Source organism: Gossypium hirsutum, chromosome A07, assembly GCF_007990345.1.
Source record: "Gossypium hirsutum isolate 1008001.06 chromosome A07, Gossypium_hirsutum_v2.1, whole genome shotgun sequence".
In the NCBI taxonomy this organism is placed as follows: Eukaryota; Viridiplantae; Streptophyta; class Magnoliopsida; order Malvales; family Malvaceae; genus Gossypium; species Gossypium hirsutum.
Window position 1 is genome coordinate 94882263 of NC_053430.1, and position 72089 is coordinate 94954351.

General features: G+C 31.8%; 3 protein-coding genes and 1 long non-coding RNA gene across 5 annotated transcripts in view; 2 read left to right on the top strand and 2 right to left on the bottom strand.

Annotated features, from left to right (window-relative positions):
• Positions 1-617: 617 nt before the first annotated feature.
• On the top strand, positions 618-3228 carry LOC107955489 (uncharacterized). Its single transcript, XM_016891282.2, has 7 exons — positions 618-1212; positions 1317-1403; positions 1506-1766; positions 1892-2056; positions 2139-2192; positions 2281-2427; positions 2515-3228. The coding sequence occupies exons 1-7, from the start codon at positions 1036-1038 to the stop codon at positions 2890-2892; spliced, it is 1269 nt and encodes a 422-aa protein (XP_016746771.2). The 5' UTR covers positions 618-1035; the 3' UTR covers positions 2893-3228.
• A 6104-nt stretch (positions 3229-9332) lies between these two features.
• Positions 9333-20443, bottom strand: LOC107956363 (probable LRR receptor-like serine/threonine-protein kinase At5g63710). Its single transcript, XM_041116764.1, has 11 exons — positions 20197-20443; positions 13577-13744; positions 12359-12491; positions 12122-12193; positions 11806-11949; positions 11324-11389; positions 11148-11218; positions 10922-11065; positions 10411-10752; positions 9928-10322; positions 9333-9834 (listed from the first exon to the last, which is right to left on the bottom strand). The coding sequence occupies exons 1-11, from the start codon at positions 20246-20248 to the stop codon at positions 9523-9525; spliced, it is 1899 nt and encodes a 632-aa protein (XP_040972698.1). The 5' UTR covers positions 20249-20443; the 3' UTR covers positions 9333-9522.
• Positions 20444-36459: 16016 nt separating this feature from the next.
• LOC107955488 (protein PSK SIMULATOR 3) lies at positions 36460-43151 on the top strand. The gene is made up of 13 exons (XM_016891280.2): positions 36460-36607; positions 36686-36956; positions 37106-37431; positions 37589-37681; positions 37771-37861; positions 38446-38539; positions 39544-39641; positions 40085-40154; positions 40642-40745; positions 41426-41542; positions 41744-41820; positions 41997-42041; positions 42165-43151. The coding sequence occupies exons 2-13, from the start codon at positions 36699-36701 to the stop codon at positions 42664-42666; spliced, it is 1875 nt and encodes a 624-aa protein (XP_016746769.1). The 5' UTR covers positions 36460-36607; positions 36686-36698; the 3' UTR covers positions 42667-43151.
• Positions 43152-48106: 4955 nt separating this feature from the next.
• Positions 48107-72089, bottom strand: part of LOC107955487 (uncharacterized) — a 28825-nt gene continuing 4842 nt past the window's right edge. The window contains exons 2-3 of one of the 2 annotated variants that reach the window (XR_005929938.1): positions 66443-66658; positions 48107-48368 (exon numbers count right to left, since the gene is read on the bottom strand). This is a non-coding gene — a long non-coding RNA (uncharacterized lncRNA). The remainder of the gene's footprint in view (positions 48369-66442; positions 66659-72089) is intronic. The other variant, XR_001699981.2, reaches the window with a different exon arrangement.

The window sequence follows — 72089 nt, forward strand, 5'->3', positions numbered from 1 at the left end:
CCAATGAGCAATAATAATGTAATAAAGTGGGAAATGATTGTATGAATAGTCACGCCACGTCATTTCTATCTCCTTTTCAATAGTTTAAAGTCATATCAATATTTTTCTCTTGAATTTTAACATTTTCATATTGAACAAAATTAAATTTAAACGAAAATTTTAAAATTCAAGATAAAATTACTTATGTGATATTAAATTATTGAAAGGAGATAATATTTATGTTTCGTATTATCCTTCTTCTGTAATAAAAGAGAGCTTAAAATTTGATAAAGAGTAAATTGTATGAAACTGTAATTACACATCATCTTTATCACTTTTCAATAACAGAATAACAAATCAATTTCTTTTTCTTATTTCACATTTTCATACTATACTTGCTAAAGTGTGATATCTTTTGTCATGAATGTGAATCCAAATTACATAGTTATTTGAGAATTTAGTAAGATATTCATTTTAGAAAGAGAGAGGAATATATATGTAGATTCACGTGAATAAGTGGACAAAAAAAGGGTGTCCCCTTTGCTTGAAAAGTTTGTCTGGGTTTTCGAATCAGTACAAATCACCCATCCTCACTTCAAACTATTACTAGTGGAAGACCCACAATGAGACAATAGTTCAAAATAAAGATAAATTTAAATGGATCATGTGTGTCTCTCTTCCTTTTCTTTCTAACAATCAAAAAATAAAATAAATAATAATAGCATCTTCCTGTTAATTTTATCTATCTTCTTCGTCTTCATTTCACCACATTTGTTTTAGCAAAGACAAGTGGTTGATGGAAAAGTTAGAGAAGCGTCGGCAGTAGGCTTGGATTCTTGTGGGAAAAAAATATAGCTAAAGGGGACCTTTATGTTTTTGTCTTTACAATATTGTTGTGTGTTATAATAACAGCGGAAGGTTGGTGGAGGTTTTTTGCAGGATTGAAAATCAATGTCAAGTTCATCTCCTTTTCTTCTTTTTCATTGCCTTAACCTCTAGGGCACTAGCTTGAAACCTTTTTTTTTCTTTTTCCATTTAGTTTTGGGGGTGTGTTTAATGGCTATGGAGATGCAGAGCGGGGGGAAGATGATGGGGTTCTTGGTTATCTTGTTGGTTTTGTTTATAGAGATGGCAGCACCCACTACTGCTAGCAGAAACAGCTTTTCTACCCAAATTCTTGAGGTTCAAAACCAGTTGAAGCTCTTGAACAAGCCCGCTGTTAAATCTATTAAGGTCAGTCAGAATTTACTCATTTGCTCCCTCTTCAAATTGTCAAAAAGCTGTAACTTTAGACTTATTTTTTGTTATCCACTGCATATGCGTTTTGCCATGAACAGAGTCCAGATGGAGATATAATTGACTGCATCAAACTTTCACATCAACCGGCTTTTGACCATCCAATGCTCAAAAACCATAAAATCCAGGTCCATTCCTCTTCTTTTAAGCACCATGAATGTGTTTTTGGTTTGGACTTCTTGCATCCATGGTGTTCTAAGGGTTGTGTGTTTCCTTTTATGATAAACTAGATGACCTCAAACTTTCACCCGGAAGGTGTTTTTGGTGAAAACAAAGTTGCTTCAAAGATGAAACCAGGTTCATCAAGGAATGTTACCCAGATGTGGCACTTGAATGGAAGGTGTCCAGAAGGAACTATTCCCATTAGGAGAACTAGAAAAGATGATTTGTTAAGAGCAAGCTCTATCAAAGCCTTTGGTAAAAAAAGGCACAAAACCATCCCTCAACCAAAGTCTGCAGATCCTGACCTCATCACTCAAAGTGGCCATCAGGTAGTACATACTGCTACTGCCTCATTTCTTTTTACATGAAACTGGTTTTGGTGTATATTGAACTGATATATGTGGTTACATATGTTCCATTTCTTGGGTGTTTGGACTTTGGAGCTTTGATGTAGCATGCAATAGCTTATGTGGATGGAGACAAGTACTATGGAGCTAAGGCAACCATTAACGTTTGGGAACCCAAAATACAACAGCCTAATGAATTCAGCTTGTCCCAAATCTGGATCTTGGGTGGTTCTTTTGGTGAAGATCTCAATAGCATTGAAGCAGGCTGGCAGGTACCTTCTTATCCAACAACAATTTTACATTATTATTTTAGATTCCATCCATATTTAACTCATTGGCCTCTGTCTTCTATAGGTTAGCCCAGATTTATATGGAGACAACCACACTAGACTCTTCACTTATTGGACTGTAAGACTAGACTCCCCATGTCACTATCCTTTTGTCCTTTGATGCATTTCTATTTTTTAACTCTTGTTTTCTTTATTACTAAAACCAGAGTGATGCATATCAAGCCACTGGTTGCTATAATCTACTTTGCTCAGGCTTCATTCAAATCAACAATGAAATAGCAATGGGTGCAAGCATCTACCCTGTTTCTAGCTATCATGATTCCCAATATGATATAAGCTTACTTGTGTGGAAGGTAATGAGTAAGAAACTATTCATAATAAGCAAGCTACCATTTCATAAACATCAAATTTATATATATCCATAAATTTGAGTGTGGCAGGATCCCAAGGAGGGGAACTGGTGGCTACAATTTGGTAATAGCTATGTGTTGGGTTACTGGCCAGCTTTCCTATTTTCCTACCTATCAGACAGTGCCTCCATGATTGAGTGGGGAGGTGAGGTTGTAAACTCAGAATCAGATGGACAGCATACATCCACACAAATGGGGAGTGGCCATTTCCCCAAAGAAGGGTTTGGCAAATCTAGTTACTTCAAGAATATTCAAATTGTTGATGGCTCCAACAATCTCAGGGTTCCTAAAGACATTGCAACTTTCACTGAGCAATCAAACTGCTATGATGTACAAACTGGAAAAGGTGGCAACTGGGGCAGCTACTTTTACTACGGTGGTCCGGGTCGAAACGCTAACTGCCCTTGACTCATTTAAATCCTTAAGAAAAATGAAAGCTAAGTAACCATCAACTGTTGCCAAAATGAATATTCATCAAGCCAAGTGCATGCCCTTCTTCAAGTTAAGTTTAAACTAGTAAATTTGTGAATCATGTTTTCACCATTAGATAGTAGCAATACAGGTTAAATCTCCTTATTAACTCTGCCAAAGATTTGTTGTGAGAAAGTGAGGTATTTCTAGCTGATATTCTTTGTTTGGACATATGAGTGTATATTTTGATTTTCCTTTTTTTTTTTTAATGTGTGTATGTGTCATTAAATTCTGCTTAAGCAATATAAGCACTTGGCTTTGTTATTCTTAAAAGATTATTCTCTATGATTTTCCATCAATGAAGGAACCTTACTTTGTAATGGCAAAAGGAAATGATTTACCTTTTGCTTTACCAATAATTGCCCTTTTTAAGTACTTGGACCAGGATAAATATGAGAGTTAATTGCAATTGTCTTTACTAATAGTATAAAAATAAGACACCCACACCTAAGTTCCAATCCGAAAACTTATTAAGGGTGGGTTGAGGTAGGCGGTGCGTTTACCTGCGGTTATTGTAAAAACAAGGGTGGCGGTGAGATTAGATATTGTAGTGATACTATAGTGTGAGACAAAAAGTAAATTAAACGTACTGCATCGCATCTCATTGCCCATCTAAATCCACTCTAAGCCTGTAAGGTCTTATCTAATGTTTGCATAAGACGTGATTTAAGTTCAATTTGCTTACTAAACTGTAACCTAATTCTAGTACATAAATTAAATCACTCCCCTTAGTAAGACTTTTCCTTTAAAAGCTTAATATAATTTGCACTAAAATAATTTCCTTATAATGAACAAGATAAGTGCGTGTAATCTTATATATGAAACCATAGCAAGCTTTCTCTTAAATAATCATATAATGGCTTGCAAATTTACAATCAATGTGAATCTTCATCTTTTTGAGTTCAACTCGATAAAGTCTTCAATATGGAATAGATTTTAACAATTATAAGAGCGGCACCTATAGTGAGAATATAAATAATCTCAGCCATTGAATCAAAATAAATGATTTCAAGCCTTAGATTTTGTATTTATTTTACCTTATTAAAATATAACCAACGGGCACCAACTTTTTTTCTTCTTTCATATCAAAAAAATTGGTTAGTCTTTATTTTTAGATTTAAATTTTTTTTTAAAAAAAATTAGAATGGAAAGCAAGATACTAAAAAAAGGGATTTTTCACTTCATTCTAAAAAAAAATGGGATTTTTTCATTGGATGAGTAAAAAGTGAGTACTCGAAATCAGCCAAGAAAAAATTTTTAATTTTTTTAGAATGAAATGGTCGATCAATTTTTTCAATCAAGAAAAACAAATACCTAATACCAAAATTGATTTATCTTATAATAACCCTAATCTCTTACTTTTCATTTCAATTTTTTCCTCAAACAGAAAAAAAAAATTGAAAGTAAAGATTATCCCAAAATTTTTCACCCTATGACTTTCATTACAGAGTGAAAAGAAAAAGAAAGAAGAAAAGATCAGGTGTTGTTGATTTTATTTTAATAAGGTAAGATAAATTGAAAATTTAAAGCTTAGAATCATTTATTTTGATCGAATAGCAAAGATCATTTTAATTTTCATCATTATAGGTGAAGTCTTCATGGAGATGCTTCATATGTTTGGCCTTATTAATACTAGATAGCTTTTTAGATGTTAAAGTAGTTGCAACTGAAGCAACAACTGATTTAGGATTCTCTATCATCTTCTAAATTCACTCCAACATGAATATTTGCAGCAGCATGCTTGCTCTCTTCCACTTCCAAGAATACTTCACCTCATCCTTGGATACAATGCCATTTTGCTTTAAGTGGAATTTGATAGATGAGTGAAGGGTAAAGCAATGCATGCCTAGTATTCTTGGTTTCTACATGCTTAACAATTTCATTGAAGGAATGAATGATCTCAAATTTTGATAGGTTGATCAAAAGTACATTCTAAGTAATTGAAAACTTCTAATGTACCACCTCGAAGAGAATTCTAATCGGATTAGGAATCTCGGTTGTACAGGCCCAAATCTGCCCGGGCTCGTACAAAAACAAATAAACAGAAATAAAAAACCAATAAATTGACAGTCCAATGTTAATTTACAAGGCCCAACAAGGCCCAAAACTCCAAATTAAGACCCGAAACCCAAGCCCAACAACAAAAGCAAAAAACCTAGGTTTCTTCCAGCACTACTGCCCTCATGTACGGCCTCTAGCTGCCCCTGCCACGTCGCCTCCGTACCTCCGTACCTACAAACTAAAGAGAATAGAACACGACAGCAACAAAGAAACAAAAAATTTTGTAATCTGCATATAAAAGAATCACTAGGCATTTTGTATTTTTTTTTACAGACGAACACACGAAATACAGAGAAAAATACACAGAGCAATAAAAAAAACAAAAATTTCTAAAAGGTGGCGCCTTTATCTTTCGTTTATTTAATGTTATTTTCCTTATTTATTGATTAGAAGGAAGAAAATAAAAAAGAGGGAAAAGGGAGTGAAAATCTCACCTGTCGGTTCGTCTTATGCCGCCGTGGGCGGTCGAGGCTGTCACCTTTGAAGAAAGGTGACGTTTTCGGACTAGGAGGGTTGAAAAGCAAAAGAAAATGGGGTCTTTTGCTCTTTCGAGCACCGTGGATGGCGGCGTTGTCGTCAATGACCGGCAGCCGCCACGGTGGCTATTCGCCGGAGTCTAGGTTCGGACAATGGGGGATTTGAGAGCTTTTGAGAGTGTTTTAATTTTTTTTATTAAAAAAGGGTAACATAATTATTTTTATAAAAAAATTTGCTTTTTATAGGACAATTAAATGACGTCGTTTAGGGTCTATCTCAGTGGCCTCAAAGCCGCGCCGTTTAAAACCACCAACCCAAAACCCGACCCGCTACAGCAGGGATCTGCGTGTTTCCATTAAGCCCTGATCCCTCGGCTCTTGTGGCACTTTTCAATAAGGTCCTTTTGGAGATTTTCGTCTTTTTATAGATCTTACCTTTTAATTTTGTTTAGTTTTCAATCGGGTCCTTGACCCACTGATGTTTTGAAAAAGGACACGTGTCCTGGAAAAGGGGTTAATTTTTATTTAGTCCCCATATGTTTTTGCGCATTTGATTTTAATCATTTGCTTTATTTTATTATTTAATTTGTTTGCTTTATTATGGTTTTTACTTTTAATTTCATTTCTATTCTAATTCAATTCCTAATCTGTTAAATTTCAACCTTTTTTAAATTTGTTATTTATTTATTCATTTTAATAGTTTTATATATTATTCATTTTAAACTATTTTATTTATTTTAAATTCTTTATACACTATTTATATTAAACTGCTTTATATTATTCATTTTAAATTGTTTTAGATATTATTTATTTTAAATTGTTTCATATATATTATTTATTTTGAACTGCTTTATATATTATTTTATTTTAAAACTGTTATATAGTATTTATTTTAGATTTTTTTATTACATATTATTTCTTTTAAAAATGCTGTATATATTATTTATTTTAAATTGCTTTAGATTATTTATTTCAAACGGTTTTGTATTTTATTTATGTTAATTTTTTATATTGTTTATTTTAACCATTTTTTATATTTTTTATTTTTTTCATGTATTATTTATTTCAACCTTTTTATCTATTATTTACTTTGAATTGTTTTATATATTGTTTTGTTTTGTTTTATTTGATTGTCAATATTAATATTAAAATAATGTATGTTGTGATTATTGCCATTATGTGTATAATAATTCGTTTATTTGTATTCTCGTGTCATTATGATTCATTATTGTAACATTTTATTCGTAATTATTACTCCATGTTGTATATTATCATTCCATCGTATTTCATTAAAACCACTTCAAAGGTCGCGTTTAATTCTTTTTCTTTTATCCATGACATCCATTTTATTATATTTCAACTAAATAGCACGTATCGTTTCGGTTTTGTAATCGCGATTATTCAAAAATTTAAAAATGAGGCAATGTTCCCTTTTTTTGGAAATTCGAGAAGTCATACCCTAACTTATGGGGTTTCGATTTTCTCGATTAATCTAAACGACTTAACATCCTTCTAAATTTAAAATACCTAAGTCTTAAATAAAAATGAAAGACAAACTCATTCTCGAGAGCTCAAATGTCGCATCCTAACTTACGGGATGTGATATATTGTTATCTCGGGACGAGTTGGCCTTTAATGCTTGTTTCAATTTATTCAAGCATTTAAAAAAAAGATCGTATTTTAAATTCTTTTTGACTTTTCAACTTTTGACGTTAAGACCTTAATTAATCAATTAGATACCAATTTTGGGTGTTACAAGGGTGCGAATCTTTTCTCGTGCGCAACCGGCTCCCGAACCCATTTTCTTGAATTTCGTAGACTAAAATTGTTATTTTAGTAAATCAAAACGTTTTATTGAAACGATCAATCACAAGGTGACCTAATCACACCTCATAAAAAAAAGATCGGTGTCGACTCCCATTTTTTCCCATTTTCATTTTAAAATAAAGTCGATCTTTTCTTTTAAAAAAATAGTTTCGACATTGGTCATGGGTATAGGAAAGCTAGCAACTATTCTTAATAATCTCTCTCCAATCAATATAAGAAAACTAAATATGATTCCAAATCGTATTCCATACTTGAGAACAAGACATTATCCTAATAAAGATCATATCTCTATTCAAGATAATTTTCATCCACCTTATTCAAGTCTAGATATATTCAAATCAAATTCAAAGTTTGAATCATTTAATCTAGCCTTGAATTATACCTTTCATTCAATCAAGTAAGCTTAATTGAATTTCAAGTTTAATCCTCATCTCATTGTGTGTGTGACACATTAGGTACTCAATAAAATGGTAATAGGCTCAAGGTTACTCCATTAAGACCAAACGCATCTAAGATTCAAAAGCGGAATCTAGAAGCCCATCATAACATCCAAATTATTTTAGAGTGAAGTGTGACCTAGTAATTGGTATCTAAGTTTCTATAAAATAAAATAAAATAAACCTTCAACTCACTTAATTTTAAATTAAATCTTTTTAATTGCTCCACTAAATCACTAACGGAAGTTTTTTATTGGCATAATAATAAAGTTAGTCCTCCAATATTTATAGATTTTATCAATTTGGTCCTAATTTTAAAAATTCAACAAACTTAATCCTCAACTTTACACATTCTGTTATTTATAATTTTGTATGTTTTTTTATAACATATTGTGTTTTTTTTTTATCAAAAAAATGAACTTTTAAATATATATTACTTTTAAAGTTTTTAATTTTTAATTTTTTAACTTTTTTTATTTTATTTTTAAGAATCAAGACTCAATTGGCAGAATTTGTAAAGTTAGTGATTAAATTTGTTGAACATTTTAGAATTATGACCAAATTAATAAAATCTATAAATATTGGAGGGCTAATTGTTATTCTGCCAATAAGAAAAGGCTTCTGTTAGTGATTAACATATGTATGACCAAAATATTAAATTTAATAACGTTAGTGACTAAAATAGAAAATTTTAAACTTAAGTGACCAAAATAAAAATACACTAATAGTTGGGTAACTATTTTTATAGTTTACCCTATATAAATTTGGGTTCCTTAATTATATCTATTCTATTATTTAAGGTGACATTTGAAAAATGATTAAAAGCCCCCTATTTTTACCAAACAACAAATAATAATATAAGAGTAATTTTATCTTTTATATTCTTTTAATAAAATATTACTATAACGAGATCTAAACTTAAGACGCATAAAACTTTAATTTAACTATTGCAATCTAAGTCTCATTTAATTTTTAATATAATTTTTTATAAATATATATATTTGCATAAGTTTTATGGGGGTTAAGATTTGAGTTAAGGAGAGCATTATTCGGTTATAACTGATTTAATTGACTTACCCAATACTTCAATTAAATCAAGTTTGTTTGTCAAGTCGATTTTGAATTTAGTTAAATTAGTTTAGATAAACAGTTATTGATTATTAAAATCCATAACAAAATCGACCGACTTAATCAACTTATATTTATTATTTTTTGATTTTTTTAAATATATTTATAATAATTATTTAAAGTACCTAAATTTAAAATGCAAAAAAAAATCTATAAAAAACATCAATTAAATTGATTAACTAATTCAATTGACCGATATTAAATCAATTAATACTTTAGTTGATCAGTTTAATTATTTTATATTGAAGTCGATTAAATTAATTAAATTAAAATATCAAATCAAGCCAAACTGAGTATTGCCAGTCTGATTTTAATAACTACTAAATGAATATAAATTCAATTATCAAATTGATTGATGACCTAATTCCCAAAATATAATTTCTGTTTTTTTTTTAAGGAAAAAAACTAAAGTAAATTACAGTTGAAGAAGCCTATTTGTACTCTGAAGTAGAGAAGTTAGTTACTTGCATTTTACATACCATACCATACCATACCATACCACTTTACAGGCAGTAAATGTAGCAATGTAATTAGACAAGCATAGAGTTTTAGAAGGTGCTAAGGTTTGTGACATCAAATGTACAAAATCTGTGATTGCCCCTTCAAAGTTAAGCTGAAAACTTGATTTATGTATGGGATTACCTGGCTCTGGACAATTGTATAGCTTCTTGGTCCACAGTTGAATCCTCACCCCAAGTGAACTGGTGTGAGAACAGCATGAATTCTTGGTTCCTCACTTGTTCAAGCTCCTCCCATTCTGCCCATCTCACTGCCAAACCCACTCCATCAAGCATTTTCACCACTTCTGCCATCGTCGGTCGGTCTTCGGGTGAGCTCTGAGTGCAAAGCAGTGCGACTCGTACGATCGTCTCAACTTCTTTTGCATCGTAAATCTTTAAGTTCTCGTCAACGATGTCATCAACCCTGTTTTCTCTCAGCAGCTTTTTAATCTGTTCATAAACAATCCTCACAAATGCTACAGGTTCAATACTCTATATATTCATAAAGATTTAGGAGAGGGTGCATCAATATAAAAAACTTACATGGTCAAGTAGAAGAACATCCTCTTCCTCTTCTAAACGAGCAAAATCTATGGCACGCTGGCCGGTAACAAGTTCCAGAAGCATTATACCATACCCAAAGACGTCTGTCTTTTCAGAAGATTTTCCTGTGGACAAATATTCTGGAGCAATATGACCCATGGTACCTCGTACTTGAGTGGTAACATGAGTCAACTTGGTATCAACAAGCTTTGCTAACCCGAAATCTCCAAGAACAGCCTCAAAATTGTCATCTAAAAGGATGTTTGCAGCTTTTAAATCACGGTGTATTATCTTAGGATTGCAATGCTCATGTAGATACTCCAAACCGTGGGCTGCTCCGAAAGCTATACGTTTCCTCATTGGCCAGTCCAAGCCCTTGTCTCCAGGTTTTAAATCTATAGAAAATTTCAGATATAAATTCAGAATACAGTAAATATGCCTGCATTGCAATGCATCAAAAGGCAATGCAGAAAGGACAAGTACCTCTTAGTTGATATGCCACACTTAAATTTTGCATGAAAGGATAAACAAGGATTCTTTCGGAAGAGGTTGTGCAGAACCCAATTAGGCGTAGAAGATTCTTATGAACAGCAACACTAATGAGCTGGACTTCCCTCTGGAATGCATCTTCACCACCAGGACTATAATAATCTGCGAGGCGTTTCACAGCAACCTTTGTGTTATCAGAGAGGACACCTTTATAAACTCTTCCAAACCCTCCTTGACCAATTATGTTGCCCTCATTGAAATTATCAGTGGCAAGTTGGATTTCACGCCATGAAAATCGCCTTATCTGGCCAAAGGAAATTTTGAGGTCATCTTCACCTGAAGTTTAAAAATTATCAAGTGTTAATTTCTACAAACTAAAGAAATCAAATAGACTTTCAGCAGGAATTCTGTAATGATCATGATGAGCAATAAAATGCATAACATTGGAATGTAATATCTTCCCCTTTAACTTTGTCTTTGATCATGGATGAGTAAAGAGAATTACCTATGACATCAACAAAAACATCACGCATGGATTTGTGTGCTTGGTAATACCAGGACGCGAAGAGAGCCCCAAGTGATAGAAGTATGAGAGCACCACAACTTGCAGAGGTTACGACAATTCTAATTTTGGACCTACTGGTTGAAACTGCCAAAACAGCACAACATTTAATCCCATATATAACACATACGAAATGGATATAGTAAAAAAGTTGGTGTAGAGAGCAAACCAGGGAATGTAGAAGTTGAAACACAAGCTTGTTCCAAGCTAGAGCCACAAGCAAGGTGTGTTCCATTCAAGCTGACAAAATAACACTGTCAAATGGAATAGCAAGTGGAAGTTTGTCTAATCTTAAGCAATAATATACTAGAATTTAAAGGAGATAGAATCTCTTATAAAGTTTACTTGATTCTTGGAACTAAGAATAAATTCCTTGGAACTCTTCCAGTTAAGTTGTTGGATGAAAGATCCCTGCCAAGTAAAAATGATTTGTGAGTTTTTGTGAAGTCAATTTAGCATATAAGCAAAGACCCAAAAAGAGGGTAAAGGAGAGAAATATAGACCAACAATACAAGACCTATATGCAAGTTTGATACTATTTATCAAAAAAGAATTTTATGATTGGAATAAGAACACATAAATGGATGTTTCCTGCTAAATACCAAAACTTATATTTTAATCGGATTTAGTCTGTGTCAGATATGAGTACGTGTCTGACACAAGTCTACTCAATCTTTTTCCATATATGAGGAAGATTACATTTTATACTCATGTTTGAATATATGTATTCTATACTAGTACTTCAAGAAAAATAAAACGTTCAAGTAATATAATATTATCAAATCGCGCTCACAAAAAGTCTGATTTAGGAAAAAGCAGAGTCCTACAGGTTTTTTAACTTGGATAATTGACCCCAATTTTCCGGAATAGAACCACTGAATTTATTATTTGCAAGACTCAGAATTTCTAAGTGCGCCATCTCACCAATGAAATCTGGCAACAAACCAGATAGATTGTTGTTCTGTAATTCCCTGCAAAAGAAATTACCAATCACTTAAAGGTCTTTAACATGCAACCCACATGTTCATATTAGACAATCATATGTTTATGTTCATGTGTGTTTGTGTGTTACCATATACTAATATGCCTTTTTCTCTTTCTAATGCCAAGATGCAACATGTATACAACATCATTGTCACTTACAAGTTAACAAGAAACTTTAATTTCTTAATTGAAGGCGAAAGAGTTCCTGTAAATCCATTTGAAGCCAAGTTCCTGCCAATTGATACATTCACATGTTACTTTGTAGTTAGTAAAAAACTTAAGATGGTTATGTAAAGTAGGGTGTGCCCAAGGATCTTACCTCTACCATAAGTAATTGGATTTACATTGTAAGCTATGTCAATTGATAATAATCATGATTCAAAATGGTGGACTTACAAGGATATGACATTCCCATTCCTACAGGTAACATGAGACCAGCTAAAGCAGGGACTGACAAGATTATCATTCCAATCAGTTATTCGACCATTGGAATTATTGAGAACCTTGAGAAACTCGATCAAAGCATTTCCTGAACATTTGCAGACAAAGCTATCAGTTCTTTTTGCCAACAAGCTGACAAAGCTCGTTAGGGTTCAAGTTTTATTGTCATACGGTCCAAGTTGCAATCTCTATGTATAACTTGAGGCGGAACCTCTAAAGGTTTCTGTCCTCTTTAGATGGACTAAATTATGTATTTATATGATATGATTATTGTTCCTCATATATGCCAGCACGTACCTTATTCTAGAATTAATACATGTTTTCTAGACGTGGGTTCGCCTACATGGTGGTGCGAATCCATATCGCTCGGTCTCATAGGAAGACACGAATACCTCACATACGAACCATGTAGGGTACAAAGCAAAACTTAATCGGATAATTGAGTAGTGGGCCGGTAATAGTGAGTATCATAACAAATTTATATATATATATATTTATGCATTCATATATTTAATAAAATTGTACCCCTTAAAATAAATTTGGGGGAGGGGAGATGGGTTACATAAGGCTTGAACCCTATCTTCATGCCAACTTACAGCAGCTCTAATTACTGCAACAGTGGTCTTGTTGGCAATTTCATGTGTTATAGATTTAAATAGGTAAAAATATATCATAGATTCATATAATCTTCATAAATTTAGAATTTAGTCTTTATATTTTTATTTTTAAAAATTTAGTATCTCTGTTGTTTATATTTCAAAATTCATGTCCAATTATTAATATTTTTTTGATTAAATTTGTTACTGTGACATTTCGAAATAAAAAAAAAATCTTCACTTAATAGCAATGTAACTAAAAAAGTAACATTGTAACGAACCAAGATATCTATTTGTTTTTATATGGCTCAAACATAAATACTAGTTTTTTTTAAGCCTAAATTTATACTAACATATTTTTAATATTGTTAATACACGATATCAATAGAGGTTAAAATAGAGAAGATGTTGTTCTGGTCCAGAAAATAGAGAAAAAACCCACCTCAAATGAAGTACCTTAGGTTACTTAAACTATGGTAATTTCGGGTCGGATTATTATATATTTTTATAGTTGTATAATAAACATTAAATTTAATTGAAATTAAAAAAAAAAGGGCTATGGTTAGTGTTACCATACCCTCAATATCAGGTTCCTTGGATGAGTAACTGGTTGCAACGAAAAGCAGTAGGAGCCAGATTGTGATATGCTTTAGAGGCTGGCATTTGGGAAAAGCTTCATTATTACTACTTTTTGCTTTATTCTCCGATGAAGATGGACCCAACAATCTCTCAAAACCTTTGAAAACTGCACCCAAAAAATGGAACATTATGTACTTTACACCAAATCACAGAGAAAATTAGCCTACTTTTTGTTACACAAACTGGGAAAAAAGAAAAAGAAAAAAAGAAAAAGTAAGACTGATTGATTGTAAATTTAATTATTTTAAATTTTTTTTATGAATTTTGTAATGCTTCATTAATGATTTACTTACGAAATTAAAATATAATAATATATAAGTTTAATTTTAAAAATACTGAATTTAAAATATAAATATTATAAGACTACATTGTATGAAATTATATTTTTATATATAATTTTTAATTTAATTTTAATTATTAATTAGTGGAGGTTGATTGTTAATTATATTTAAATGTTGTAACCACTAAATACCACTAAATAATTTATTGTAATATTATTTAAAATTTTAAATATCTATTTTACTTTTAATTGTGTATTTACATTGTAAAAATAATAATAAATTGGAAAATGTTTTTTTAAATAATTTTAAAATTTGCGACAACTTATTATATAAGATAATTGAAAGGATTTATTATGAAGATATAACTTGCAGAAGACCGTTAAAATTATATAAAAAAGATGAAGGGGTCTATGTACAATTTTTCTCTCCACAGATACTTCTTTTTTTTTCTTGTCACGTGCCAAAATTTTTAATAAATGAAATTATATTTATAAATTTTATTAAAAATATAATTTAAGTTTCACAAATTAGTGTTATTAATATATTATAGTTTTTAAATTTAAAATTTTAAAAATTTTAAATATGACGTAAACTCAAATGTTATTATTATAGATATCTTGAATATTCTAGTAGGTGTATAGCAGTCACCTCTTTATAATATCCAAAATTCTAACAGACAAATATGATTGTTACATAGAAGTTACGCGTGTAATAAATGTTTTCCAACTCGCTTAAATTAAGGTGAGATCTTAGGAGTTGTTATAAAGTTGGGTGCATAATAAAGACTTTCCAACTCACTTAAATTAAGGTGAGATTAAATGTAGTAAGATTCTTTTAAAATTAGTTGTGGTTAAAAGACAGAGATATGGAGACGGTAGACATTTTATCAAGTTACGCCATAAATTAAGAAATTATGTTGGTGACTTGAAATTGTTAAATTAGTTATCAAATATGTTTTTTTTCAGAAATTAAATTTATGGTTAAAGGATTTTTACTATCATTAAGGTTGTGTCACAATAAAAATGTCAGGTTAAATTTTTTAAACTTCAATTATTTTAAATAGTTTAACTAATAAAATATTATAAAAATATATTTAATAATTTTTTATATTTTAAATTTTTTATTCATAATAAATTTTAAAAAATAAAAGGTTAAAATCGAAATTTTTTTACCTTTAAAAGTTAAAATGTGACAAATTTAGTAAGATGGAGGGAGTATATTAGATTATGACACACCTATGATATTGGTGAAAATTTTGTGTAACAAATATATTTATAAAAAAATTAATGCAAAAAATAAATGAGACTTTAGTTAAAATAATAAAGTTGAGATATTGTTTTATGTTCAAAGCTGGTTATATAAAAAAATGAAATTATTTTTTATAATTTCACAACTAAATTGGAACTTAAGTAATGAATGATACCAACTCAATCAAATATTTAAATATTAATATAAATAGATAATAATATCAAATTATGTCAAATATAGTACAATAGACTAAATGTAGAACAATAAAGAAAACATAATTAAACCTAATTAAAATAGAAATAGAGTAAATTTGCTCATTCATAAAAAAAAAACCCCTTAAAAGTAAGTTATCCAAACCTCAATCATTAAAACATTTTAAAACCCATCCACAGACGCTTATGTAGGGACCGAAAACTCACGCATCATAATTGTAAATGGTAAGACTCAAACTTGGATTCTTATATATTCAAGATTTCCACCTTAACCAACAACATCAAGTCTCATTAGTTAAATTTTGTCAATAAAATTGGATTTCATTTCATTGACAAACTTAGCTACCCACTAAATTTAGACAAAATTATAATAGTAGAAATTAAATTTTAATTATTATATATCATGAACTAACAGTTGCAATAGTTTTTTATTTATTTATGAGGTATAATTGTAAGAATTAAATTTGAATTTATTAGAGGGTAAACTATACCGCACGTCACTCTAAAATAGTATTGCTCCTATTTTGGTCACTCTAATTTTTTTTATCAATTTAGTCATTCTCATTAAGACAACTGCTCGAATTGGTCATTGTCGGATTGCCTACGTGAGTTTTTTTTCTTTTGATTAAAGTTAAGGACCTCTCAATAAATAGTCCAAAACACTTTGTTTTTTATTTTTTTTATTTGCAACATGAAGATTTCAACGGTGGCATCATCAACATTTGAATCCTAGTTAAGAAAAGGGAATCCAACAACAATGATGACCAACTATTTCCATGACCCTACCCTTTTTGATGAGCCCACTTGCCAGCCTAACACCACTGACTACCATGGCAAGGCTAAAGTGGTTTGAGAACTCTTCAAGGCACAACAACTGATAAGGGAGATAATTATATAAAGGGGAGAGTAAGAGAAATGAAGAGGATATTGGGGACATTAGGATAGGCAAATTGATGGTTGGCTTGTAACTGCCATCAAGGAGTCATGAAGTGCATATCTTGGAACTAAGAAGGTATTGGCTCAGCCTTGTAGTTAATTGTTAAGTGAGCTTAGTAAAAAGTTTGATCTTTGATGTTATTTTTTTATGGAGACTAGGAATGGAAAGGAAAAGGTTGAGGATTTTTTTTAAAATTACCATTTGATGAGGGGATTCATGTTGATCCTTAAGGAATGAGTAACGGTTTGTCACTTTAGTGGAAGAAAGAGTGTAAGGTAAGGATTAGGACTGTTGAGACGAATATTATCGATATTGATATTAAAGATGAGGATAAAGGTGTTTGTTGAATTTATGAGGCTCTAACACTGGAAGAAAGATTAAGGGTGTACTTGGTTAGGTGAAAAAGTGGAGGGATAAAAGGAGAGAGTGAAAAAGTGGGAAGAACATATATTTTTGAATGTGCTTGGTAGGAAAGATAAGTGAGAGGAAAGAAAATAGGAGAGATGATTATTTTCCATCCTAATGCATAAAAATCAATCCTTTCAAATTGAAATGATGAGAGCAGAGAAAATAAGAGAGATGTGTATGTTGCTTCAAAATTATGTATTTGTTAAATATTTTATTTTATTTTCTTTCATTTTTCAACTCTACCAAGCAATGGATAGAAAGAAAATTATTTTTTCTTTCAATCTTTCCATCTTTCCTACCAGGCATACTCATGGAAAGAAATATTATATTTTCCATCTTTCTATTTTTCTATCCCTTCAAATGTCCATCTTTCTAACTTTTTTTCCACTCTACCAAACAAAGCCTAAAAGTTTGGAAGGGTTTGAAAGATATTGTCAGGGTTATGAGGGGACCTTGGATGAGTGTAGGTGATTATAATAACATTAAAGAAATGGAATAGAATGACAAGGGAATGTTAAGGTTGGGAGAAATATTAAAGCTTTTCTTGGGTTAATAAGTGATTGCACGTTCATTGATTTACCTTTTAAGAGACAAATGTTTACTTAGTTTTGTTGTAGGGAGTGAAAAGTAATAAAAGAGAGTTTAGATAGAGCTTCTGTGAATAAGGATTGGGTGGATATGTTCCTTGATACACAATATTTTTAATTTGGCAATAGTAGGTTTTTATCATTCATCAGTTTTTGTTTATACTAACTGTAAGGATAGGAAAGCTCTTAGAAGGTTTGAAGTTGAGATTCTTTGGGCTGAGTTTGCGAGGTGTGAGAGAATAATTGGGAAATTGGAGTGGAGACTATAAGGGTTCTTTTGCTTATAGGTTGACATAGAAATTTAAAAAAAAAAAGTGCATAATCTTATTAAAATTGTGGAGTGTAAGATATGTAGGTAATAATAAAAAGAAGATTAAAGATGGGTCTAATAGAATTGCAAGAATATGGACACAAGCTTGGAGGAGTTAAAGGGGCTAAAGATGGAAATTAGGGAATTGTGGAATAAGGAGGAAGTATTGGTTTTAAAGGTCAAGGGTTAAGTGGTTGAACTTTGGGGATAGGAATTCTATTTTTTTCATCAAGTTACTAGACAGAGAAGACAATTTAATAAGATCTTGAGAATGATGATTGGATTGATAAGGAGCTAGAGATATTTCAAGAGTTTAGAAGGTATTTTCAGGATTTATATAAATCAAATGGGCAAAGGGAATGTCATATGTTCCTAATTGGTGGATGATGGTTTGAATGATAAGCTGATTAGGAGAGTAACTATGGATTAGTTCAGTTAGAAGCTTATAAGGCACTTGGGGCTAATGAGTTTAATGGATTCATTTATTAGAATTATTGGGAGGTTGTAAAGGATTATGTGTTTAAAACAATAGATAGTTTTTTATAGTCGAAAAATGTCAAGAGAAATAAATAACATTGATATTGTGTTACTAATTCCCCTGAACATGTGATGTAATATAGACACGTCAATCTTTGTATTTTTTTATAAAGTGATCTTAAAGGAAATTGTGAATAGGGTTAAACCATTTTTAGGGGTTGATTATATAAAATTATAGTGCATTTATGGGAGGAAGGCAAATTCATGATAATATATATTGTCATTTCTCAAGATGTTTTAACATATATGACCAGATTCGTATCGGGCTTTAACTAGGTATTTACATATATTCTCTGACTAGGCTTGACTTGAAATATAGGTATACTTTTTTACTCAAACCCGACCCAAATAAATTTGCCTAGCCCAACACACTCAAATTACTTTATAAAATATAATTTTTAGTAAACAATTTACATAATGTAAATTGATAAAGAATTCACTAAGAAGATCCCAATGAATAAGGTTAGAGGAAGAGATTTTTTTATCTAACCTTATGTTGTTGATGGGATGTTTACTGAATGTTTAGTATATGATGTCTTGAGGGCTACACTTCAGTAAGATTACATAGTTCCATCAACATTTGTGGTTATAAATTAGAAGTTATGGAAGTGTATTTAGAGCTTGAAAGTTATGAGTAAAGTGAAGCATTTTTTGTGGAGGATATATAATATTGTTGTTGTTAATGTGAATTTGGTGAGAAGGAAAATGGTACTCCTTCTTCCATGTCAGATTGGTGGTAAAGAAGAGGAGAGTGTTGAAAATGTATTTGACATTTGATTGGACTAGTAAGGTTTGGTACGAAAGGTGTAGGCTATGAGTGGATAACAATAATTTAAAAGGGTGAATTGTTAATTGTTGAGTATTTCTTGTGATAATAAGATTGTGGAGGACAAGAGAATTAAAGTGGTTATGATTGCATGAAATATTTGGAAAGGAAGGTTTGAGTCTATAATCAACAAGAAGGAGATTGTTGTTCATAGGGTTATTGCTAGACTAAAAATTGTTATTTGTGAATTAATTGAGGTTTAGAAAGAGAAGGGTCAAAAGGATATAATGGGTGATGAACAATATTTTTTTGGAATTTTATTTAGATTTCAGCTCTGTTTGATGACCTATTTATATTATTAATTTAAGTTAAAAAATAGCTTAATCCCACATAAGCAACTGAATAAACGGATATTAACTCATTTTGGGTTTGATTCACGTTAGTTGTATTTGATGTTCGAGCTTTATCTTATTATTGTAATTTACTAAAAAATCAATCTATCCACACAATTGTTAGCCTATTTGGCAAAAAAAAACCCTAAGAAAATTAGAAATTCACTTTTAAATGTAATATTTTATTAGACTTCTCAATTTAATGCATTTTTTGCTATGGTAAACACTTTGTCACTTTTTTTTTGTCAATCTAACTTTTTTAACCAAACTTTTTAAAGAGTACTTACTCAATTAACCTTTAATTATTTTTTTTACGATGTAAAAAAATATAATAAATTAATCGATGAATTAATTCAATCGAAAATCGATTATCAATCTGATCTAATCAATAAAAAAAGGGTTAAAATCAGATTAAATAATTACAAGTTGGGTTTTGGCTATTTTTATTAAATTTATTCTTTTTATAGAGTATTAAAATTATTTTTCAAGTAATAAGATTTAAACCATTAATATCTTAATCATATGTTAAACATCACCTCATTAGGAGAGATGCATAATTTTATTAAGTAATTACTATATTTAGTACTTATTTAATTTATCTTTTAATTGAATAAAAATCCATTGCAATCAAATCAGTTAAAATTGATGTTTTGATTTATTGGTTGACTTCCCTTGGAATTCTTGCATTCGGTAAAGTTGCTAATTAAGATTAGAAGCACACCGACTGCTTGTTTAAATGCCACAATATATATATATTTTTCCAATATAACAGTAGGAATAAAGCAGCAAAATACATCACATATAATATCAGTTTTCGTATATATATTAACATGAAGAAGAACATGTATGTACGTATGTATGTATGTATATAAAAACATACCTGATTTGGCAAGGCTGCCATGGATGAAGTTGCAGCAAAACCAGGAAACCATGGGAAACCGAAACAAACAAAAAAAAAAGTGCAGAAGATGACAAGAAGAAGAAGCCGAGGAGATGGATAATAGATATAATTCAAGACATAATGTTGATGGGTAGTAACAATGATGAAGATCATGTGAAAATGGGGTTATGTTTTTAGTTCAAGGTCGGCCCCCATGAAGAACTTATTTCATTAAACAATTAAAACAAAGCAAAAGCTAAAGAAATTCTGACAACTGACAAGAGCTGAATAATATATGTGGAATAGAATATATTTGTTGAATGACACACACTGTTTCAGAATAGAATATTATAATTAATAATAAGCATTGATTTCATGTTTTGGTTTGGGAATTGGATTTCAATTTGGAAGGTGGATTGAGAATTAGAATTAGAATTAGAATTAGAATCCCACTAATTTATGGATGTCTCCCTTTTCCACCTTCTTACATTAACATTACCTCTATAATATTTTTTTCCCATTTTTAATCTTCAGGTTTATGTTATCTCTCTCAATATTCAAATGTATGTCTCTTTTCTTAGAGTGCAATGTGCGGTAAAAGTACTATAAAGATTATTATATTAGGAGTTAGATTATATTTTATTCTATTTACTAAAAAAATAAGTAAATTAGTCCTTATATTTAGATCAAAAGGCACATTTGGTATATCAAATTTTAATAAAAAAAATCAATTTTAAATAGTGAAGGGGGCAAAATGCAATTTAATTCTTAGTACATAGACTTCTATGATATTTTTTACTTACAATGTATCTTACCATTACATCGAACACTCATTGATACTATTATTTTTCTTTTGCTTAATTTATTTATATATTTTAAACTTTTAACATATTAAAAAGTTTGACTACTCAAAATAATTTCTCTTCCTAAAGATTAGTAACTACAAAACTTTGGAAAGAGAGTGTATTGTCCCTTTCTTTGATCTTTATTAAAAGGGTGTAGGCATGTGCTGGAAATCATATTTCATGAATTTTGATAGATTTGTGTATTTTTATTACGTTTATATTTTTATATATTTTTATGTGCTTAAGTGGTATTTAATGTATAATATATTTATTTCGATTGAATTTTAATTCGATTGGCATAAGCATTCTTGACAATGTAGAAGGATGTGTGTTCTAGTGCGCTGAAGCACATTTCCTTCTATTTATGAGTAATTCTAGATATAGTTTTAAAAAGAACATATATAATTAGAACTTATAATAAGATTATTCAAAAAATATATAATATATTTATAATTTTTTAAAAAATAATATTTATTATCATCATTATTACGAATAATACATACTTGAATAAACCATAATCAAAATAAAATATTACACGACAAAATTAAATTAACATTAGAATATATATGAAGAAAATCCAAATGATAATATTTGAGCCTGAAGAGAAGTTTCAGCTTTTGTCAAGATTGTCAATTTCTCATTGACATATATATATCTATTTTAATATGTTGAGAATATGTGGGTAAAAGTATATTAAGAGTCAGATTCCATTTTGTCTTATCTACTAAGAAAATGGGTAAATTAGTCTTTATACATTAGATTAAAGAGCAAATTGTATTGTTAAAAACTGGCGTAGCTGACAGAATAACTACTACTTTATGCCGACATACAATAACCGATTTTTAATAGAAGAAATGGATGGAATTTTTAACAAAAGACCAATTTAGTCTTTAATCTAACGTACATTGACTAATATGTCTATTTTTTAAGTAAAAAGACAAAATACAATCTAATTTTTAACTAAAAAGAATAAAATACAATCTAACTCCTAATATAAGGGCATCCAAAATAATTTTATCTAATCTATATATTCATATCATATTTCAATTAACTTTGTGATTTCTTAATTTGCCAAATATAAATTTGGTAAGTGTACTAGAAAAGTTTCCATTGGCATATATATTGTGGTGTTGAGTTGAGTGTGGTCATGTTATCCATAATAACAACATTCCCCAGTCCCGACCACTAAAAATGACACTATTCCAGCATGTTTACACCCCAACAGGAACAGCTAGACATGCCATCTTAGAGCCGCCTTGGACCCACCAATTTTGCTCACTTATGTGCCTTTGCACTTAATAATATAATTCGAAAAAAGGCCACATGGCTCACACCCAACAAATGAAAAAGAAAAAGCAATTGTTTTAGTGAGTTGTATTTATTTTTGTATTGTTTTTTAATATTTATTTTTGTATTGTTTTTTAATATTTTTTTCAAAAATTATGTATCTTAATTAATTTTTAAAATGCTTTTTTTAAATATTAAATGGTATTTACATTTATAAGTGTCGAGATATTTATAAATATTTTCATTCACCCTCAATATCATCTGACTTTTTTTCAAAATAATATTTTCAAAATAAGGTTGACTTACAATCGAAATCACATGGTATAGTCAAAGTAATAATAAAATGAAATATCATATTGTGAAGTATTTTGAGAATCAAATCCCTCGATGAGAATAAATGGAGTTGTTAAAATCAAGTAATGCACATACATTGGTTCTCTATGTTGAGAGAGTTATGTGAGCAATGCTTGTGATAATAGTGTCCCTGCTTTTGGCACTATGTAAGTCACATGACTTCTCTTATTTAGTGTTTACAATCTTTTGAAGCAAAATATTGGGACTGTAATCCTTGATAATATTTTAGACATGTGATAACCCATATTTGAAGACTGATCCATTTGAAGTAACATGTAACATTCTAAATTTTCGGTATAGTAAACTTTATTGTTTCGAGAGTGCGCATAGTGAAAATCTAAAGAAAAATTAAAATAGGTTATCAAATGTATATCCCTATTGAGTTAATTTGATATTTATAGAAGAAAAATTAGCGAGTATGAGCGGGAACTTGAAATATTGGAATAGGATTAAATTGAAAGAGCTGAAAAAATGAAAGGATTAATGTGAAATGTAACACCCCAAAACCCGGCTTAGAAGTTTCGATTAGATTTTGGAGGTCACATTGGTCACCGAAATGGCTCAAAACAAAACATTGATTTAAATAATAAAATTCGTTTCGAAAAACATTTTTACTCACAACTTACTGAAACTGAAAATGAACTTTACCAAAATGTTTTGCAAACATTGAACTTATTTTTCATTTAAAACTTATTTGGAACCAAACTCGCAATGGATTAAACATGTTTGCAACCAAAACGAACTTGAAAAAAAATCATTAACTGAAACTTTAGTTCAAAATTTGTAACATAACAAAATACTTTACATACCTTGATCGAAAATCGTAAACTTATTGTTAAAAACCTGACCAATTGCAAAGGAAAAGTTTCAATCTCGAAGTTTATGATCATGCACATAATTTGCAAAATAAGTCAAACCAAAATCCCAGAGTTTTTACCAACATCCAAAGTCCAAATAAAACATATACCACAGTCCACAAAAATTTATTTACAGTCTGAATGAAGACAGTTTATCAAGATTTACAAAAAAAATTTATTAAAAACCAAACTGAATTGAGACATTCTGAGACGTTTGATTTGTCGAATCCAACTTCTAATCTTAAGGGTTACCTAAAAAGGAGAAAAACTAAAGGATAAGCTACGAAAACTCAGTGTGAGGCTTAAACATACGTAACTAAACGATATCAAAACAATCAAACAGTTCAATGACAAATAATTGAACCCTTATATAAAAGTTAGATATAACCATATTCAAATTTCACATCGAATTTAACACATTAATTTAAATTATCTCTAAACATATATGCAAATCATATTCAAATGCAAAATGTCATCAAACCCCATTTAACCAGCCTCTACACACTGTCTTCAACCATCGTCACACACCAAATAAGGGTATACTTGACCTTTTCCAAACTCTACACACTAGTTTTTGGGTTATGGTGGACCCATCCAACCAAATCATTCCATAAAGTGGTCATATGCCACATGTTTGTTATGCAGTCAAGCTGTTAATGTAAATGCGGTTCTACCGCTATAACATAATAGTAATGTAGTTTAATTGTCAAATCGAACTTCCTACTCTTCATATTCATATCCCAACCATAATGCAATGCAAGTATTATGCACACAGATTTATAGAATCTTATATGCTCATCTTCAAATTCCATAACCAATAATCACACAAACAAATGGTTCAGACTAGCGGAATTAGAATCTGACAAACTAGTATTCAATTACAAAGTAACGGATATGATAGTTTGACCTTTTTCATTATCACATTCAACCATTTCCGTATTCCAGATTAAGATACCACAAAATTTGATCATGGGGACGCATATACATATATATACAAATTCATAACGTATCCATTAGTACAACGCTCACCTTAGTCAACCAACAATCAACATTCATGTCTAAAATATTTCTAAAGAGCTCTAAACAAGTAAGGGATTACTCATGAGACAAAACAAAACAATTAAGGAAATATAAATAAAATTGCAAAAACTGGACCACACGGTTGTGTGGCTAAGTCGCGTAAGAAGGTCCAGACGTGAGACATGGGTACAAGTCCGTACGGCTGAGAGACATGCCCATGTGACTGGGTTACACGGTTGTGTGTCCAGACCGTGTAACTTTTTATGCCTGTGTGACAAATTTACACATTTATGAAGCAGGGAAGACACGACTGTGCGGCTGAGGGAGATGCCTATGTAACTGAGAGACAGTCCATGTCTGACCGACAATTTTCCCAACAGGGGTCACACGATCGTGTGGCCAGCCCGTGTGACTCACCCCATACAGTGTGAATAAAAAATTTACCTAATTTCTTAAGCAGCACACGGTCGTGTGAACCACCCGTGTAAGTAACACACCCATGTGGTTCATAAACCACCCCAAAATCTACTGTAAAACAAGAATCAAATCTCAAAACCAACCTCCAATTACATATGTTCAAGTAAACACACCTTAGAAGTGATTCCCAAACACCTACGAATGACCGGATCGCCTTTATGCTACCAATCTGAAAACTCTGAAATTTTGGGAGAGAAAAAGGGATTGACGTGAGAGACATAGTGGAAAACATGAGAAACTTTTGAGAAATTTTCTTGATTCAAAAATTAAATTAAAATAAATAAAATAAAATTTAATGAAATTCTAACCTATAATATTTCCCAAATTTGAAATAAAAAAATTAACTCCTTCAAGCATACACGAAGACTTGAACATGACACCTAAGGGTAAGCTAACACACACCTTACCACCAAACCAGCAAACTCATTCTATTTCTAAATCGCAAAGAAAAACATAAAAATCTAACTAAAACCACTGGCTCATCCTATAAGCCTTAATACTTCTATCCCAAATTCCGGGGTGTTACATGAAAATTTTCCAGATAAGAAAAGATGGGTTAATAATGAATATTTGGTAGGAAAATGATATGGAATATTATTTTTATGAAGGAAGTCATGATTGTACCGAATCGAATAAAAGTGAAAAGTATAATGACTAAATTGTAAATTTTCCATTAAAAGCAATTTTTGCATGAAAAATTAATAATTATACTAAGTGATTAGGGGCTAAAGAGTAATTTTTCTATAAAATGGGTATTTTGATAATTTTACATGAAATTATGTTGTGGATATATTAATGTAGAGTTATTAAATACTAGGGATCAATTATGACAATTGAATGAGAATAAAAAATCAAAGATTAAATGTGGACCACATTTTTAGATAGACTTTGACCATTGACTTTGACCAAGATTTTAAGGGAACTAAAAAGGGGGGAAATAACAGATTTTTCTCATCTCTTCCCTCTACTTAGTCAAACATTATGGGAAAAGAGGGTAAAATCTCTCTTTTGTTATTTTGTTTCTTTCTCTATCCAAATTCAAGCCAAAATTTCACCTGTTCACCTTGATTTTCACTAAAATCAACTTGGAAACCCACTTTCGAACTTGTTTCCATCGTCATCTTTCCCATTTAACCTAGGGTTTAAAATGGGTAGTGAGTGAAAGCTTATCTAGTAAGAGAAAACTTCAATCAAAGTAAGAATTCATGTTTTCATCATCTTCACCTTAGTTATTTGAGGTTTTTTATATGAGAAAGTTGCTTGAGTATGTGTATTGATATATATATTATGTGTGTTTATTAAGAAAATATGATTTGGTGGAGAAAAGGATTCCAAGAAAAGGATTAAGGAGATTCAAGTGTTGAAAAAGATTAGAGAAGTACTATTTTGAGCCTTAGGTCATCTAAAAAGTAAATTGTTGGAAATAACCCGGTTTGAAAACTGTTTTATTACATAGCGAAAAATTAAAATTTAAAAAATGACTTGGTTTGTGATATTTATAGCAATAAACCTTAGACCAAAATCAACTTGTGTTTCGGATAGCTGGACCTCTTTCATTCGCGACTTTCAACCAAACAATCTTCTCTGACATTTTTGTACCATGAACTGCTTTGAGTGTAGGCTCAAACCAATTGAATGAAAATACAGAACTAGAAATAGTTTTCTTTTCTTTTGAGGTGAAAACAAAAATTGTTTTCTTAAATAGAAACCAGTAGAATTGTTATTCCAAAAAAATAGATTTAATAGTTGAGAATAAATTCTCTCTATTTTTCAGAAGAATAACAATATCTTAAAGTTGTGTTTATAGCTTCAGTAGTATCATCTATTTATAGGAAGAGAAGGTAAAAACCTTATTGAATTCTAGAAGCTTATTTCAACTAGAAAAATGAACTCATTATCTAATTAGGAATATAGGTGGCGATAGCCCTAATTAACATTAACTAGGGTTAGTCATCCACCCTATTAACATAAAGGACTTTTGGGCATCTTCTATATTGGGTCCAATTACCAATACTTTCCTGGTTTTTAACTCAATACTTTATAATTTGATCCAACCCAATATTTGTTTTTCTATTTCCATAAAATAAACTTCAATATTTATATTAAACAATTTTCTCATCCCAATTTTACCTTTGATAAAATTATGAAGATTTTATCCCTAATAAAGTTTTGAGAAAAATATATTTGATATTTAACAGTTCAACTTGTTCACTATGATCAAATAGTTTATTTTCATTTTTGGGCTTTAAAATAGCTAAAAAATATAAACTCATTCTTCCAATCATATTTTAGAAATTCATGTTTATTTGCAAATGAATAATTTCTCATTTCCATTTCCATTTCCATTTTGAGAAAACCACATTCATTTCCAAATGATTCCATTTCTCCATTTTGGAAAACATCAACCATTTCTAAATGTTTTACATTTCTTCATTTTTATTCATTCTGTTCTTTTTTATTCAAACACACAATTCATTTCTGGTTCAATAAGTTAGCGAAGGGACTAATTGGACATATGTAATTGAGGCTCAAATGATTTATAATTAAGTTCTAGCTTTTCGCCTATTAATTATAAACTCATTTAGTCACGAAGTCATTTCACTATAGTATTGTGATTGAGCTCTCCCTAACAACATACTATTACGAAAGCAACTCGATTAGTACTCGTCCAACGCTTTTGTCATAAGTGTGTTACCCTCATAGGATATCCTTAATCTTTTTGGGATAATATTTGTTCTCCTAATATAATCTTATTTTATATCATGGTAACCATTACATCTTCTTTCATGAAAAGTCAATTACTATCAAATAGTAATCAAATTATTCATCACAAAGAAGAAAGATTCATGGCCACGTTTACTTTTCATCAACCATGTAATACCAATGAGAGGATATCATTTACCCATGTCTTAGACAATGAATTCCACTATTGTGAAAGACGCTACATACTATAGAAGTTGTACACCCAACGCACCAGCTTTTGGTTCCTTATCTATTCGAACTCAGGCTTTTACTTATATCAAAGTGTATGAGTCACGCATATATAGCCTGCCATCCATTCAGGATTTAGGTATGTCGCACTTTGAACATCACAAGTGAATAAATCCATAAACAAATCCAAGATCTATTCTTCTTGGGTCTAGTTTTACGTATTGTTAGTCCAGTCTGATGTACTGCCAGTCTAGTCAGTCACATCTATGCCTCTATCTTCTAGGAATCATCTACTCTGATGCCCAAGACAAAGTGTCTACCCAATTGGACTTGATAGACGACATATTAGTTTTTCAATTGGTTTGCTCCTTTTCGATTAGACTAAGGACATGTTTAGGTTTGTTTACTAATATAAGTTGTCTTTCTGTATTACGATCCTACCACATAATACTGCTTAGTATTAGTTAAACACTAGACAACTAGTGAACAACATTTGCTTTCCTTTTGCTTTACATGCAAAAACCACGTGAGGACAATAAACAAAGTATTAATGTAATTCATAAATAATTTTATTAACCAATCTGTTCGAAAAATTACAACTGTACTTAGACGAAAATACTACACTTAGAGTACCAGATCCAACATAAATACCCTTAGATTTTCGAACTTTTCCTTCAATAATATAATAATGAGTTGTGATTAATTAAGGGAATAAATAGTTAAAGTGGAAAATATGTGTTGAAAACTTGAAACCATGGTTAAAGTGTTAAAAAGGGAAAGTAAATTTTCCCTCATATGGTTCAATGAATCTTGGACTAAATTTTCCTTTCCTCTCAAATTGAATAATTATTTTTACAAAGGGACAACTTTAAAAAGACCTCGCATTGTACTCAATCTCTTTTATTTTTAGATCAACATAAGACTTTCGTCTATCATAAGCAAGCTTCAAACAATCCTTGACAACCTTCACTTTTTCCTCAATCATTTGATTAAATCAAGTTCAACCAGTTTGTTCTTACCCAACTCTATCCAACATAGAAGAGTCCTACACTTCCTACCATATAAAGCCTCAAAAGACGCCTTCTTGATGCTCGATTGATAGCTATTTTTATAAGAAAACTCGACTAGAGGTAGAAACTTCTCCCAATTACCTTCGAACTTGATCACATAACTCCTCAACATATCCTATAAAATCTAGATCACTTGCTTAGATTTCCCATCAATTTACTAGTGGAAAGCGGTGTTGAAATTCACTCTAATGCCTAAAACTTTATGCAACATTTCTTAAAATCTAAATGTAAACCTAGGGTATCTGTTAGAAATGATGGAAATGGGCACACCATAAAGTCTCATTATTTTTTAAAATAAAGATTAACAAGCCTCTCTAGGGAGTAGTCAACTTGGTCAATCTATCTACAATTACCTGAATTGAATCTTTCTTCTTTGAGGTGAGCAATAATCCAACCACAAAGTCCATAGTGATACACTCACATTTCCATTCAAGAGTTGTGGTAGGTTGCAACAATCCCAAGGCACTTGATGTTCTACCTTTACTTGCTGACAAGTTAGGCACCTCGATACAAATTCAGTGATATCCTTTTTTATGTTCGACTCGGTAAGTCCTTTAACTTATAAACCAATTTCTCTTTGCCCTTAGAAAGTTGACTATTATTCTCCAATGATGACTTTTCTTATGGTTTTGGCACACTAGCCTTAGGCTAAGATTTTTTTTCCTTTGCACAAGAAGCCATTAACTATAGTTGTCTAAAGTAGTGAAGCTTGTAATATGTGAATTAATCCGAGAAGAATTTTTAGGAATCGAGCAAGAAACTGGATCTGGAGTTAGTTTAATAGCACATTTGTTGGAAAACTGATCAATCCTTCCGCAAGTAAAACAAAGAGAATTGAGACCTTTACACACAATAGATTGTTTGTATCCCTTAACAGTCACAAAACAAGGAAGGGGCTTGTTGAGATTAAGTTGAATACATAAATAAGCGTAATGCCCTCTTTTACCTACGATCATATGATTATCAATGCGCAAAAGAGGGCCAATACCTTTGTCGATTTTCCTAAGAATATTGAGGACAAAAATATTCAACAGGAAGATCTAGGAGATGTAGCCACACAACAACATAGGAATTTGTAGTAGTAGAAGCTCGAAGATTTGGTTTCCATTTAGAAACTATGAGGAAATGACCTTCGATAAGCGATGGTCCGTTCTTACTACATGTTCATAATCACTTTTCTCACTTAAGGAGACAATGAAGTAATCAAAGCCTAAATCAGTAAAAAGAATTTTACCTGTCGGTTGCCATAAAGAGTTTAGGCAGCTTGAGACAAAATGATATCCCATTGATTTGCCAAAGAATTTAATGATAAGAGGTCTCGATCATTTATTTCTTATTCTGATTTTTTTCATCCTTAGAGAAAGTGATTTTATATTCTCAGAATTTGATTATTGAGAGTCATCAAGGGAGTCCTTTAGAAGTAGATCCTCATAAAATTCTTCATCATCAATGGCCATCTCTTGATTAAAAATATCATTAAGAGGTTGTTGAGAATGGAGGGAATCTTTATAAGAGAGAGTAGTTTTAGGAGAGGGCTTTTTAATACACTTATTACTCTTAGCTAGAGCATCTTCTTCCTTTGTAGTGAGACTTACCAGAGATTATAAAAAGACTTTGTTAAGTTTGATGTTTCTTATATTTTGTGCGAACATTAATTTGATTATTTCGAGAAATATCACTAAAGTTTGAACTTGGAATAAACATTAGGTTTTTTCATTAAGAAATTTGGGCTAAAGCATTGAGACATAACATATTGTGATACATGGAATATACTATTCAAATTCTAAGAGAAAATATCACCATGATTCATGCATTATGTTTCGAATTTAAGTGTTTATGGGCAATACGAACTAAGTGGAGAATGTTGGAACTGCTAAGTTGCAGTTATTGGTTCGTGGGGTTATTCCATGTTTCCCATTTTTGTTGCCTTCCACTTCCATGTTGTTTGTGTGATAGTGGGGCATGTGATTGGTGGTTTTTTATGAGGAACCACCATTATAAATACCTACTTGCATAATGCCCCTAAGCACCAAAAAAAAAAACAATTCCATCTAGTGAGGTTTACTGAATTGCTTAGAAGACTTTAGCAATTTTCGTGTTTTTGTATAGCTAAATTCGACATCCTAGGCGGTTGTTTAACGCGCTCGCTAATAGCGCTACAACATCTAGATTTTGACATTTGATTCGGACAATGACCGAGGATATTTATATTCAATCTTTTCCTCTACACTTTAACGTTTAAACCATAATTTATGCTTATAATTTTAGGAAAGGGGCTTTTAATACACTTATTACTCTTAGCTAGAGCATCTTCTTCCTCTACAGTGAGACTTATTAGAGTGAGAAAGCACTTTTTAATCCCTTTAATTTACATTAAATTTTGTACCATGTATGCTTCCATATTTGTACAGTGTATATATGTGAATATATAGATATATATAAAAGGAGGTACCCAAAAATATCTCGAAGACATGTCATGACAAGTTCATCGAGAAAAAAACTTAAGCGGAAGAAAGAGATGAATGAATTACTTTTTTAACAATTGAATATTTATTTTCAAAGTTTTACATTATCTTTGTTTCAATTATTTTAATATTAAAAATATTTATTATATGTAATTTTATTTTGAGTGATTGAGTTTTAACTCAATTTGTATAGGTATTATTACCATTGAAGAATGACTTGAGTTCGAATGCGTTGAAGTGTATTATCCTTTTATTTATGAATTGGAAAGGTTAATGAATAGTTTTAGGTGTCAAAAAAAATCTGAATAAATTTGTCAGAACAATTTATTTTGAGCATAATTTTTTTTAATTTAGTTATGTGATTGCTGATTTGCATCATAATAATTTGTCAACAATCATGAGTTATTTAATTCAATAATATTTTTAATTAATTATATAATGGTCATTTTGTATACATTGTTTTATTTAATAATATTTATTTCATAAAATTTATTAATAACTTTCCATGCCTTTCAAAAAAATTTTAAAAAAATTCCACGTCTTAGTAATCAATTATATACAGAAATAGTTTTTGCTTAAGATTTTAATAATAAATGTTGAAATCAAATAAAAAAACCAATTATTCATATTTATTAAAATTTTCTACACATATTTATTAAAAAATAGTTAATTAAGAATTTTTTTATTAATTGTTTTTAAACAATAAATAAAGTTTTAATTTCAAATTGCATTAAAATATTTACCATCTTAGATTTATAAACCCAATTCAATTCAGTGAGAACTTTCATTCACATTTTTTTCACCAATAACGTTCTTGGACTCCTGAATTTGGAGTATCCTACTTTCACACAATTCACAGGTGTTATATGGTTATAATAAAAACAACTCGACTTGGAATCTGACTCGGGGTCCGACTCAATATAATAAAGGGCTACAAACATACTAAAGAGGGGGCAACTTCTCTATTGATCTGAACCAAAACACCATCCATCTCTGATCTTGACCTCTGATCTTGACTTCTGTTGATACCATGTATCAATAACAGATTCAATAAACAATTGATATTTCACAATCAAAGGTGTAGTTCTGCTTGTAGTAGCGGTCCTTATATATCATATTAACAATTGAAATATGGTCGAAAGAAAAATTCTCTATTTAATAGGGCTTCTTCCTTGTAACTCTTTTTTCTTTCTCCATTATTATTGTTAATAGATTTCGTTTAATATCTTGTGCGACAAACATATATAGATTTATGGTTTTATATATAAGTGTTAAAAATTTTAAAATGTAAATGCAAAACATATTTTATTAATAATTTATTTTTAATATGAATTTAAATACAAAAAACCTTAAATTTTAAATTCATATTTAAATATAAATATAATATTGTATTGAAATTTTATTGATAATTAAATTTTATGCCCTATATGTTGAAAATTTATTTTACATAAATGCAATTCTATTAAAATTTTATTTATTATAATACAAACTATTAGGATTTTAAAAGTAAAATAATTATACTATTTTGTTCTATTTTCTTAATCACAAGATTTTGAAACCTTGCTATTTTATAACAAATAAACATACCATATTTTCTAATCAATACATATAATCAAGCTCGTGCATCGCGCGAATATACGAATTAATTTTATTAATACTAAAAATTTTATCATACATATATAAAAATAAATAATTAAACGTAAAATTTAAAAGTAATAATAAACCGTAGTTGTAAAGCAGTCTATACTTGAAGACAAGAAAACAGTTAAAAACAGAAAAAGAAAAAGTGAAACTCTAGCTGCTGGGCCCATCAGTTTGTTTGAGAGACCCACAAGCTGACTTGAAGATTGCCTTGGGTCCAATATGAATATTTTTTAATTTTTTAAAAAATTGATTAATTATTAATGTAGTATACGCGTGATTAATGTAGTTAATAAATATTAATTTTTTTATCTATCTTAAGGTGATTTGATAGATAACGCAAGTTCAATGGCTAAAAGGGGCGAAAAAATAAATAGAGGGCTAGAATGGTTTTTTTTATATAGTTAGAGGGTAAAATAAGTCATTATGCCTTTTTTTAAGCTTGCTCGTATTTTTTATGTTTGTTGAGAATTTAAGATTATGCTCAGGCATGATCATGGACTAGGTCGGGTTTGGGTTGATGCACAAATTTTGGCCTGAGCAAAAGAAATAGGCTTAAAATTCTGTCCAAGCTCAATCAACTTAGATAAAAAATGCTAAATCTGAATCTGATCCGGTGTGCCCTTATTAACTTTTTCTAAAATTATTTTTTATATTAAAACAAAATTAAAAATATATAATACATCAAATACATTAAAATATTAAAATAAATGTTTCTCAACAAATTGAAAATACATTAAAAAAATATTTATACTTAAATAACACTAAGATAATTGTAACTTAGCAAATAAATGCCTCTAAAATAGTAACAAAAATAACAATAAAACAAGAGTTATACAATATCCAAACAATAATAACAAAGTAATAGCAAAATAATAGCGAAATGGCAACAAAATAACAAAAAAAAAAGAAAGAAAATTTAGATTGATTCAAGTCCGGTCATGGCCAAGTCAAAAAATCCTACTTGAGACTCGACCCGTTTAGAAAATGAGCTTTATTTTTTGTTCAAACCCATTTTTTCAGGCCTATATTTTTATCCAAACTCTCTCACTTTTTAGGTGAGCCTTTGAATCTAAATGAGTGGCTCGACTAATGATCAGGTATTATTATACTTATATTTGTTTATTTAAAATTAGACGTGATTTTGTTTGTTCATTTAATTTAGGGGCAGCACTATAGAAAGTATGGTCCTTGCCTCTCAAAAAAGGGTAAATTTATGGTTTTGCCTCTAAAAAGTATAAATTTCAAGTTAATATGACGGTAAAATTGCATTATAATTTTTCAAATTTTGTAATTCAATTTAGAAAAAAAAATTCTAACTTTTGCCACTTATTAAAACTAAATGAACTTATTTATAAACATTAAACGAATATGTTTATGAACATGTTCATCCATTCATAAATAATAAACAAGTAAACCATAAATAAATATATTTATTATTCTTTTAGATATAAGATAATAAACATAAATATTAATAATTATATTATAAATAAATATAATAAACACCTAAAAATATTATTATTAATTATAAAAAATTTAAATTATTTATTGAATAAGCTTTAAATGAAAATAAGTGAACTTGTTACGGTTAATAATATATTATTATCTAGAAAAATCTAGTAAATTATAATTAATAATCAAATAATTGCATTGTAAAGAAGGGGCGAAGCTAGAAAAATTTTCAGGGAGTTGAAATTAAATTTTAACTTTTAATAGTTTATATCTTTATAATTTTTAAAGGATTAAATTCAATTTTTATAATTTTTAAGTGGGTCAAAGTGTAATTTTACCTTTACCAATTTAAATTTTTAAAATTTTTAAAGAGCCTAAATGAATAATTTTTCATTTTACGAGGGGCCGAGGCTCCTGCCAACCTCCTAGATACGTCACTGTGTAAAGACGTAAGTTTTGTATCTAAAATTATTTTTTTATAAAAAATATAACTATTTTTTAAGAATGTTTAGTAAAATAATATAATCCTATAATAGGGTTTCTAGTTAAAAGTCAAAATCGGTATCTCATGAAAATATAAATATATCATATGTTTATATAAATGATTTTTCTATTAATTAAATATATAAAAAAATTCATGTTGATTTATTTAACTTGATAAATGAACTTAAAAAAATAATATCTGGTCTCTAATCGCTCACTGAACTAATAATATATTCGTAATTGAAATTTTAAAATATTTAATAATCATGATTTTATTTTTATATAATTGTTGAAAATAAAATAAAAACAATTATCCGAAATGACTCAAAAGTTTGAATTCATTATTAAATTAATATTAAAATATTTTTTTATTAATATATATTTATTATAATTAAATTAAAATATAAATAAAATTTTAATTTTAATAAATAATAATTTAAACTCAACCCAAACGAATCTAACTAATCAAATTGAATGAATAATTTGGGAGTTGAATAAGTCTCCGAGCCAGCCATCATAAAACAAACAAAAATATAATGACAAATATAGTATTCAATATTTATATTTTTATCAATTTCATCTTTAGTTTTTTTAAATTAAATTTAATCGTTAATTTTGACTAAAATATTAAATTTTTAACTAGATTAGCGTGGCAGTCTGTGTATCAGTTTATGTGTATTTCATTCTAACATGATATTATTTATCTTATTTATCATATTCAGTGTTGTTTAAATTGGATTGAATCAACTGAACGAATCAAAAACTGACTAGGGTATTGGTTTATTGAGAGGTTAAAAATTGGTTGACCCACAACCTGGTACAAATCGATTGAACTAAGCTAGAAAAACCAATTAAATCGGCGACTGAATCAATTGATCTAGTTTATATATATTATAATTTTTTCACGCTTTTTAAATTTTTAATAATTTGTTTTCTTTGAATCACCCAGACCGATTGAGTCAGTTGGACTAAAAATCGGTAGTCTGATTAATTTGACCACCAATTAAATCCCAAAAACATTAGTCACGTCAATAAATAATTTAAAAAATATAAAAAACGAACCATGACGTGTAGTCAGATTGTCATGTGGCTACCATGTTAAAAAAAAATTTTTAGTCAATATTTTTGTTAAAAATAAATTTGATTAATTAAAAAAAATAGGACTAAATTTAACTTAAAAATATAAGAACCAAATTGAAAAAAATGTAAATGTTGAGAATAAAATTAATGATTATACCAAAGAAAATAACATAGCGTAAGTAAGGTAGAGTCAGCGTAGAACAGTTTGAGATTTTGACCAATTCGCCCAATTTACGTTCTCCATGTTTCTCAAGTCCAACTTGCGTCACTCGACAGACATTGATTGGACAAATACTACAACTTTTTTTTTTTATAATTTTAAAATTATAAAAAAAAGTACGTTCTTACTCGGCGGGGGATGGCAATTGGGTGAACTTTCAGTACCTCTTTCTTTGAAATTCTACGCTTTCACAACTTCTCCATTTACTTCTTCGGTTGGGCATATGCTGGTAAGATAACATTTTCATTTTTTTTTTGTAATTTATAGTTTTACATTTTGAATGTTGGAGTTGAATAATTATAATCAGGAGAAGCTGAAGAATGGGCGGGATTTGTTCGAGGAGCGGTATCAGAGATGATGGAGTTGGAAATGCCTATGGGGGTGGTGATTTCAACAATAATTATCAGACCAAGGCTGTTCCTGAAAATAGCTTGATGAATCCACCTCAAGTGACGGAAATCATGGAGAAGAGAATCGAAGAACCCACCGATGATTTCTACGATGGAATTCCCCGTTTTACAAGGGGCATGTCTCAGAAATCTAGATCAGTTAGGTCCACCCAGGCTGCTGTTGCTAAGGTAATCTTCAAATTCACCCCCCTTTTTGTTTAACACTTCCTCCTTTTGCTTTCGTTTTAAACTACACCAGTCACAAGACTTGAATGTTACTTCCTTAGGTGGTATTTTCATTAGCGACTTTATCAACGATCCTACTCTTAACATTGCAGGTTTCAGAGGTGGGTTCACGTTTAGGCAAAGCTGGTTCAGTTGGACTTGGAAAAGCAGTGGAGGTATTGGATACTCTAGGAAGTAGCATGACAAGTTTAAATCCTAACGCTGGGTTTGCTTCTGGAGTGGCAACTAAAGGCAATGAACTCTCAATATTAGCCTTTGAGGTAGCAAACACGATTGTGAAGGGTTCAAATCTTATGCAATCCCTTTCTAGAAGAAACGTAAGGCATTTAAAAGAAGTAGTACTTGCCACTAATGGTGTTCAAAATTTAATATCTAAAGATATGGATGAACTCTTAAGAATTGTCGCAGTTGACAAAAGGTAAATATGGTATCAACTACCCATGACACTACTTTCAACTAATCGTGTTGCCTTTTGGTGGCTCTCCTTTTAGTATTTAGCTGCATGGTCTTCTTAAAAACCTACCAACTCATGCTCAAATTTTTTCTTAAGAATCTGTTTACCTCAATATCTGCAGGGAAGAATTGAAAATTTTTTCAGGAGAAGTAGTTCGTTTTGGAAACCGTTCAAAGGATCGTCAATGGCATAGCTTGGAACGTTATTTTGAGAAGTAATGCATGTTATATGGTAGTTCAGTGAATATTGTTTCCAATGTGCTAATGTGCTTCGTTTAAGTGATGCATTATTTTCATTTTCCAGAATCAGCAGAGAACTTTCTCCTCAGAAACAACTGAAGGAAGAAGCAGAATTACTGGTGGAGCAATTGATGATTTCAGTTCAATATACCGCTGTAAGTTTTATGCTTCACATGTCACCGAGTACTAATATATTGTGCAAAAATTTGTATTTCTATTGAGTTCTCTTGGTTTTCTTTTATATTCAAAGACTTCAAACCATCATATTCTTGTAAGGACTTGAGTGTCTAGGTTGGGAACTTCAAAATTGACTATCAAACAACTGCAAGAAATAAATCTAAAACCTAATATCACAGGCATTGAAACATCTTCAAATGATTCTGTTACAGCAAATTTGGAATTTGCCAAAAATACAAGACTCAAACAAGTAAAATGATCCATTTCCTAGCTCACTAGCAGTTTGAAAATTTAAGAGATTTGATGATGATCCCTATAATATACTAATAAACCCTACATTAGATAATGTCCTTATTTTAGGTGCCCCTGTTGTATTCAATCTTTTATTTCCTTAATTATGATCTGCATCACATGTTTAGCTGTAAACCTTGATGTATTAGGAGCCAACATATCATAGTTGCTTTTCGTTTGGTGATCTTTGCAATGTATTATCTTTTGGGACTTCAGTATAGTAGATTGAAAACGATAAGGAGGTTGAAAAGAACTGCTTTTTGTGTTGCAGGAACTATACCAGGAATTACAGATTCTGGACAAATTTGAGCAAGATTACTTGCGTAAGCGTCAAGAGGAAGATAATTCTGCTGGCACTCAGAAAGGTGACTTCTACATCTCCTTCAGTTGCATATATATAATTTCTTTAAGTCGCACTTGATTTGAGATGTTGCTTTAGTTGTAACCTAAGCAATTGAAGATCAAGAAGTATTGTGCTTTCTATTTTGGTTCAATTATTTGCAAGGAAGGCCTCATAATTGAGTTATTATTAGAAAATATGGATAAAATAAGATGTGTTACAGGGATAGTATTGATAAGAGCTTCCATGTTGGAGATTTTTGTAAAATGATCATGGAAGATGGTATGCCATGAGATGAATGCTGCTGGAATAAATATGTTGAAATGAGTTTGTGGTCATAGAAGAAAAGGCAATTAAAAGATAGTCATTCATAAATTAAGAACAAGCTAAGAGGATGATATTTTAGTCTTCTAGATAGTACTTTTCAAAAACAAAGGAGTTCCCTTATTGATGCGGCACAATCTTGGACATGATTGAAAAAGCTACATGTCAATACAAGTAGAAGGTGGGTCAACCATGGTTTCCTTTGCACTTTCTTTTATTCCACTCAAAGCTAGCTTCCTTTGTTGTTGGGCCTTCTCATATCTTAGAACTAGCTTAAAATGATGAGGAGAGGCAATTAAAAAGATAGTCACTCGTTAACTGAGAACAAGATAAGAGAATGATGTTTTATTCTTTTAGATAGGACTTTCAAAATAAAGGAGTTCCCTTACTGATGTTGCAAAATCATGGTTTTCTTTGCTCTTTCTTTTTTCCCTGAAAACTAGCTTCCTTTGTTGTTGGGACTTCTCAAAAGTGAGAACTGATATAATAAAGATGAAGAGAAGTTGAGAAAGAGAGATGAAGTAGTTAACCTCTAACTTGTTTGTAGGAATATATTAATATTTGGATTTGGAATTTTTTGTAGTAACAATAATATTCAGCTTGGGAGAAGTTGTGTAGAACTCGGGAGAAGCTTGTATAGGATTGGAACTGTTTCTCTGCTAACTACTAAATATTCAGCTTGTATAATTTTTCTGTGATATGCAGGTGACAGCCTTGCTATCTTGAAGGCTGATCTGAAAAGCCAAAGAAAGCAAGTAAGAAATTTAAAGAAAAAGTCACTTTGGTCCAGAAGTTTGGAAGAGGTAGATGCAGTTTACTTTTTCAATTTGACCTTTATTTTCTTTGATGGTACTTTTTCCATATATCCTCTCTTATAACTAATACTTCTTCCTATTGGAAAAGCAGAACACTGAAAACAGAGGATAGAAAGAATTTCTGTAAAAGAGAACAGAAAGAAATTCACTTATTGAGGAATTCTAGGCCACTCATATAAAAGAAACTATCCTATTTTAATGCTTAGAATATGACAAATTGCTAGAAATCAGGTAGCAGGAAATCAGGAAATGATCCTAAGTAATCAAGTAAAATAAAAATAAAATAATATCCCTAAACAAACTCCTAGAAATCTGGAATTGATGAGCTGTCAACAAAAACACAATTGCCTAATGAGTTAGTTTACTGAAATGTTAACTGTCGAGCAAAATGTGATGTTGCTACTTGTTCAGACTATAATTTTTGGTTGCAGGTCATGGAGAAACTTGTTGATATTGTCCATTACTTAATCTTGGAGATCCACTGTGCCTTTGGTAGTAATGGTATGTACTCATTCAATTAATATTCCTATTTTTTAAGTTTTGAATATTTAAGTCATGCAAGAGCATGATTGATTCCACTTAGTTAGGTGATCTCAAAGTGATAAGGTGCAGTGCAAATCATGCAGAGCACCTTAGTTGCTTATCTTTTGTGCCTAGGCACATCTTTCATTCAAGGCAATAGGTGACCAAAAAGCATGCCCAACTTCAGTGTCCTTTGATTTCTTTATCTTTTAATTTCTTTTATTAGGTTCTCTTTCGATAGTTACAAACAAAAGAAAAAAAATTCTGGCCATTTACAAGAATAAAGGGTTGAGTAATGTACCTGATGCAAAAGAAGGAATTGAAAGAAACTTGGTACATATTTACTAAGTTATTTACTTTTAAGCTTATCAGACATGATATGTATGATTTCTTCTTGTATATATTTACCTTCTAGAAATTAGCGCTTTACTTCAATGATATTTTCCCCTTCATTGGAATTTTATAGAGTATCAAAAATCACCTGAAGGATCTGAGAGCGGTCACCAAAGATTGGGGCCTGCTGGCCTTGCTTTGCACTATGCAAATATAATTATGCAAGTTGATACTCTTGTGAGTTTGTCTTCTCTGTTTTTTTTTCTCTTGCATGTTTATGTGTTTGACATTGATTCTTCCATGTTTCTTTTATTTTTATATTCTAAATTTTGCTGAAGATAAGTAATTGAAACTACACCCTATGTGTATGCTACATCTGACATGTCATGCATTCTAATATTGCCTTTAATTAAACAGACCACAGGTAAAAAGAAAACAAGCATGGGCAGAAAATTGTCTATGCGTTAGAGAGATACAAACATGCATGTGCATGTTTACATACACATGCATGTGTGAGCATGCTTGCCTGCTATTGCACGAGGATAAATAAGTATGCATGGGAAATGTGTCTTATCCTAAGTGACTTATAGAATGGTTGTCCTTTTTCTAATCTAAGTTTTAGTAAATACAACAATACATCAAATTCGAGAAAAATAAATGAGCAGCTTGTTCTTGTGCTTGCTTTTATCTTGAGTCACTCGAATGTTTCATTCAAATTCTGGATAGTGCCTTGACTTGGGTATCAATGGGATTACATTAATAGTTTTATTAGATTTCTTTTACATATTAAATATGATGAACTGGTTTTATTTAGTTTGTCTTAGAAAAAGCAAATATCCCATTTTTTACCTGGTCTTTTTGATTTTGCTTCAATAGATTTACGTTTTCAAAACTTCTCTTATCCTTATGTTCATCAGGTTGCTCGATCAAGTTCTATTCCTGCAAATACAAGGGAGGCATTATACCAGAACTTGCCACCCTCCATAAAATCAGCTCTACGCCCGAAATTACGATCTTTTCATGTCAAAGAAGAGGTAGTCTATGGTTTGTCAATTTCTGTTTTTGTAGGGAAGATGCTGATTGTATCTAAAAACATAGTAATAATTTGAAAACCAAAAAGGATTGCTGGACGTTTCTTGATATTTATTACCAACCAAGCTGTGGTTTGTTTTGAACTTTCCAGTAACCCTTTTCTGTTTGTTTACCATCTAATCTGTTTGTATGGAATTCTGCAGCTTACTGTTACAGAAGTCAAAGATGAGATGGAGAAGACATTGCAGTGGCTTGTTCCACTTGCCGCTAACACAACCAAGTAAGATGGCCAACCTATTTTCTTCTTTCTGTACCAAGAATGATGATCAGCTATTTCACAAATAACAAGCTTCTGGCTTGTTTATCTTCTGCTTCTGCTTTTTTTTTTTAAATATTTTTTTTCCATTTTTATTTGTTAAGCCTTCTAACCCTCGTTGTTGCTTTGCACTTACACAGAGCCCATCATGGTTTTGGTTGGGTTGGGGAATGGGCAAATACAGGGTAATTATAGTTTTCCCCTTGTTCTCATGATTTTATTTTTTGGGTGCTAGAAATCTACAAATATGCCAAGTGAAAGAAGATTTTGACATTTGTTTTTTCACCTTTTTTTTTTTTTTTACATAGTTCTGAGCTCAACAAGAAGCCTTCAACTGGACCAGCAGATGTAATTCGGATTGAGACACTTCACCATGCTGATAAAGAGAAAACAGAAACCTATATTCTTGAACAACTATTGTGGCTCCATTATTTGGTCAACAAATCGAAGTCAAGTGTCGCTCTTGGCTTGAATACATCTACCAAAACCCAAGTTACATCTAGAGAGAAGAATAAGCAGCCCAAACCTGAGTCTTTCACTGCTCAAATTCCAGAAGAAGAGAAGTTGTTGCAGGATTTAACTATGAAAGTAGGAATCCAGGGGATTAGCCGAAGTCTGGATTTTGACTGTGAGAGGAGAAGATTGAGAAAGCATGATTGCCTAAGCAAGAGTACTGGTCACTCTCCTCCAAGAGTAAGCAAGGAAAAGGGGTTGACAAAAAGGCTTCCTTCCGGGGTTCCCATCATAGCTTATGGCATGTACAAAGAGAAAGCATTGGATGTTATCGATAGAGTTGACAGTCTCAGCTAATTCATTGAATGACGAGAGTACGGAAGAGAATACTGATGACATGAGCAGTGAGGTATTGGCATATAAATAATTTAGTTCCAGCAGTTAGTAGCATAAAAGAGATGTTCTGCACTGCGAATAGCATTCCAAAATTTTGGCTGAATCCATCAATCTTTACATTTGTTTGGCTAATCCGGTCCTCTTACTTAGGCTGCTATTGTGAAAGAGTATCTGCAGGGCATAGAAGGGGGGGGGGGTGTATGGCTTTTTACTTCCTGTACAGATTACAGATTACAGATTGTTAGGTCAGTTTTATCTTTTGGTAGAGATATTAGTATTACATAACCTAACCTCTTTTGTTTCTTCAAAGGTGCCCCTTGTGTTGTTCCTTTAGACTTAGGTAAATAATCAGCCATCTCTCTACACCTATGCCAACTTGATTATCCATAGAATTATATATACCTCATATGTGTAATTTATAAATTTAAATTATTAAGTATTTTCTATAATATATATTTCATAGGTGATTTTAATTAGACCTAACAACTTTGGATATGATACAATACATGATATATATGCAATATGAGAAAAATTAAAACCAAAACATGGAATTTTAGATTGGTAATTCCCATCTCATAATTTGATTTAGGCTTAATGCATCATTTAGTTCTTGAACTATATTGCATTACCCTGTTAGGTCTTTATTTTCTTTTTTGTTTTAAATCAAGTCCTAAATTTAAGGAAGGGATAATGGCATATATAGTCCTTGGTACTTTAACAAATCTTTTAATGTCGCGTCTTTACTTAAAACTATTGATTTTGAAACTTAAATTTTAAATCTGTCTATCAATGTAGTACCTCCCTCTACCGGTGATAAAATCTTACATCACTTGGCATGTTGGACCAATCTCAAGGTGTCACGTGGCATTATTTTGTAAAGTCAAATCAAGGGACTTAGAAACAATTGTATCAAATTTAATTTTAAAAAGTAAAAAAGTATTAATATTTGATACATTGTCAATGCATAGGTCAAAATTAAACAAATGCCTTGGGTATAATTTTTGACCTGGCCTAGCTTGATCAAGATGTTTCTAATTTTTTTTCTTTTTATTGTTTGTTGCTGTTTTGTTACCATTTTACTATTATATTGTTACTATTTTATTGTTGTTGTTTGAATATTGTATTACTCTTGTTTTATTGTTAATTTTCCTATTATTTTAGAGGCATTTGTTTGCTAAGTTGCAACTATCTTAGTGTTATTTTAGTTTACAAACTTCTTTTTAACGTATTTTTAATTTGTTGGGAAACATTGATTTGAATGTTTTTAGTGTATTTGATGTACTATTTTTTTTAAGTTTGTTTTTTATATATAAAAATAATAATATAAAAAATTTAACAGCCCAAATTTCAGTGGTGTCGGAAATAGTGGTTCGAGACCACTAAATTCGACGAGTGAGTTCGAAAATTTTATTATTTAGTATTTATGAGTTAAATGTGATTTTAAGAAGACTTATGAAATAGTGATTTGTGTTTTAGAAGAAAGTATTAAATTAAGTGGTTTTGAAAAGGAGGTATTGAGACCTCAATTTCATAAACCGAGCTGTAAATATTTTTATAAATATTTACGGAGTGTCATTAAGTTAGTATTAAAATTTCGTTAGACAAATTTAACATTTTGATAGTTAATTAAATAAAAAAAAGACTAAATTGAAAAAAGAGCAAAACTTACTAATTAAAGAAATAGTGATTAAATAACTTAAGTGGTAAATAAAGGAGGACCAAAAAGGAAATTAGACACCTATTGGAAGGCTTGGGCGGAATAAGCAGAGAAAAATCTTGAAATTAGGTGATTTAGGGACAAAATGGTCATTTAAGAAAGTCAGGTAAAAATTAAAACAAAGACCAAATTGAATTTCTAGACATTTCTTCATCAATCTTCAGCCAAAAACAGCCATAGGAGAGCTTTTAAAGCTGGTTTTTCATATTTTTACTTCATGTGAGATCAATTCTTTCTTTTTTCTTGAAATTTTTATGTTTTTGAAACTTTTACAATTAGGTCCAATTATCTATTTCATTAGTTTTTGATTTTATGGGTAATTTTGAAAGTTACATTGATGAGTGGTGGATTTTTGTGATGAATTAACATGGATTAGAGCTTTAATTTTGTTATATGATGATTTTATCAAGTGATTTGAATAGAAATTGATTGTAGGACCAAATTGTGAAAAGATTAAATATTAGGGTTTGATAATAAAATTATATTGATCAAAGGTTGTATGATAGTTTAGAATATTTAGATAAATTTACAATTGAGAAAAATTAGCTCATTTGATAGGCTAATTAGTGAGGGACTAAATTGTAAAAACTATAAAACTTGGGGTAATTGTGTAATTTAAAAAAATTAAGGGTATTAATTGTGAAGTGAATTAGAATTGAAATATATGCTAATGAATGAATAATCTTATATTTTAGATTAAGAGCCCATAGATAATCGTAAAAAAAAAAAGAAAATTAGCCGAATAGTCCCTGAACTATTACAAATTCCACAATTTAACCCAGGTAAGTTTGTATGGTTAATATTTTATATTGATGAATGGTATTATATATTTATTCATATCATTTTTTGAAAATAAAATTATTGTTAAAGTTATGAAATTGAATTGTATGTTTGAAACGAATGAAACTCGGGATTGAGTACAGTCGTTCAATGTAAAGGAGGAATTAACGAAAAATTACCCAAGTAAATTGAGGTTCAACATTTGTTGCAAACTTTCGTGTTTACTTTCCGTTTAGCTCTCATAAGCTTCAGTTAAATCATAGGAGTTTCTGTTTAACCCTAATAGGTTTCCGTTCATCTCTTTTGAGCTTCAGTTTAACCCTTATTGGGTTTCCGTTCAGCTCTTATGAGCTTCTGTTAAACCCTTATGGGTTTCCATTTAGCACTTATGTGCTTCTGTGCAGTCTTCAGGCTTCTGTATACGATGTAATCATATTCGTAAGACGTTCTCCAATTTGACAAGGGTTGGTAAGTGACATATGGAATTAATGTTTGAAGACTTAAAGTTGTTATTGATATTGATTTGAAATAAGTGAATTCATCAATTGAATTTGTGATTGGCAGGAAATGTATATTGAATGCTTTATTTAAATGAGTTGTTATAGTATGTTTAGTGAGATTTATGTTTAAAGCCAACGAACTTACAAAGCTTCAATAAGCTTACTTGTGTTGTTTAATGTTCTTTGTAGATTTTCGAGAAGTCGGAAGATCGGATCAACACATTGAGCCACACTATCCAACTTGTTCCAGTAGATTTTGCGATACATATTAAGGTTTATATGACATGTATAGGGATTGAAATGGTTGAGTAAATGTTAAGAATTACATTTTGTTTATGTTTCAAGTTAACTTATATATGATTGGTTTTATCATGTTTGGTATAGTATTAGTGTAGTTAATGGATGGATAGTTCCTAGACTTAGTAGTGAATAAATTGGTAAAACATGTTTATATAAGTAGTTGCATGCGTGAATTGTTTTATGTTTTAATTAGAATGTTAGAATATATATGTGATAATATGACCATATTAAAGTTAGGAATTTGTTTGTTTTGGTGTCCTTGTTATGGCCTATATGTATGAAATTTGAAGTGTGTAGGTTGAAGTTAAGAATGGGTGAGAAAAGAGGTCATAAAATGGCTTATTTTCGTCCACACGGGCAAAGACACGGGCGTGTGTCTCAGCCGTGTGTGACACACGGCCTGGCACATGGGTGTGTGGTCTGGCCGTGTGTCCCTTGCATCTTAAAATTTCAAAACAAAATGTCCAGATTTTTGCACACGGCTTAGCACACGGGCATGTGGTTGGCCGTGTGATCCAAGTCAGAGAGTTACATAGGTATGAACCCGGGCTGGGACACAGCCGTGTGCCTCACATCGATGCCCACACGGCCTAAGACACTGGCGTGTCTCCTGGTTGTGTGAGCCACATGGGTATGTGTCCCCTGCTCCTAAGAAATTTTTTGAGATCTTGGGAAAAATTTCCTGAGTATTCGGTTTAGTCTCGATTCACTTCTAAAGTGTATATTGGGCCTTGATGGCTCATACAAGGGACAATATGAAAATTTTATGATTGGTTTCTGATATGTTTTATTAAATGTTATAAAATATTCGTACTTATTTCATAAAATCTGGTAATGCTTCATAACTCTGTTCTGACGACGGATAAAGGTTATAGGTGTTACAAAAAAATTAATATAAGTAAATCAGATCAAACTTGAGTTTAGCATTTTTTATTTGAATCAAATTTGAATAAAACTTTAACATCATTTTTTTTCAAGCTAAACCGAAACCTAAAAAACGAAACTAAAATTTCGCATCCACCCACCCAGGCTCTAAGCACCAATATTACTTGTAGAATTTCCTATAATGCTATCAAAACTAATTTACAAGGAACTAAGCAAAGATTAAAAAGAAAAAGAAAAACATTAAAGCCAGGTGGCCTATTTCAGCTGGTTGCTCTTTCTCAATCATTAGTGGAATCTAAACTATTCTGGGTATTAATTAACAGCAATCTAATCTAATACTTTCCAATTAATCACATTGAATTTGCCTTCCAACTCAACCAGTTTTCTATCATTATCTAACCAAAATAATATGATTATTCAAGGACTCATGTAATTATAGATTTGAAAAATAATTATATTCTATCTTCTGGAATTTATAATTTGTCTTTCAATTTTATCTCTTTCCAATAATTTCAAGCTCAATTATATTTAAAGTAAAAAAAAATATATATGATATATAATTTAAATATATCTTTATAATATATATATATATATAAAATAAATCGATTAAACTTAAATTCATCGGTCAGTTAAGTTAATATGAGAGATTATTAATTAATTAAGACCCTGTTTGATAAAACGTCGAAAAAATTCAATCAGTTGAAAAAAGTAGATAGGACCTACTTATCACTTGATAGAGAATAAATTAAATTGTTTCTTTTATTTTAGGGTGTGTTTGATAAAATTAAATATTGATTTTTAAAAGTTTATTTTTATTTTTAATTTTATTAATCTAAGATTTTATATTATTTTGAATAGTTTTGAAGGAAATATAAATATGGTAATTTGAATTTTTTTAAAATATAATATAATTTTTTTAATAAAATAAAATTAACTTAATATTTTTTACCTTAAGTGGTAAGCAACTACCTATCTATTTATCTTATTCAACATTTTTTTGTTGAAAATTTTGTATCAAATAAAAATTTAAAATATTAAAAGTTGAAATTTTCCATTTTCAATAGTTTTTTAAATATATCCTTTTTTTTATTCTATTGAAGATTATATTATAATTTATTAAACAATATAAATATATTCAATATTTAATTTTAAATAATATACCAAAAAAAGTTATAACTTAAAATCAACAATAAATTTTTCAGCTTAGGCTAACCTCCTCACTTGTGATTGTGAATATATAATATATTACAATTAAAAGCATGCATAAGCAAAAGGATACTTTCTTTTATGTTGTTTTAACAAAGACGGAAATAATGAAAGTTGTGAAACAGTGATTCATGATTTGTTGACACTCCATTTCAGCCAAATTCTAAGGAATTTCTTTTTCCCTTTTGAATATGGTAATCTGTTCCAAATTTTGGATACCTTTAAATGGATGAAGGGGGTCTGGCATGCCTCCATTGGTTCCTTTCTGCACAAACCTACCAAGAGGATCAAAACAAAAGGTTAAATTATAATCTTTATCAAGACTTCTTTTAGCTTTTATTGATTAGCTCTTTTAAGTGCTTTACTTAATAAAAGATTATGGTTTATAACCTACTTTTTTAGAACCCATTTAATGCCTGGTTGACACCCATTAGATGCAAAACAGGATCAAGCTTTCTGACAAATGGCATCTCAAAGGTAGAATTATAAATAATGGGTTTCACCCTAAATAAAGGATAGATAGATGCTTGAAAGGAAGGAGAGAAGGTACCCCATTAAAGTAATTGATGAAGATTCTATGGAATGAAAAGAGAAGAGAGAGAATCACATGATTTTATTATTAAACTGGATTTTATGTAAATCAATTTAAAACTCACACAAATTTATTATTGAATAGGTGGAGTAATTAGCAATGTTATTATATATTTGATGTATTTATAAAGTATATCTTGTTATATTATTAATTTTTATAAAATTAGAGTTAAATTAATAGGCTCTAAACAAAAAGGAATTAATAAATCTCAAAAGCCTAAACCTTACAAGATGGTTAACTGGCAGGCAAGCAATGAATAACTATTAATTTAACAATACTACCTGTCACAAGTTACAAGGTGAGATCAACAAAGGGTTTGGAGATAGTTCTATTGGATCAAGGACACTAGCACTAGTTATCACGCACTTTCAACCTTTCCCTTGCTGAAATATTCCCTCAAGCTCTCATCTCCTAACTGACTTAAGCATTGAATAGCATCTTATATCACAAGCTCCACCACCCCTCGTAGTTCTTCCTTTTGTCCTGTAAGCACAAAGTCCTCACAAATCCAGAAACAACCTGTAACGCCCCAAATTTTTGTAGTTTCAGCTTTTGTAAGTGTTGGGCTTGGAAGTGTTTGAATCTGTGTTTCAAGTTATTTTGGGTTTAAATATATGTGAGTTTAGTGATAATGTGCTCTGGGGTGTGTTTGGGAAGTCCCAAGTTCAAGCTTTAACTTGGGCTAAAATTTGGTTTTTATTGAATAAAGCCTGACTTGAGGTTAGTGGGCTTATAATGAATTATGGGAAAAAACTTAACAGAATGGGTTTGCTAGTCTGGTGGTTAAGTAGCAAGGGAATACGCTTAGGGTTAGGGGTTCAATTCCCTACAGTGGCGATGGGATTATTTTTGTTGCAAGTTGCAATTAAGAGTTGGGCTTATCAGAAATCTGAGTTGGGGTTTTAAGGGAAATTAGGGTTTATTCCCTTCTTTTTGGAATAAAGGCATTCTTTTTGTTTTCTTCCGTATTTTCTTTTGTTTTCCCCAAAAACCTTGCTGCCGAAAATCATCTTTCTCCTTCCCCTCTCTTTTTTTCTTCTTTTTCGATAAGCTTAGACGTATAGCTAACGGTTCTATCGATTCAGTAAGTATCGCTTTAATTTGAGTTACGTGTTTTCCTTTGGAGTTTGTTTAAAGAAGGATTTTGGTTGCTGTTTAGGGAATATTCAAGGATCTGTAGATCACTAATCGAGTTTTTAACAGCGAGGAATCACCGTTCATCATTGAAGGTAAGTAGATCTCTCTTTCAAGATTTGACAGTTCTTAAGGATGTCGATTTAAGTGATTGATTTTGGGTTCGGTATTTTCGATTTTAAGCTTTGGAGTGCTTGTTATTGGATTAGCAAAGAAAACAAACCAGGTGTGTACTCCAATTGCGTAGAAAATGAGTTTTTAGTGAAAGTAAAAAAGTGGCCTATCGACGCCACACGGGCGTGTGGTCTGCCCGTGTGGTAGCCAGCGTCGCGAGACACGGGCGTGTCACTGACGAGCCAGGCCGTGCGCATGCCACACGGGCGCTACAGACACCGGCGTGTGAGGCTGGCGAGGCCGTATGTGAGGCACGGGCTCGACCAATTGGTCCGTGTAGGCTGCATGGGCGTGTGGGACTTTGGCCCAGGCCGTGTGATCCACACGGGCAAAGCTAAGTTGGGTCGTGTGGGCCACACGGGTATGTAAGCCCACACAGGCGGGGCACACGGGCGTGTGAGCCCAATTTTCCTAAAATGTTCTGTAAGGTTGCACGGATCGCCTAAGTCGACAGTGACCTGCCTGTAGGGTCGGTAAGCATTATTTAGACCCCATACTATGAATAATTACTGTGTTGTATGTAAAACATGTTCAATAAGCATGTACATCTGCCTGATTTCATATATCAGTTCTGCTATGATATGATCTAATTTCTGCATATAAGCATACCACGATATTTATGATGCATTGCATTGGGTTGGGTTGTTGTGAAAAGAAGAAAGTCGGAGAAGCGATTAGCCTATTATCAGGCAGTTATGCTGCACATATCTATTATGTACTGTTTTACAGTACCACTTGGTGTGTAGGGCTGGGTGGGTCGACTTTATCCGCACATGGTGTGTTGGGTTGGACGGAGATGGTGTGTAGGGTTGGTAGGCATGATTTTTGTTCTCTGATATCGGATCTGATCTGCATGCAATATCTGTATGGCTAAGGCCGAATATTTGTATTCTGTTATCTGTTTGTATGCATGTTGTTTGTAGGGATGTACACACTGAGTTTGCAAAAACTCACCCCTTTATTTATTTTATGTCAGGTAACCTCAGCAGTAGATGGATCGGTGTGGCGAAGGGCTCGATGGTGACCACTGTTAGACTCATGGATTTTTGAGTAACGTTTATTTCATCTGTTTAATTTTTTTCCTATATTTTTTTGGGATTTAATTTTTAGACTTGAACTATTTGTTTTGGGTTTATTTTGGTGTTTTAAAATTGTTAAGTTGTTAATTTACGAATTATTGATGTTTTAGCTTCCGCGTAAAAGAAGGGTTTTCAAATAATTAATGGAATGCGTATTTCTCGATTTAAGTAAAGATAATAATCTGGATGATTTTAACTTACTAAGCTTTTATAAAAGTATTCTCATGTAACGCTGCCAGATTCGGCCATAACGTTTAGGTCGGGTTTGGGGTGTTACATTTAGTGGTATTAGAGCCCGGTTCAGAACTCGACTGTGAATTTTGGGTTTCAAAATTGGGTTTAAAGAAAATGATTTGTGAAACAATTTGAAGTATTTTGATAATAAGTATGTGGTACACCGAGTCTCCGGTACCGATCCTGTAAATTCTCTTAAACTCTGATATATACTATCTGAAGCATGCTTAAATGAAATATTGTCTGTATTTGTCTGAAACACTATGTATGTATTGTGAGACTACTATAAGTAGTACTTTACTGGAACACTTAGGTAGTGTAAACTGAAACTATAGTGAGCTTATTACTCGCGATAACTGACTCTGAAACACTATTATTATATTGCATAAAATATCTGTTAATGATTATCGAAATTGTAAACTAATGTGCATAAAACTTCTAAATACAGATTAATTCGATAGTTACGATGAGCACACGTGGTACTCGTAGATGAGGTACTAAAGGCCGAGGTAGAGGCCATAGAGGGATTCGAACTGAGTCCTTCGCATTTGATACGATCCTTAATCTGGACACTAGCGAGACGCCGGTGTCACTTGTTACTGAGACTGGTGTTGAGTCTTAGGACCGTACAGCTAGTGATGACGCACTGTCTCAGGTCATGCTACTAATTTTGGAGAGGGTCGTTGGGGTTAATGTTGGATCTGAAGGCCGTGGGTCAGTTACGGAACGTCTTCGGTCGAATGGGGCTGAGATATTTAGGAGCATCGCTAGAGTTGCTCTGACTGTGGCCGAGTATTGGATGGAGACCACAGAGCGCATAATGGGTGATTTGGATTTTACTGATGAGTAAAAGCTCAAGGGGACTGTGTCTCTACTTCGCGGTGAGGCGTACCAGTAGTGGTTGACCGTTAAGAAGGGTACTCAGCCTGATAGGTTGACTTGGGATTTGTTTAAAACCACCTATCAGAGTAAGTATGTGGGAGCTAGCTACACTGATGCTAGGCAACGTGAGTTTCTGAATCTCACTCAGGAAGACCGTTAAGTGGCTAGGTATGAGGCCAAATTTCTGAGGCTGAGTCGCTATGCGAGGGGCATGGTGACGAATGAGTATGAGCGCTGTGTTCAATTTGAGGATAGTCTTCGTGATAGTCTGCGAGTTCTGATAGCTCCTCAGAGGGAGCAGAATTTCTCAGTCTTGGTCGAGCAGGCCAAGATAGCCAAGGAAGTGAAGCGCTCTGAGTACCAAAACCTTGAGAAAGGGAAAGTTAAGAGAGATTCTGAGTCTACTAGTTCTGGGATGAGGCCTAAGAAAAAGGCCAGGACTGACGGGTCCGTTAGAGTTGGGCCTACTGTTGCACCTGTTGGGGTGGCGATCTGTTAGCTATATAATAGACACCATCTAGACGAATGTTGGAAATCTACTGGCGTTTGTTTGAGGTGTGAATTGACTAAACATCGAGTTAAGGATTGTCCGCTGAGGGGTAATCAGGTGCAAGCTCTGGTTGTTGAGACTGTGCAGCCGCCGAGAGGAGTACAACGGCCATCTAGGGGCCGAGGATAGGCTAGCGGTGATAACGGTATGGGTCAAGGTCAGAGAGCACCTAGCAGGGGTGCTGGCCCGACTGAGGCGAGACAACATGCACTTGTGGCAGAACTGAAGGCTCAAGTTCAGGAGCTATTAAATTATGGATTTATTCGTCCTAGTGTGTCTCCATGGAGAGCACCAGTTTTGTTCGTAAATAAGAAGAACGGTATGATGAGGATGTGCATCGACTATAATCAGTTGAATAAGTTGACAGTTAAGAATAAATACCCACTTCCGAGGATAGACAATTTATTCGATCAGTTCAGAGGGGCTTTTGTGTTCTCTAAAATTGATCTGCGATTAGGATATCATCAGTTGAGAGTAAAGGAGGCTGATGTGCATAAAACGACATTTAGGACTCGGTATGGACATTACGAGTTTCTAGTTGTACCTTTTGGGTTGACTAATACACCAGCGATGTTCATGAACCTAATGAATCGGGTGTTCCAACCCTACTTAGATTAGTTTGTGGTTGTATTTATCGATGACATCTTGGTTTACTCTAGGACTGAGGATGAGCACGACATGCATCTGCGGGCGGTTCTGCAGATTCTTCGGGAGAAACAGCTATATGCGAAGTTTAGTAAGTGTAAATTCTGGCTTCGAGAAGTGACATTTCTAGGACATGTAGTTTCTGCAGAGGGGATTAGAGTGGATCCTCGTAAGGTTGAGGCTGTGTTGGATTGCAAATAGCCGAAGAGTGTGTCAAAGGTTCATAGTTTTTTGGGTTTGGCAGGTTATTATCGATGATTCGTAGAAGGGTTATCGTTGATTGTAGTGCCGTTGACTAAGTTACTACGTAAGGGAGTTCCCTTTGTTTAGAAGGACACTCAGCAGGAGAGCTTTGAGAAGCTTAAGACAGTCTTGACTCAAGCTCCAGTTCTGATACAACTTGAATCTGGCAAGGATTTCGTGGTTTACAATGATGCATCACATGTGGGTTTGGATTACGTCTTGATACAGGATGGTAATGTGGTCGCGTATGCATCTCGTCAGCTCAAGACTTACGAGGTTAATTATCCGACACATGATTTGGAGTTGGCAGTGGTGGTTTTTGCTCTTAAGATCTAGAGGTATTACTTGTACGGTGAGAAGTGTATCATCTACACTGATCACAAGAGCCTCAAGTATCTCCTTACTCAGAAAGAGATAAACTTTAGATAGCATCGTAGGTGTTGCTGCTTAAGGATTATGACTACGTTATCGAGTACCATCTGGGTAAAGCCAATGTGGTGGCAGATACTTTAAGTCGTAGGGTGATGACCGATTTGAGGGCGATGTTCGCTTAATTGAGTCTTTATGACGATGGAAGCCTTCTGGCTGAGCTGCAGGTTAAGTCAACGTGGTTGGATCAGATTAAGGATAAGTAGTTGGGAGATAAGTCTCTTGAGTTACGATTCCGTCAGGTTGAGGCTAGCACTACCACTGATTTTAGGATTGACAGTAATGGGGTGTTGCGTTTCCGAGATAGGATCTGTGTACCTAATGATGAAGAATTGAGGTTGTCGATTCTGAAGGAGGCGTATAGTAGCCCTTACGCTATGCATCCTGATGGCAACAAAATGTCTAGGGATCTTCAAGAGTTGTATTGGTGGCTAGGGTTAAAGCGTGAGGTTACCGATTTTGTTGCTCGCTGTATGACTTGTTAGCAGGTTAAGGCTGAGCAATAGTTACCTTCGGGTTTGCTTCAACCAGTAAGGATATCAATGTGGAAATGGGAGCGAGTAGCGGTGGACTTCGTTAGTGGGTTACCCCTAACACCAACTTGGAAGGATTCTATTTGGGTCGTCGTGGATCTATTGGCCAAGTTTACACATTTCATTCTGGTTAAGACGGACTTCTCCTTGCTAAAGCTGGCTAAGCTCTACATTTCCGAGATAGTGAGGTTGCATGGGGTTCCTGTTTCGATCATCTCCGATAAGGATCATCGTTTTACGTCTCAGTTTTGGTAGAAACTTCATGAAGCTTTGGGTTCTCATCTGGATTTCAGTACTGCTTTTCATCCTCAGACAGATGGTCAGTTAGAGAGGGTGATTCAGTTATTGGAGGATATGTTGAGGGTTGTGTTATGGATTTCCGTGGTAGTTGGGAGGAGTACTTGTCATTGGCAGAGTTTGCTTATAATAACAACTATCAGTCTAGTATTCAGATGACACCATATGAGGCACTATATGGTCATAAGTGTCGCATTCATTTGTGCTGGACTGAGTTAGGTGAACGACGTATTCTGGGTCCGGAGTTAGTATCAGAGGCTAAGGATAAAGTCTACGTGATTCGTGATTGACTAAAAGCGGCTTCTGATAGACAAAAGTCCTATGCTGATTTGAAAAGGAAAGACATCGAGTATTCTGTAGGAGACATAGTTTTTCTTAAAGTCTCGTCATGGAAAAAGGTTCTGAGGTTCGGTTGTAAGGGCAAGCTGAGTCCTCGATTTATTGGGCCGTACCAAATTCTGAAGCGAGTGGGGCGAGTCGCATATCAGTTGGAACTACCTCTAGAGTTGGATCGTATACATGACGTATTTTACGTATTGATGTTGAGATGCTATCACTCCGGTCCTACTCACATTGTGCCTATAGAGAAGATTAAGGTTAGACCAAATCTGATGTTTGAGGAGGAGCCAGTTCAGATTTTAAATCGCGACGTTAAAATTCTGCATAGGAAATCTATTCCCTTAGTGAAGGTGTTGTGGCGGAATCATAGCACTGAGGAGGCTTCTTAGGAGCCAGACGGTTTGAAACGTCAATAGTATCCTCACCTTTTTTGATCGGGTAAAATTTGAGGACGAATTTTCTTTAAGGGGGTAGAGTTGTAACGCCCCAAATTTCTGTAGTTTCGGCTTTTGTAAGTGTTGGGCTTGGAAGTGTCTGAATCTGTGTTTCGAGTTATTTTTGGTTTAAATATATGTAGGTTTAGTGATAATGTGCTCTGGGGTGTGTTTGGGAGGTCCCAAGTTCAAGCTTTAACTTGGGCTAAATTTTAGTTTTTATTGAATAAAGCCTGACTTGAGGTCAGTGGGCTTATAATGAATTATGGGAAAAAACTTAACAGAATGGGCCTACTGGTCTAGTGGTTAAGTGGTAAGAGAATATGCTTACGGTCAGGGGTTCGATTCCCTACAGTGGTGATGAGATTATTTTTGCTGCAAGTTGCAATTAAGAGTTGGGCTTGTTAGAAATCTGAGTTGGGGTTTTAAGGAAAATTAGGGTTTATTCCATTCTTTTTGGAATAAAGACATTCTTTTTGTTTCCTATCGTCTTTTTTTTTGTTTTCTCCAAAAACCTTGCTGCCAAAAATCATCTTTCTCCTTCCCCTCTCTTTTGTTTTTCTTCTTTTTCAATAAGCTTAGACGTATAACTAGCAATTCTGTCCATTCGGTAAGTATCGCTTTAAATTGAGTTACGTGTTTTTCTTTGGAGTTTGTTTAAAGAAGGATTTTGGTTGCTGTTTAGGGATATTCAAGGATCTGTGGATCACTAACCGAGTTTTTAACAGCGAGGAATCACCGTTCTTCGTTGAAGTAAGTAGATCTCTTTTTCGGGATTTGGCAGTTCTTAAGGATGTCGATTTAAGTGATTGATTTTGGGTTCGGTATTTTTGATTTTAGGCTTTGGAGTGCTCGTCGTTAGATTAGCAGCCAAAACGAACCAGGTGTGTACTCCGATCGAGTAGAAAATGAGTTTTCGACGAAAGCAGAAAAGTAGCATGTTGTCGCCACATTGGCGTGTGGTTTGCCCGTGTGGTAGCTTGCTTCGTGAGACACGGGTGTGTCACTGATGAGCCAGGCCATGCGCGAGCCACACTAGCGCGACAGACACGGGCGTGTGAGGCGGCGAGGCCTTATGCGAGGTACGAGCTCGACCAATTGGGCCGTGTAGGCCGCACGGGCGTGTGGGTCACACGAGCGTGTAGGACATTGGGCCAGGCCGTGTGATCCACACGGGCAAAGCCAAGTTGGGCGCGGGCACACGGGCGTGTGAACCCAATTTTCCTAAAATGTTCTATAAGGTTTCACGAGTCGCCTAAGTCGACGGTGACCTGCCTGTAGGGTCAGTAAGCGTTATTTAGACCCTATACTATGAATGATTACTGTGTTGTATGTAAAGCATGTTCAATAAGCATGTGTATCTGCCTAATTTCATATATCTGTTCTGCTATGATATGATCTGATTTCTGCATATAAGCATGCCACGATATTTATGATGCATTGCATTGGGTTGGGTTGTTGTGAAGAGAAGGAAATCCGAGAGGCGATTAGCCTATTATCGGGTAGCTACGCTGCACATATCTGTTATGTACTGTTTTACAGTACCACTTGGTGTGTAGGGTTGGATGAGTCGATTTTATCCCCATACTTGGTGTGTAGGGCTGGATGGGTCGACTTTATCCCCATATGGTGTGTTAGGTTGGACGGAGATGGTGTGCAGGGTTGGTGGGCATGATTTCTATTCTCTGATATCTGATCTGATCTGCATGTGATATCTGTATGGCTAAGGCTGAATATCTGTATTTTGTTATTTGTTTGTATGCATGCTGTTTGTAGGGATGTACACACTGAGTTTGCGAAAACTCACCCTTTTATTTATTTTATGTCAGGTAATCCTCAGCAGTAGATGGATCAGTGTGGTGGAGGGCTCGATGGTGACCACTGTTAGACTCATGGATTTTTTAGTAACGTTTATTTCATCTGTTAATTTTTTTTCCTATATTTGTTTTGAGATTTAATTTTTGGACTTGAGCTATTTGTTTTGGGTTTTTTTGGGGGTTTTTAAATTGTTAAGTTGTTGATTTATGAATTATTGATGTTTTAGCTTCTGCGTAAAAGAACGGTTTTCTAATAATTAATGGAATAAGGATTTCCCGATTTAAGTAAAGATAATAATCTGGATGATTTTAACTTACTAAGCTTTTATAAAAGCACTCTCATGTAATGCCGCCAGATTCGGCCATAATGTCTGGGCTGGGTTTGGGGTGTTACAAACCTCCAACCCATCTTAATCCTAAGAAGATGGTAATATTTAATACCATTTGTGGGAACGAGCAAAGAGGCATGAATCCCACCATTGAAGCTATCCTTATCGATACTGAAGCCAACTCATTTAACAATGAAAATAATCCTCTTGATACCAAATCCAATCCACATAACACCATTGGTAACTCTTCTATTGTTGAGAACTTCACATTTGATGTTGCCACTAGCCACATTGTTCCTATGTAGTTGGAACCCTAACATGCATCAAATGCTTACCATGTCTAATTCCACTAAAGTTAGCTAAACTCCCACCTTTGCTTACTATTACAACCCTCTAACCTTATATTCCTTAGTGCCTTAAACATACTCTCATCATCCTTACATTTCCCTTTAGTATTTATTGTATTGTTGTCCATTGTGCCATTTATCTCGTTTAATACCATTGTTATTGTTGAACTTCTTATGTAACAACCCATTTTTCTGTGTTGTTGGAAACAATGGTTTTGAGGCTACAAATCCGACGAGTGAGTCTGTAAATATTATTGTTTAATATTTATGAGTCAAATATAAAATTATATTGAATTTTGATTTAATAATTTTTAGTAAGTGAATGAAAATTTAAGTACAAGTGGTTTGTCCTTAAATTCAAGTGGCTTTAAAAAATGAGGTTTCGAGATCTCATTTCTATAAACTGAGCCTGTAAATATTTAATAAAAAATATTTTCAGAGTTGCCAAATAGGTATATTAAAACTTGATCCAAAAATTTTGACGTTTGGATATTAATTAAGAAAAAAAGACTAAATTGTAAAAGTTATAAAAGTTAATCGATATTTATTTTTATTTGTTAAAAGGTTGAATTAATTAATATTAAGGGTTTTATGTTGAAAATTTCCCTTTTTCTTATTAGTGGCCGGTTATGGTAGGTTTTATTTAGATTTTAAATCAAAATGATTAGTTAAATTAATATTAAATCTTATAATAATAAAACATCCATTATCATCTTTCATTTTCCAGTTTCTTCTTCACCGAATTTAGAAATAAAACAAGAAAACCATAGCCATAGTTTATTCAAGTTCGATCCGCCATTGCATGTAAGTCCCCCAGGTGTTTGTTTTTAGTAATTTTTATAATTTTGAGATCGTTGCAATTAGGTCCAATTAATTCATATCTCTTTTTTCAAAGTTGTTAAAGTTTTAAAAATGTTTAAATTGATGAAAATTGAAGCTTTTGATGTTTAATTGTATGGTTGTGAGCTTATTTATGAATGCAGACTAATTTGTTAAGTAAATTTTGTTGGTTTTGTGTGTAAGGACCAAATTGTAATAATGTAAAAATTGTTATGAGATTTCTATAATTTATGTTTTTAAGGGCTTTAAAACGGTGTAATTGTAATTGGATTGAAAATCAAAGCTTGAATTTGAAAGATATAATAAATTTGGTTTTAGGGACTAAATTGAATAAAAAATAAAAGTTTAGAGAAAAATTTTAAAATGACGATTAATGGTCAAATATATGAATTCTAGTATTTTATGATATTTGAATTGGTTAATTGAATAAAATTATTATATTTAGATAAAAAAGCATCAGTTGGTTGATAATTGCAAGAAAGGAAAAATGGTGTTCATAGCTATTAAGATTAGATAAGTCCGTAAATTGGTTTAACTAATTAGTTGTTATTTTGTGATTTAATAATGATCTATATATGTTGTGATTGAGTTCATTTGTTTGATAAATGATAAGTGATGAATTGGATTAATTGATATATAGTAATTAATGAAATGATTTGAATTACCATATTAGCTAAGTTAATTATTATGATCGTAAATACAAATTATATGGATACGTTCTTGTAATGGTATGATATGAAGAAATTTGAATGAATTGGAATGGATAGTGGCCCGTATGAACTTTGTGAAGGCTTAGGATTCAAATGACATGTCATTAAGGTTATTACAATTTGGGTGCCGATCTTGGATGTCCTACCAATGGATGAGGTCCTGCATTTGTTGCAGATTCTACACAGATCATGTGAGCAGTATCGTGTAGCCTAATATCCCGACCTACAGCTCCTATGAGGAAACCCATTTCATAGCTCGTCTGATCATTTGCAATTACAGTTACTGTTACAGGCACACTTTGTGTGAGCATTGTTCTCATGTATCCAATGTTATTTTATTTGGTTCATTGAGTGTTAAAGGTGTAAAATGAAATGGAATATATGAAAGGGTTAAATGGAATTAGACAATGAATGAAGATATTTATATAAATTATTGAAATGAAATGTGATATACAAAATAATTATGTATTAAATGTGTAAATGAATGGTAATATGAAATGGTTAAATGAAGTGTCTTGAAATGAAGATGTGAAATGTTAAATGAATATGTAATGGTTGGTATTTATGTACCAAGTGTGCTTTTCATGTATATTTTATATATATATATACTCATTAACCTTGTGAGACTTATGATGTGTATTGGTAATTAATGAACTCATGACCATGATATTGAATTATCTTGTAAAATGTTTAAATTTCATCCTTTATGGTAAGTTAAAGTTGAAGTTTATTACAAACTTATTAAGCTTTACGTAAGCTCACCCTGTGTTGATTTTTCTTCCTTGTATATCGTCGAACTTGAACTATCGATCGGATTGCTTTTGGAGATCACTCTATCTGACAACTTATTCGGTAACTAATTTGTTTATTTTGATTCAGTTATAAGTGGCATGTAAATAGGGTTTTGGTATATATATGTTATAAGGATTATGGATATGTTTTGTGTTAATTGAAATATGAGATGTGTTTAATGATGTGAATCTTAATTATTAATTTTGGTTGATTTTGGTGTGTGATGGCAATGATATATCTATATAAGTGTTTTTGACCATTTGCTATATGCCTTATGAAAGTAGTTTGATGTTTGTTTCATTGGATGAAAATGAAATAGATGTATAGATATGTTTGATTAGTTTATAAGGTAAGAACGTGTATATAATAAATATGAATTGAGATTAGTGTTGATTTGTGGTGCCAGTGTGAGCATATTGGTTAGGAACATAGGTTGTATGTTTTTGGTATATTTTTGACATGTTTATATGTGTTTTGAATAGGTGAAAATGGTTGGATATGGTTTGGTAATTAAGAAATAGTGTATGAAATTACTTGTTTTGGAAGTCATTTTAGGTGCACACGGCTTGAGACACTGGCTGTCACACGACCGTATGCCACACACGGTTATACCACATGACCATGTGACCTATTAAATTTTGGTGCAGGTTTGTTTCTCACTGTCACAGGTTGTTACACGGCCGTGTGACTCCATTTTTGAACTGTGCACGGTTTGGCCACATAATCATGTCCCTGAGCCACACGATCGTGTGATCCCTGTTTTTATTTTTATTTTTTACATTTTTCTGTTTGTTTTAAATTAGTCCCTAGTTGTTTACAAACTAATTTTAGGGTCTCATAAACTCGATTTTAAGGCTCATTTTTGTATGAATTCCATGAATGATGATTGGTTATGTATAGTTTATATTTAAATTAATATTTGGTTGGTTTTGTGATGTTATGAGATTTGTTAATTGTCATAATAATTCGTAACCCTAATTTGACGGCGAAGATGGGTTAGGGGTGTTACATCCTACTTTGCATAGGCTAACCCCACTTGTATCCAGAACAGTTTCAATTACATAGGTTAACCTCATTTGTGTTAAATACAGTCTATTAGATGTGTTCAATCAGGCATACACTCATCACCAACCATATTATGATTACACTACCTTCTCCTCAGCTTCATCATGCCAGCAACCAAATTATCATCCCCAATACGTTGCTCAACTACAAATCTTCACATCCACCCTTACATCACAAAAAAATGCTAAACCAAACAACTTTTGCAAGGTCAACGAAGCCAGTTAAATCAACCCTAAACATTAAGTGCTAAATAAGGGACCTAAAAGTCTCGAACAACATCAACAAAATCAACAAGCCCACACATCATTATGATGACCTTAACTCTAATAAACATTAGCAAGACATAAATATATAATGTGTATTTTAATGGGTTTAATATCCTTTTTACAGCCCTGACCTAACAAAGCAAATGGTTGACCTAAAACAAGAACTAAAAAACCTTAAGCAATCTTAGAAAGATATTTATGAATTGTTAATCACAAAACACTACCCCTTCTCTTTAGTGATTCGTCAAGCTAAAGTGCCACCAAAACTCAAACTATCTTCGGTCACATGACTAGGCTACAAACCTTGCTAATCATCCTAATCATTTCAAACCATTCTATGATCTTAAGGCATTTCTGATGCAATACAATGTCATGTCTTCCCTATAACCCTTAAAAGTTTGTTAATAGCATAGTGGTATTCCTTAACACCAGGTTTTGTTGTCAACTTCAACGAGTTTAGTATTAATTTCCTAATAGATTTTGGCAGCCATGTAATTGCAGTGTGTACACTTGTAAATATGATAATTGTTAAATAGAACCCCGATGAAACCCTAAGAGAGTACATCAAAAGGTTTAATGTTACTCCATTGAGATTAAAGTAACTTAATAAAAAGTGGGCCATCACTAATTTCTTTGCAAGGGTGTTTCACAAATCTCTAAGATATGCCATTATTTATATACAACCCACCAAGCTTTATCAACTCTAAGAAAAAGAGAAAAACATGGATAATACACAAAACTACAAGTCTGATTCAAAATTTAATCAACCAAGAAACACACCACAACTAGATTGAAAAAGAGAATGAACTTTGGCTCACTCAAATTTTGAGCAACACACTCATATGAATACAACCTACACCACTATTATACATGCCATGAAGAAAGAAGACTTGGTAGAATGACCATTGCTTATAAGGACTGGTCGTACTCAACAATGTTAAAATATCGTTTAGAAAACATGTCAGAGTTGGCATAGTGGAATTTTAATTTTTTTATAACGGATCTTTGTCATGATATCTAATTTTTGGAATCTAGTGCCCTTAGTGTAGTGATTACGTCTATGTACTTGTAATTATTTTAAACAAATTGACTTAATAAAACTCCATCGTTACCATTAATATCTTTTGTATATTGTCCTCAACAGTTTTTGAATGCAAAGCAAAATGAAAGCAAATATTAGCTCATTGATATCTAACGTTTACCTATTGACACATTGCATTATGAGGTCAGATAATAATGCGAGAAGACAATTTATATTAGTAGATAATCTAAATAGTCTTTAATTTAATTGAAATTGAGAAAATCGGTTAAAAGACTAATATGCCTTTTATCAAATCCAATTGGGGAGATACCTTATCTTGGGTATCGGGATGAATGACTCCCAAAATATATAGACATAGGTGTAACTATCTAGATTGATAGTGCATCAGACAAGACTCAAGTAGAGTGAATCTTAGATTCGTTTAGGCTTTATTCACTTATGATGTTCATAGCGTGGCTTACCTCAATCTTGAGTAAGTGAAACTATTTGTGTGTGACTCGTATGCTTTGATGTATTGATAGCCTGAGTTCAATTAGTAATAAAGCTGAAAACTAGTACGTTGGGTATACGATTTTTGCATGACACAACGTCACTTACAATAGTGGAATCCATAGCCCAATAAAAAGGAAAATGATATCCTCTCATTGACATTATATGATAGATGAAAAGTAACGTGGTCACGAGTCATTTGTCCTAAAACAAATGATTTAATTACTATTTGTTGGTAGTTGTTCTTTCATGAATAAAGATGTAATGATTATCATGAGATAAGATAGGATCATATTGGAAGAACAAATTTGTCTCAAAGAGATTAATGATATCCAATGAGGGTAACACACATATGACAAGGTCATTGGATGAGAACTTGATGAAATAACTTTCGAAATGGTATATAATAGGGAGAACTCAGTTATGGTAACTTAATGAAATGCTTCCATGACTAAATACTGTTGTAATTAATAGAAAAAGAGTCGAAACTTAATTATAAATGATTTTAACCCTAATTATATATATTTGATCGATCCTTCCACTAGTTCTATATAACATTGATGGTTTGCATTAATCAATGACATGGAAAGTGTGAAACAACAAACTAGAGAAATAAATTGCATGTATTATTATCGTAGTGAATGAGTTTTGTCTCTATAAACAAGAGATGACTCGGGAATTAAATTAATTTATTCAAATTATTATTTATTTTGTAATTAAATAATTGGAGTTCGAAGTGAAAATTAAATTAATAAAGTCATTATAGTTTTATGAGAACAAGTTAATTAAATTAATTTGCTCATAGATTTTAGTATGGTTAAGTTGTCATGATTTTAACGAAATTAGAATTCAGTTGAGTAAATAATTTTAGCTTAATTAACTAATTAATTAATTAAATGAATGAATAAATAAATAATATTTTGAGCATATGAAAAATATTTATTAGGTTGAGAAATTATATGAGTTGATTTAAAGACTAGATAATACATATAATTGACCCAATAAATGATAAGGCCCAACTAAGCCCAGTTTAATAGGAAAAGTGACAAACCCTAGCCGCAGAGAGGTCTTGTCGTTGCCCTTAGCTTGTATACTCCTAGTAGGAGCCAATTTTTATTAAAATGTTATTATTCGGTTACACTGTGTTCAACCGAAACACTTGTTAGCTTCTCTATAATTAGATACTAAGGGCTAGGTCAAATACACTCCTCTCATATATCAATATTCTGTCAAAATATAGTCAAGCTATTTTCCAAATAAATTCTATCTTTCGACATAGTCCATCTTATGGTTTCTAGCTCTTAAAGTTTCACTAAAGTGTTCATTAATTTATGAATAGAGCCCACGCTCTAGCAAACAGAGGTCAAGGATAGTGAAAAAGATCGTGATGTCGAAAGTCAGAAATGAAAAAGTCTGTCGTATCTGAAAACACAAGTATAATTCGTGTAATAAGTTTATTGCTATAAACATCACAACAGGATAGTTTAAATGAAAATTTGTAAAATTTTGTTGTGCTTAGTTCCACTATTTTCAAACTATCTTTCCAACAATCTAAAGTAATAAATATGATCAAACAAAATACTTATGTTCCAAGGCTTGGTCAGGTGTCCAAATCACAAAAGGGCTTTAGGAAATGCCCTGATTTTTTATCCACTCGACTTGAAGTCCAAAGTCTTCAAGTTTTCAATTGAATGATGTTCTCCACTATTCTCGAACTCTCGCTTAGAGTGTGGGATCTAACTTAAAAAAACCGAGCAGAGGACAAAAACCTAGACTTTGCAGAGGTGGTAGTTGACTACTTCCTATATGCGTATCTCAAACCAAATTCAACTTCTAGACTTGAGTTATAACTTTTAGATTATTGTAATTATAACTTGTACAAAACTAGAATCAAAACTTAAGAAAAATAGAATTTATTCAAATACAAAAAAATTACTCAAATGAAATTTTCACTAAATTTCAATAGAATTTTTCATGTATATTCTTGTAAATCATTTTTGGTAAATATGGGGTATACAAGAGGAATATATGCAAGGCTTACAATCTAATTCATAGTAAATTAATTAACTTTTGGAAGAATTCAAGTCTAACTTGGAGTTTTCATGTACCATGGCTGGTGACTCCAAGGGAAATAAGTCTTCTTGTGCTTTTGTGCATTATCCTTAATAGCTAGTTTGATCGATTTAGCCTTAATAATTAAATATTCTTTAAAAAATATATTTAAAAATAATTAATTTAGTTAAATAATTAAATTAAAGTCATGATGACTTTATTTTATTAGAATCTATATGCAAATTTATTTAATTATTCAAATAAAATTAAACTACGATGGCTACTTAATTTAATTTTCACTTAGTTCAACCTTAAACTCAAACTTTCATTCTACCTACGATTAGGTTTTCTCTGTTTCTTTGTCTGCTAATTTGCAGGTTTGGGATTTTCCCAATTCGTACCCAGTTTTTAGGGTTTACGTTTGAATTAGAAATCGTAAGAAAGGATTCTCCATTATAGGCATGGAATCAGATCTCGCAAATCTAAACTTAGACGATTTGAAAGACGACCTTGTTGTAAGACAAGAGGAGATTGACGATGGAGACGATGACTTCATGCTCTACCTAGTAAGCAGGGTACTAACAGATTGTTCAATCCACTTCCCCTCCTTAAGGAATGTTCTTTATGAATTATGGCATCCTATTAAAGAGGTAACTATATTAGAGATTGAGGAAAAACATATTCTATTTCAATTCTACAATGAAGTTGATTTAAAAAAGGTTGATTAATGGTATTCCCTGGTTCTTTAATCAACACCTAATAATATTTCATAAATTAATGAGAGGGGAGGATTCGTTATTTGTTCCCCTACATTACACAAACTTTTGGGTGCAAAAACATTATCTACCATTGGGTTCAATGTCGAAAGGCATGGCAAAACAATTAGGCAACTTTATTGGGGAATTTTTGGATTATGATACAAAGATTCTAATAAAGGGTTTACGTAAGATCATGCATATCAAAGTATGTTTGGATGCTCAAAGCCCCTTAAAAAGAAAGAAACGAATAGTGTATGGCAAAGATAAGTCAACTTACTTTACTTTTCAATATGAAAGACTTTCTCTATTTTGTTTGCTGTATGGGCGTTTAGGGCATGGTGAAAGCTTCTGTCCTTTCTGTACTTTGTTGAGATCTTAAGAAGTTGAATTTGGTTGGGATACATCTTTGAGAGCGGCACCAATGAGGGAATCGATAACTATAAGTAAATGGCATCAGGAGGAACCAAAAGAGGTGATCAAAAGTGACATGGACCTGAAAAAATTTGTAAAAGGAATCAAATACGACCTCAAGGAGCGAATGAATTTAATAATATGGGAGGAAAATGCGTGAAAAAGAAATTAAGTAGAAGATTTCATAGGATTAATCAGGTTAATGAACTTGCAAATCGAAGGTGTGAAAAACGAGGCAACGTATAATATGATAATAGAAGCTAATGAGGTACTCGAAGAAACACCAATCGGATCTATTGATAGAAAGAAAAGACAGAAGATTCAACAAATAGAAGGGGCTCATCAAAATACTCATTCAAGTTCTACGATCAATAATGAAATATCGGTAGCCACTAATAAGCAGGCTGACTGGTCGCAATGAAAATCTTAAGTTGGAATGTTCATGGCCTAGGGCAGCCGCAAAAAGTTAAACGTTTCAAAAATAGCTTGAGACAACTTCAGCCTCAAATTTTGTTTCTAATTGAGACAAAAGTTAATTCAAGAAGAATGGATGCAATAAGGAAAATGTGTGGCTATACAAACTAAATTGATGTTTGTGCAGATGGATCGAAAATGGGACTTTCTCTTGCCTGGAAGGAAGGAGTAATTGTTAAATTGAGAAGCTATTCTAGATATCATATTGACATTGAAGTTATGGAAAATAGTGGAGAAGAGTATTGGCGCTTTACAGGTTTTTATGGTTCGCCAATTGAGCATAAAATGAAGGATTCCTCCTTAGACAGTTAAAAGAAAGCAACCAGTTGCCAGGGCTTGTTATGGGGGATTTTAATGAAATACTCTTTTCGTTTGAAATAAAAAGGGGTAGGTTAAGGGAGGAAAGAAAAATGTTGGCATTTAAGGAGGCTTTGGAAGATTGTGAGTTGAATGATCTAGGCTTTTCAGGTCAATTGTTTACGTGGGAACAAGGTAGACTTCCAAACAATAACATTTGTGAGAGACTTGATAAAGGGGTGGCAAATCCATTATGGTGGGAAAAGGTTTCTGAATTTCTCAGTTCAACATAAGTTTCATAGTATTTCCGATCATTGTCCTATAAGTCTTACTATAATGACGCATGGAAGGGGTAGATTTTCGAATAGTAAAAGCCATTGCGATTCAATGCTAACTGGGTACTGGAAAACAATTTTGAAGAGTTAATTAATCAATGGTGGGATTTGGAAGAAAAGGATCTGCTAGAGAAATTAGAATATCTGAAATTGAAATTGAAATCTTGGGATAAATCTAATAGCAGATCCAGATAGAAGACCATAAAGGAATTAAAATTGCGACTTAACATTTTAAATAAAGAAGATCTAAATGAAGACATCTTAGCTGAATTAACAGAAGTTAAATTAGCACTAAATATGGAAGCCGACAAGGAAGAACTATTTTGGGAACAACAAGCAAAAGCTAATTGATTACGAATGGGGGATCGAAACACTGCTTTCTTCTATAATTTTGCAACATGTAACACCCCTATACCATGTTCGACTTAAGGAACCTGATATAGGAATATTACATTTGGTGCCAAAGTAATTCTTGGCTAATTACTATTATATTTGAACATAAAAATGGACAAATAATAAATTTAAATAATTTATATTTAAATCCATTACTACTATTTGGGACTTACTAAATTTTTCCTAAGTACATGCCATTCTATTCAAAATTTTAAAACGTATCCTCTTGTTGCTTGAAGATGTGATGAGATGAAGACTAGTAATATCAAATACAACTCTTCAAAATTTCTGTACCTAATCTGCGCACGGAAACAAACCGTACACTGAGTATACACTCAATGATATTACTATAAATCAAATACTTAAGGTAAAAACAATATATATACACATTAAATCTTACCATTATTTTACCTTCAGTAAATCATTCATGCAATTAAACTTTAAATTTATTCTAATAATATATATCTTAAATAGCTTTTCTTTATTTTAATTTTTATATCTTCTTATTATATTAATATCAATTTCATACAGTTCATCAATAACCAATTTCATAAAATTATTATTTCATATATTTCATTTCTATATCCTAATTCAATAACTTATTCTATTCTATATCTAAAACCTTACAACATTAGTCATTCAATAATTATTTAAACCAACATTTTTCAATAAAAATTAATATAATTAATTCATAAGATTATATTCAACTAACTCATACACTATTTCATTATTTCCAATTCATTCTATTTTCACTTCTTATTTCGATACCTCAATTTCAATTCACATTTAAATTCATAATTTCACTTTCTCATACTTTCAATAGTTCAAGCATATAACTATCCAATTTTTCAAATATCAATTCATTCTTAAACTTTCATTAATTAACAATAACAATATATATATATTAGCTATTCTTCAATTTCATTCACATATCATATGTCTCAATTTCAATCACTACATGAACATTTAATTCATGCCTTTCATTTCTAATATCAATTTCTATCCACAATTCAACTTTCTCATATTTTCAATAGTTCAATCGATCAATTCATTTGATTTTCTCATTTCATTTATTCAATTGATTTCAATATCAATAATTCGATATTTTAGCAAATTCATGAACCTTAAGTTCATGCTTCAAATCTCACATATTAATTCCATTCACAATTCAACTCATAATTTCTTTCTCATATTTTTAATAGTATGATCAATCAAATTTATTTAATTTTCTCATTTCAATTATTCACCCTATTAACAAACCCGAACTTTGACGGATACACGGATTCCAATCCAAACACACCAGTACGGCACATTGTGCTTAAAACGGTACATAGTATCTAATCAGTGTGCAACACATAAGTGCCTGAAATGACACACGAGGTGCCTGATACGACACACGAGGTGCCTGAAATACGACACATAAAGTGCCTGATATACGACACATAAAGTGCTTGATCGGCAAAGCCGATATATCTCGTACTCTTCCAAATCCTATGACATGCCAATTATATCCGACTCAGCCCAACTAGTTAATAGGGTATTTTAATTCTCAATTCACTTTCATTTCCAATTCAAGATCACTTTTCAATTACAATTTCACATTCAAACCAATATACAGTTCAATTATACATACACATTCACCATTCAATTCAATTCTCATTCAATTCAAATTCACTTTTCCACTTTCTAATCAATAAACAATTCAATACCAATACATATTTCAGATAATCACATATAATCATATTTCAATTCAATTCAAACCACTTTTCAATCAATACACAATTCACATATTCACACATATTCATAAATTAATTCACTTTTATTAAATTCATATTTTTAATTCATTTTCCAATCAAATTCAAGTCATTAATTACTTTTCAATCAATATACATTTCAAATACTCACATATTTTCTTTATTCAATTCAGTTTGATATACTTTCAAATATTCACATACTTCATAATTCAATTATTTAATTCAAATAACTTTTAATTTCCAATTTGTTCACATTCAATTTCAATAGCCATAAACATTTTTCAATCAATTTCATTCAAATCAATATCATTATTTCAATTGCTTACCTAATTTTACTTGCCATGCATTTTAATTAAAATATAATAATTAATAATAAATAGATTTGAATTAGAGTAATACAAACCTGGATTTGTTTGATTACTCCTCGATAACTTTTCCTTTCCTTTCGGTGCTGATGCCTCGGGTTCTTTGCTAACTATTAAAGCTTTGAACCTTCAGACCCTAGTTTTCCCCTTTTTCTTTTTTTTCCCATTTCTTTCTTTGCGAATGGCTTTTGCTATTCTTTCTTTTGCTTTCTTTTTTTTATTTCATTTATTTTATATCTTATATATATATACTAGTTAATAATGATAATAATTATAATAATAATTATAATAAATATCTTTTAATAAAACATATTTACATTACATTTGTCACCACTTAATTTGTTTATCATACACAAGAATCTCATAATATAATTATTTAATTAATAACTATTTTTTACTTAATTTTCAAGTAAATAAATAAATATAATGCAAATGTATATATTTACATTATTACAATTGTCATTATCCAATTTGTTTGTTATACAAAAATCTCACAATTTAATTATTTATCTAATAAATATCTTTTACTTAGTAATAATAAATAATAAATATATATTTACTAATTAAATATAAGTATTACAAATGTACATATATTTTTTTTAAAAAATTGTACAATATCATCGCCATCCATTTGGCAAATTTTTTATTTATTCATATAATATAATATTTTTAATTGATAACTAATATAAATTACCATATAATAAAATAATTATATACATTATAATTTAATAATAATTAAACAATAAAAATATTAGATTTTATCAACATTTGCCGCCTCATATATGGTGAATGGTATATTTGCCATTTTGGTCCCCTTTTCTTTTTATTAATCTATAATTCTACTTTTGTCCCTTATTCAATTTAGCCCTTTTTCCTAATTTCTCTAAATTAAGCTAAATTCACTTAATTAAAGCCTAATTAAACACACAACTAGCCTCACAAATATTCCTAATAAATATTTACGAACTCGGTTTACTTAGACGGAGGCCCTATAACTCACTTTTTCGGTACCCGTGAATTTTGGGTCATTACAGCAACCTAGCTCAAAATAAGAATACAATAAAGATTTTGAAGGATGGAAGGGGTGGATGGGTGGAAGGTGACAACCCCATTTTTGAACTTGCAACTAATTTCTTTTAAAAACTATTCTCTTCCAAACTATTACAAAGTGGTAAAAGGCTTAAAAGCGAAATCCAACTGTGTATTACAGAATCTTTAAATGAGGAACTCGTTAAAGAATTTAAAGAAGAAGAGGTAGTGGAAGCTTTAAAAAGTATGGCACCTCTCAAAGCATCCGGAAAAGATGGATACCCAACGTTCTTCTACCAAAAGTTCTAGCATATTATAGGAAAGGAAGTTGTTAATTATTGCCTCCAAGTGCTGAATAATGGGAAGAATTTTGAGAAAATTAACAAAACCAATATTGTGCTTATCCCTAAGGTACAACCCCTACGAATTTGGGACAGCTCAGACCCATAAGACTTCATAATGTCATCTACAAATTTATCTCAAAAGTGGTGGTTAATAGATTTCGAAAGGCGCTACACTTATGTATCAAAGAAACGCAAGGTGCATTTGTCGCAGGAAGACAAATAACTGATAACATTCTGATTGCTTATGAAATTTTACATTCTTTCAAAAAAAGAAAAGAAAAGAGGAGGCACGGGATCTTTTGCCTTAAAATTGGACATGTGCAAAGCCTATGAAAGAGTGAGAATGAAATTATCTTAAAAATATGATAAAAATGTTAGGCTTTTGCAACAGTTGGATAGATCTTATAATGATGTTCGTAAGGACAGTGTCATACTCGGTGGTACTTAATGAGATTCAAGGGACAGAATTCAAGCCAATAAGAAGAATAAAACAAGGAGACCCACTAAGCTCATACTTATTTA

Excerpts from the sequence above, each read along its gene's own strand:
- LOC107955489 (XM_016891282.2), top strand. The coding sequence starts at position 1,036 with ATGGCTATGGAGATGCAGAGCGGGGGGAAGATGATGGGGTTCTTGGTT. Across the intron at positions 1,213-1,316 it reads CCGCTGTTAAATCTATTAAG|AGTCCAGATGGAGATATAAT; the intron begins GTCAGTCAGAAT and ends TGCCATGAACAG. Across the intron at positions 2,057-2,138 it reads GCATTGAAGCAGGCTGGCAG|GTTAGCCCAGATTTATATGG; the intron begins GTACCTTCTTAT and ends TGTCTTCTATAG.
- LOC107956363 (XM_041116764.1), bottom strand. The coding sequence starts at position 20,248 with ATGGTTTCCTGGTTTTGCTGCAACTTCATCCATGGCAGCCTTGCCAAA. Across the intron at positions 12,492-13,576 it reads CAAGGAACCTGATATTGAGG|GAAATGCTTTGATCGAGTTT; the intron begins GTATGGTAACAC and ends GCAAATGTTCAG. Across the intron at positions 11,390-11,805 it reads TTATCCAAGTTAAAAAACCT|GGATCTTTCATCCAACAACT; the intron begins GTAGGACTCTGC and ends TTTACTTGGCAG.
- LOC107955488 (XM_016891280.2), top strand. The coding sequence starts at position 36,699 with ATGGGCGGGATTTGTTCGAGGAGCGGTATCAGAGATGATGGAGTTGGA. Across the intron at positions 37,432-37,588 it reads ATTGTCGCAGTTGACAAAAG|GGAAGAATTGAAAATTTTTT; the intron begins GTAAATATGGTA and ends CAATATCTGCAG. Across the intron at positions 40,155-40,641 it reads CTGTGCCTTTGGTAGTAATG|AGTATCAAAAATCACCTGAA; the intron begins GTATGTACTCAT and ends GGAATTTTATAG.